Source organism: Pipistrellus kuhlii, unplaced genomic scaffold (genome assembly GCF_014108245.1).
Source record: "Pipistrellus kuhlii isolate mPipKuh1 unplaced genomic scaffold, mPipKuh1.p scaffold_m20_p_21, whole genome shotgun sequence".
Classification (NCBI taxonomy): Eukaryota; Metazoa; Chordata; class Mammalia; order Chiroptera; family Vespertilionidae; genus Pipistrellus; species Pipistrellus kuhlii.
Window position 1 is genome coordinate 4,711,222 of NW_023425520.1, and position 70,873 is coordinate 4,782,094.

Here is a 70,873-nt window from a genome sequence, read left to right on the forward strand (position 1 = left end):
TTCTAGCAACTGCAGTACAAGGAGGAGTTTGAATGGATGCTGAGTGCCAGATCTCTAGACTTACTTTATAGGGTGAGATAAAAATACTGCTTTTAATAATATTTCACATTTATTTAATAAAACAATTTAAAATTGATATCTCTGGAGATTAATAGGCATGTTCATATATGCGGAGAGTCCTCTTAACCATCACAAGGATGATATCTCTGGAGATTAATAGGCATGTTCATATATGCGGAGAGTCCTCTTAACCATCACAAGGATGACTTCTCTCCACCAATATCACCGTGGCAAAGTTCAGAAGGTTTCTCATGCATTGGAAGATTAAATTCTAAGAATAATGATTCACTTTCATTTTTTTAAATTACAAAAATAATACAAGTATTATTTAAGTATGAGAAATATAATAAAATATAATAAATATAATAATCCTACATCACTATCACTATAACCCCTTCACTCTTTTGATATGCATAGTTACATTTTTGAGGATGTAACATTTATAAAATCTTGTTTTACTTTTTTCACCTAACCTGCATCATCACCATTTCCCATGCTGCATAATGTAACCACAATTTTTAATGGACCCATAATATTTCATTACTACCTGTGCCATAATTTACTTAGCCCTTCCTCTCTAGTTGAACCTTTAGGTAATTTCCAATTATTTATGGCTACAAATAATGCTTTGAAGAAGAGCTTTTCAGACTTTGGTGTCTAGTTAAGGGATATCCATTTGTAAATGAATATCCACAGCTTTTGATCAATGTTTCTTAAAAATCACCTTTGGCAAAAGCAGGGAAATTCTTCTCTCTAAACCCTGATCACAGAGTTTGCTTCCATCACTTCCTTAGCACTCACTTTGGGAGCCACTACTAGCAGCTACCAAAAATAAGGCCCTTGGCCTTGAACCCTCTACTGACAATGTTCACGTCACTGTACCTCAGTTCCCCGGGAACTGCCAGGGTTGCTATAACTTGAACCTTGGGGCCAGGGTGAGGGCAAAGTGTGGGCACAGCATCTTCAGGGTCTCCTCCCTTTCCTATCTCAGAGCACAGCTTTCCTGACCAGAAGCTGCCTCTGAATAAGGTGTCTGGTGAGGCAGAAGTTGATCAGCTAGAGTCAAATCTTTAGCCCAGAACACATCCATGTAGACTTGCAAATGTCATGCTTTCATGGAGACTCCCATAAACAGGCCACTCCTCTACTTTCTGATTCCTTTCCCTTCCCACAGATGGAGCGAGACAGCACTATTTAGGTTAAAATAAAGAGTGAACTTAAGAGCTGGAAGACCAGAGTCTTAGGAGACAGGCAGATCGATGCACGGCTGCAAGATGTTGCTCTCAGGCACTTTGCAGCCCTACTGTGGGATCAAGCCTCTAAGGACCTTCTAGGCATATCACCTCCAAGGAAAATGGCTGGAGGTGCCTGCCCAGAGGGATCCACCTTGGTTACTATTTATTGTCTTGGTTAGTCCAGGGCAGGGTGGATTTAGCCTCTGTGTGAGAACAAGGGGAGGAATAAATTTAGCTCTATTATGATGTTTGCAGTAAGAGAAAAAAATCTATTCTAACAAAATGGTAATATGCTAATTAGACTGGGTCGACCAGCCATCTTCTGGACGCCCAACTTCCTTCTGGACAAAGCCATGGCGGTGGGGGCCAAGGCAGAGGCAGTTAGGGGCAATAAGGCCAGCAGTGGGGAGTAGTTGGGGCGATCAGGCAGGGAGGCAGAGGGATTTAGGGGCAGGCAGGCAGGCAGAGTGGTTAGGGGCGATCAGGCAGGCAAGCGGTGAGCAGTTAGGAGCCAGTGGCCCCAGATTGTGAGAGGGATGTCTGACTGCCAGTTTAGGCCCAATTACACAGGGATCAGGCCAAATTGGCAGTTGGGCATCCCCCAAGGGGTCCCCGATTGGAGAGGGTGCAGGCTGGGCTGAGGGAGCCCTCCCATGCTGAATTTCATGCTCTGGGCCTCTAGTTTCAAATAAATGGGTATTCTCCCTACCAAGCAGCCTATCACAGGGCCTTGAGGTTCAACTCTGTCCCATGTGGTACATGCCCTCGTGTTGCACAAAAGTAGGTGCATCACTGCTATGGCACAGCATGTCCTCAATTCTCCAACTCCACTCCCTTCCCCATCCAGCCGCCACAATCGCTCCATAAGTGACACTTGCAGTCACCTCAAGGCCTGAGGAATGCCAAAGCTTGCTGAGCAGTAGTACTGTTTGCAAAACCCTGGGCTCTGGGGGCCAATTTCCCCTGAGCCTCTGTCTCTGCTCCCCCTGCAACCCCATGTCAGCACAGGCTGACCCCTCTCCAGGGACCGCCCACCCCCGCCCCCTTGCCTGCCCCAAGGGAGGCAGCACCCCCCTTTGAGGTGGTACAACTTCCCGGGACGCCCCAACGCCTCTCCTCGCCCCCCTCCGGTTGCTTGGAAATCTGCACTGGACAGTGACGTCACACAGGGAGGCGGGCCCTCACCGGCCCGCACACCAATGGCGCGGCGGCCGCAGGCCCCTTCTTTTCCCGTGATTGGTGCCCGGGGCCGCTCCGCTCCGCCCCAGCCCGCCATGGCGTCAGGCGCCGTGGCCCCGGGGAGGTGGTTCCCACTTTAAGAAGTGAAGTTTTTCACCCCCTCCCCCTCCCTCTCCCTGCCCACCGCCTGCAGCCTCCCGCGGCCGCGCAGCCGGCGGATGGAGCTGCGGCGCGGCGGCATGGGCAGCCAGGCCGTGGGGGGGCGCAGGATGGATGGGGACGGCCGCGATGGCGGCGGCGGCGGCGGCGGCAGCAAGGACGCCGGGGCGGAGGACTACGAGAACCTGCCGACCAGCGCCTCCTTGTCCACCCACATGACAGCCGGAGCGATGGCCGGGATCATGGAGCACATGGTCATGTACCCGGTGGACTCCGTGAAGGTGAGGCGCGCGGGGGCGCGAGGGACGCGCGGGCAGAGGAGGGAGAGCGCGCGCGCGTGCGGGGTCCCCCCGGGGAGGCGTTCGGGGCCGCTCTGCACGGTCCCCGCGCTGCCCGCGCCGTCCGGGGGCGTGAGAGCCCTGGCGCATCGCTGCTCCGGCCGGCGCTCCCGGCGGAGGTCCGGGGAGGAGCGCGCCGCCCGCGCCGGGGCCCCCGGCTGCCCACACGTGCGCTGCCTCCGCGGGAGCCCGCCGCCCGCAGCGCTGGCCACGCGCGCGCCTGGCAACGTGTCTCCCGCCGGGCCGTGTGCCTCCCCGTCCCGACGCGTGGACACCCGCCGACCCCCGGCGTGCGGTGTCTGCTCCCCAGGTGCTTTGGGGATCTTGGGGGTGACAAGGGAGAAGTTCTCTTGGGTCTTCTTGGCGGCTCTCTTGGGGGTGCCCTGTTGATCCCCTTTCCTTAGTGTTTCTGCTTCCCTTCCCCTGGAGTTTGGGCAGCGGAGCAGCGGGGAGGCAGGGAGACCCGCAGTGACGTTTGCCTTCTCTTTTTGTCTCGGGGCGGCCGGCCGGCAAGTGGGGAGGAAGGAGGCTGCGCAGATCCTTGGCGGTGGGTTGTGCAATAGGCACCCAGGTAGTTTCTAAGGCGTTTCTGTAAGGAGGCGGCCGGAGCCAGGCAGACCCAGAGCTGCTGTCAGTGTGTTCAGGGTACTGCATGCCCAGGGGATAGACTGGCGCAGCAGGGAAGTCATGCTCCTACTGACACATTGCATTGGTGCAGGCATAACTCATCCAGTTCGTACAGCAGCCCTGGCGATGAGCAGATGAGGAAACTGAGGCACAGAGCAAGGGGTGAACCGATTCACTTGCCCGCTTTGATCCTCTGATTCCAGCCCCACTGTGTTCTGGGAGATGGGGGGGCCCTCTCTCGCTGACAGTTACCTTGAATGGCAGGCTCACAGAGGTCCCCTTCACCCCCCTTCCCGGTGGCTGTATCTTATTGCTGCTGCTGGCCCCACGTGAGCCGTGTGAGGGCCAGAGTGTCTAACTCAGAGGGTTTCCCTGCCCTGGGCAGCTCTCAGAGCTGGCAATCACTGGCTGCAGAGGCACAAGTCCAGTGAGACATGGCATGGGTATTCGTGGTAAGGTGAGAGTCTGTCTGTGCCACTGGGTCTGAGCCATCACCCGTTCTTTGTCCCTTCAGTGTCCCTGTGGGGAATTAGAGCAACGGTCCTTGCCTGCCAGGGTTACGGAGGGGGTTGGAGGTGGGGTGGGTCTTATCTCTTAGGTTTTCAGAGCTCCTCCAGGAAACACTGTGGACAGATACCAGGTGGCATTTGCAGCGGGAAGGATCCCTCCCATGTAATAAAATTCCCCATATTTGCAGCTGTGGTCTCAAGTGCCTTGGACAGAGTGGAGGGAAAGTGAGGAGCAGGGAGATGCCATCTGAGCCGGCACCAGCCCCGCTCGGTCCGGTCCGGGAGGTGAATGTGGCAGCGAGGAGCCATGCCCCTTCGCAGGCCCTGGCCTCTGTGCTCGGAGTTTGGTTCAGAGCATCACGTTAGCTTACCTGGTAGGATCAGTGGAAATCAGTCCTGCCTTTTGAGCTTCCTTGGACCCTGGAAAGAGGCATTCGTGTTTAGTTTCCTCTCTACCCCTCAGCAGCGGGTATTTTGTGTAACTTTCTGTGGCGGTTCTCGCCGGTGGAGGGGTTAATACAGTGTGTGAAGCAGGCTCTGGTTTGGCTGTCCGTCACCTTACCGGGCCTGACTATAAAATGAAGGCCTGGGTCTGCGAATGAGGAAGGCCTTCTGGGTTCTGGGACTCTAACGCTGACCCTGAATGAATGACCCTTACGGGGCTTCTGTTTCTAAGCACGCAGGTTTGGTGTTAAGTCACCTTTATTTATTTTTGTTATTATTTTTGGTACATTTTTGGCTTATTCTGTCCTGAGAAGAGGCGCAGAGAGAGTTAAGTGTGCGAGCCCCTTTGCAGGACCCCAGCGAGGCTGCGCAGAGCTCCAAGGTCGGCCGAGATCAGCCCTGTTGTCCGTCTCGGTGAGTGATCAGGGCCCCTCCACGCTTCCGTCATGGCAGAGCTTCCCTCGTAGAGACCTTGACCATGCTTTTAAATGTTTTGGGTCATGGAGGCTGTGAGTAATGGAGTCAGGAGCCCTGCCCCGAACTTGCTCCATGCCTCAGGCGCTGTTCTGTCTCTTAGTTCTGTCACTCGTAAGGAAAGTGGGGGCCGTGAACCCGTTCAATATTTCTCCCCGTTTTGAACCTTATCCCCCGTGTCTGTAAGCACAGAACACCCACTGCCCTCTTTGATGTTCCTTGAAATTTCAGATAACTATGTCACCTGAAGCCACATCCATGTAAATTGCATCTTGGAAGAAAAATTTCCTTAGTTTATTTCTAAGGCATTTTCTTTGATTTATTTATTTTTTTTCACTTTGATGATGTGAAGTTCAATGAGTGGTGGGTGGGCCTGCTTTCTTTTTTCAATGTTTCTGACCTGGATAGTGTGGACTAGAGAGCTCAAGCACCCTGCTTGGTCTTCTGGTTGTAGGTGCCGAAAGCTAGCCTCACCGATGCTTAAAATTATAATATTCAGTACTGTTTCCCATCCCTCCCCTGAGTTTTTCTTTTAAACTTTGGGCGGTGACCCTTTAGCAGCATCAACATTTTAAAATGACAGATGGGTGAGAGTACAGGGTAGAAGCATCGCATGGCATGCAGTGAGGAAGTGTTGCTCCATGAAACGCTGGTGTGTGTGTGTGTGTGTGTGTGTGTGTGTGTAAGTGCTCTTTAGGCTGGGGGTTTTGGCCAAAATGGAGAGACCCTGAACCCGATGATCACTAATCCCTGAGCTCCCCCTGGCATCAGCCTGAGGGGACTAAATGGATGTCGGACGACCTTCGGCAACTTTTCTGTCCCTTCCGTGTGGTCTCCTGGTTTCAGGCTCCTGTTTTCTCCTGTCAGCTCTGAGTCCCACGGTGGCACGAGGGAGAGCCAGTGGCCACTCCACTCCCTAGGGCATCGGTTATCAGCAAGTACTTGCTCCTCTCCTCGGGGGGTTTGTAGCAGGTTTTCCAGAACCTTCTTCCTGGCACTCCAAAGGGGCGAGTGCCCATGGGGCGAGTGGCGAGGGCATCTAGCCCGGCACTTGGGGTGGCTGTGGGAATCCCTGGCCGGGAGTGCTCATGCCTGTGGGGAGAATGCCAGGTGGGTGGAGGAGGAAATTCCAACCGGATTAGGCACGCCACTGGTGGACCACGCTGCTGAGTCCCCGTGGTGGAGAAGGCAGGGGTGAGAGGAAACAGGAAAGATTCGAAGCGAGGGAACTTCCGCTGACCCCTTCAGCCCTTCTCTTGCTTGGCTTGTCAGGGAAACGGCTGCCCTGAGCCCTGAGAGGAAGAGCCTTCCTTCCCAGCCAGGGCAGAGGGCTGGGGGGCAGTGTTTTTTCCAGGGGCTGTGGATGCCGAGCCGTTTGGAAGCCTTGGGTTGGTCTGGGTGGGGAGGAGAGGGCTGTGGCCCAGCTCAGCTCTGAGCAGCCCTGAGCCAGGCAGGTGCCAGGGCGGCCCAGCATCCCTCCGCGTCCCAGTCTGGGGTTGGCTGATAGGAAGGGTGCTCAGGGTGGGGAAGGCAGCTGCCAGAGTCCCCTCCCACCCACTGCATTGCTTTCCAAACAAAGTACAGTGGGGTGGGCGCCCTTGAACTTCAAAAGGGTGTGAGATCCCAGACTGCTGTAGTTCTTGCCATAGCATGACGGCGATTTTTCCGTCTTCTCTGCCCCGGCCTTGTCTTCTTCAGGTTCCTCCCCACCTTCTCTGTCTGTCCTTCAGTGGGCGGTGCTTCTCTAAAAGGTGGATGTTGGAGGGGTGTGGAGTCAGAAAAGGAGCATTCTAGAACTTTTGTCTTAGTCTGTGTGTCATGAACTCGAAGGCTGCGGGCTGGTACCCAGTATGGCCCCTAAGCCCTACAGGCCTGCTGCTGAAGTAGTGGGGGTGGGGATCTTACCTGAGGAGGGGGGAATCTTACAGGGCCACTGTCCTGCTTGCTGCTGACTCCCTTTGCCTGGAAATGGGGGAGGGGAGGCCGGGGCAGAGGGCTTGGAGGGAAGCCCCTAGCATTTCAGTGGGCAGTGAACGTGGTCTCAGGTGACTTCAGCTCATCTATCCATGGGGAGAGGCACTTGGGCTTAAAGGGGGGGTTTAAGGGCCTGTGACCACGCCGGAGTGTGCACGTGGATGTTGGGGGTTGCCACGTGGACGGAGAGTGGTGCTCTGTGCGAGTCCTCCCCATCCCTCTCCTGGTTTCCACTTGGGCACCTTTTAGCCCCCGTGGCCCTCTCCTCCACGCACTGCTCTTTGGAGCAGCGACCCGTCTCAGGATCCAGTCCCACTTCCCTGCCTGTGTTGAAGACTGTGAATGTCTTTTGAACTTTGCTGGCCTGTGTTGCATAAAGACTGTGAAGGTCTTTTGAACCCTAGCCTGACCTGGGCCTTTTTCTTTCCCTCTCAGAGACTTCTCTGCCTGTGTGTTCTGCATCTTCCACCACTGGTCTGGTCCCGTGGGTGCTGACCACAGACATGTTTGCCGGAGCACGGCTGGCCGCTGGGGAGCCCTGCTCCTCCCACAGCCCGCCCGCCCGCCCGCCCCTCCTCACCTCCCCGCCCCTCCCCACCTCCTCCTTGAATGCTCACCGAGGACATTCTTCCTGGGGGGGTAGGGTGTGTGTGTGTGGCTAATCACCTTCTCCTTGTGGAACTGCAATCCTTCCCTCTAGCGCCCTCAGAGCGGAGATTTCTCACCCTCGGAGAACTACCTTGGGGCCCACCTTTGACTTCCTGGTCGGGCGGGACACCCGAGCGTTCCTGAGATCTGATTCCCTTCCCTGTAAAGTTTTCTTCCTGCTTTCTCTCCCCGGACCCAAGGTGCCCTTGCTTCCTTCTTCCTTTGTGTTCCACTGTACCTGTGGGAGTTCCTGTGACCAGCTCCCTTCCGCCTCCCTGTCCCGATAGGAATCCCACTAAAGGTGGTTCCCATAAACTCAAACCCAGGCACCTTCGGGTCTCGGACGGGGGTGGGGTTGGGGGTGGGGTCACTACCTTCTCTCTCATGCACCTCTCCTTCCCCCTGGAGGCTCCCGCCACCCACTTTCACCAGCATCAGCCACTCTTCTCTCTCTTGTCATCTACTCCCCCCCACAGACTCCAGCTGGCTTTCTCATGCTGAGGGGCAGGGTAGTAGAATGGTTAGAGCATGCCCCCTGAGTCATAGAACAGACCCCGACCCCGTTCCCATTTAGGTTTCTTCACTTCTCTGTGCCCAGTTTTCCCATCTGGGAAAGGGGGAAAAGAGGGCGCTGCTGTCCCAGGGTCACGTCCTGACAGCCCTTAGCACAGTGCCTGCTCAGTGTGTCATCATCATCTTCATCATCTGTGTTGTCACCTTCGCCATCATCAATGGGTAGTCACGCTTCCTCATTCTCTGCGGACGTTGGTGTTGGCTCACAGGCTGCTTCTCCCCAAATCCCGTCCTCGCCCTGAGAACGTGACCTCTTGTTCACCACCTGACCACCGTGCACATCCCCCTGTTCTTGACACCCCTCAGCCTGATGGTCTTTACCTCCTGGGGCCTGGCCCTCATTCAGAGCCTTCCGCCTCTGGAATCCTAAATTGGGACATCTCACAGGCTGGCCATGACGCTCTCACTGTCATGCTAGGTCTTCCCCCCCTCATCCTGCGCTGTCCTCCTCATTCTCGCCGGGACCCTGGCCCATCACTGCTGCCACTGGGCCTTCAGTCTCTTTGTCTTTGCTTCCTGACCGACCGACTGGCCGGTCCTGGACAGACTGGCCGGCTACTGGGCGGTGAGAAAGCCATGACCACAGTGACTCTCCGTGTGTCCATGCCTCTGGGCCCGCAGCCTGTCCTTCCAAGCGTGTGGTCAGCCTACTTCCGTCCTCCCAGGCTCTGCTGTAAGCGGCCCCTACCCCTCCGCTTTTTCAGCCCCTGCGTGGCATCTTGCTTCCTTGTTCACAGAGGAACCAGGACCGCAATCAAAGTCACCTTCCTGTCTCTGCCTCCCAACTCGCCCTCTGTCCCCTGCCCTCCTCCGAAAGGCGGAGAGGGTCCTCCCTGCCTCTTGGGTGACTCAGAGTGGGCAGGGCAGGGCGCTGTGCGGGAGCCACCCTCACACCTGGAATTGAATCCTGGCCACACACCAGGGGCACCCTGCGTGACCTCTCGGAGCTCAGCTTTCTCGTGTGCGGAGCGGGTCGGGAGCACCGACACCTGCCGTCCGGGGCTGGGAGAGCCGCCTGCGGCGGGTGCACAGCTCTGGCCGCAGGGCTCCGCCCTCGCTCCGCGGAGGGCCCCAGCGGAGTTATTTTGGTCACCTCTCTCTCTCTTGAGTAACCCAGTTCCAGGATCTTCAGCTTCCCCCGCATCGGTTCCTTCGTGAAATCATTTACCCAGGTCCAAGCCTGTCCCGTGATAAATTCACAAACAGACCATAGACATCTTACCTTAGCCCCATGGGCCCCAAGGGCCGTCCTCTTTCTTCCTGGAAACAGACACACTCTTGTCTCTCTCTCTCTGTCTCTCTCTGTCTCTCTCTCTCTCTCTCCTTAAAATAATAGATGTTAAAAAGGATCATTGACACTTGGTCTCTACTCCCTTACTTTGTCACCCCCTCCCAGTGGCCTTTGAGCCCCCCATTCCACTGACACCTCAGGATTGCTGCCAGCTCCTGCTGCAGCCTTCTCTCTGTGGAGGTGCCTGGTGACCCTGGGACCCCTGAGCTCTTGGTATCCCCTTTGGGTCACCGCTGGTCTTCGGCAGAATGCTGCCCTCCCCTCTCTTTTCTCCCCCAGGACACGTCTCAGTTTTCGCCCGGGTCCTGATAACTCGCAGATCCGTGTCTGTGGCCCAGTGTCTCCAGGAGCTGGGTGTCCAGTTGCCTTGCAGACATGTCCACTTGGCTGCCTCATGGGCCCCTTGGCCTTGGTGTGTTCAGTGTGGACACACCTCCTCTCGGCCCAGGTCCCACAGGGTGTTCCTCTTCATTTTCTCTCTGTCCCTGCCCCCTTCCTTCTCCCCACCGCAGGCTGCCCAGACCCGGCCATTCCTGCATCCTGTAACGCCTCTTCAGTTTGTTGTCGCCTCCCTGTCCCTCTGCTATGACCTCAGTTCGGGGGACACTGTGGTCTCCTTTTCATTGACAACTTTCCATTGAGGCCACTGCCCCTCATCCACACTTCCCTAGGGTCTGGCCCTGCTTTTATCTTCTCAACAGCATTTATTACCTTCTGTAATATGGTACCTTTACATATATATATATATATATATATATATATATATATATATATATATACACACACACACACACACACACACACACACACACCATATTTTTCGGACCATAAGACGCTCTGGACCATAAGACGCACCAGTTTTTAGAGAAGGGAAATGAAGAAAAAAAGATTCTGAAACAAATAGTGTCCTAAAATATTTTATGTGCATTAAAACCCAACATCACAGTCATAAACACACGTAATCAACCCTGTAAAGTAAACAGCAGCATTTAGAACTATTTTAGAGCTGGGCAAGCACACAGAGACCACACAGAGCCGGGCAAGTAAAAAAACTTTTTTTTTTAAAGTATATGTGTAAGCTATATTTGGACCATAAGACGCAGGGACTTTTTCCCCCCACTTCTGGGGGGGAAAAAGTGCGTCTTATGGTCCGAAAAATACGGTGTGTGTGTGTGTGTGTGTGTGTGTGTGTGTGTGTGTGTATTGTGTGTATATATATATATATATATATATATATATGTGTGTGTGTGTGTGTGTGTGTGTGTGTGTGTGTATATATATATATTTTTAAAAAATATATTTTATTGATTTTTTACAGAGAGGAAAGGAGAGAGATAGAGAATTAGAAACACCGATGACAGAGAAACATCAATCAGCTGCCTCCTGCACCCTCCCTACTGGGTGTGTGTCCACAACTAAAGTACATGCCCTTGACCGGAATTGAACCTGGCACCCTTGAGTCCACAGGCCGATGCTCTATCTACTGAGCCAAACCGGTTAGGGCACCTTTTACTCATATTTAGTATTGATATTGCTTATGTGTTTGATTGATGTTTATGTTACTTGCATGTTTTATTTATACCTGTCATATTGTTTATATTGTTCATGGCCTGTCTCCCCTCATTCACATGTAAGTTCTCTGTGGGCAGGGGTTTTGTGCTCTCTTGCTCTCATTGCCAGAAGCGGGCGCGGGCACATAGCACGTTGTGCAGTGAGGTGTTTGTATACTGAGTTACTACGGGGCCTCGTGGCCAGCCCTGCTCACGCCCGCCTCACAGCTATCCAGCTTCGGAGGCCTGCAGTTTTCTCTTCTATTTAAGGGTAGAACAGTGGTTTTCAATTGGTGTGCACAGGAATTTTTAAAACGTGCACTACCTGACTGTTTAGCCAGGGGCACTGACCTCTTTTCCCTTAGATTGTCAGATAAAAAAAAATGACAACAGCCAATACAACAATAACTGTCAGGTATGAATGAGTCAAAAGTATACCTATTTTTTTCCTTTTTTTTTTTTTTGTCAGATTGGCAAAAACTATTATTTTTGGATGTGCTGCAGAACTTTAGTAATTAGTTTACATGTGTCAGAGATGAAAAAGCTTGGACATTTCTGGGGTAGATTAACAATGCTTATCCTGCCCATTTTCTGCATCTAGGGAAAAGTGAACAAACCTCTCTTCTGTTTAAAAAGTATAAGGACCTGGCCCCTGTGGCTCAGTGGTTGAGCGTCGACCTGTGAACTAGGAGGTTACAGTTTGATTCCTCATCAGGGCACAGGCCCGGGTTGCAGGCTCCATCCTCAGTAGAGGGCGTGCAAGAGGTGGCCCTTCACTGACTGTTTCTCATCGTTGATGTTTCCATCTCTCTCTCCTTCTCCCTTCCTTGCTGAAATCAATAAAAATATATCCATATATATAAAAAGCCAGTGTCCATGATGACCAGCATGACCAAATGACTGGTCGTCATGAGGTGCGTTGAGCACCTCTTAGTCCCTCCCCTGCGGTCCACAGCCTCCGATTGCAGCAAGGCGGGTGGCGGGCAGGTGGGGCAGCAAGCCGTGCGGGCTCCTGTGTGTGATTTTGTGCGCTGGGCCTTTAGTGTTGAAATAAAAGTATAAGGCTCTGTGTAGGTGCCAGTTCATGGTGTTTATGACCAAACTGGGATCCTACTCACGGAAAATCCAGGCCCTTTCTCAGGGTGTAGCAGAGCCTGGGACGGGGGGCCATGGAGCAACTCCGTGTCTGCAGTTCACAGCGGGTGGGGTCCCCTCTAATATTCCCCTAGCTGTCCCTGCTGCCTTTGTAATAAACCCTGAACTACCTCACGTGGCGCTCACACAGACCCAGACACTCCCAAACACACACATACACCGCTTGTCCACCGGAGTGAGACACAGGGGCCCGTGGGTGGTGGGTGAATGAGTGAAGGTGCCATTGTTTTCAAGGGATGTGAAGGAGAGAGCCGTTAAAACTGCTGTTAGACAGACGCTCCTTATTTCGTTTGGGTTGTTTTTGTTGATTTCATAAGGTGTCTTGGCCACAGAAAGACTTTCTCTGCTCTTTCGTTTGTCCTGCAAGTCACAGTTACATCCTGATGAGACTGTGGGTTCACCTGGCTGCCCACTTCACTCATCCACACCTGCCAGGGCCCCTCCCTGCAGACTCTGGGCTGGACGCCAGGCAACAAAGATAGGTCCCTGTCCCCAGAGCGTGCTGCTCCCTATAATTAGATCCTTTAAAGCAGCGGTTCTCAACCTTCCTAATGCCGCGACCCTTTAATGCAGTTCCTCATGGTGTGGTGACCCCCAACCATAACATCATTTTCTTTTTCTTTTTCTTTTTTAAATATACTTTATTGATTTTCTTTTTTAAATATACAGAGAGGGAAGGAAAGGGATAGAGAGTCAGAAACATCGATGAAAGAGAAACATCGACCAGCTGCCTCCTGCACACCCCCTACTGGGGATGTGCCTGCAACCCAGGTACATGCCCTTGACCGGAATCGAACCTGGGACCCTTCAGTTTGCAGGCCGACGCTCTATCCACTGAGCCAAACCAGTTTTGGCCATCGCATTATTTTGGTTGCTACTTCATCACTGTAATTTTGCTACTGTTATGATTCATAATGTAAATGCCTGTGTTTTCCGATGGTCTTAGGCTCTACAGCAGCGGTTCTCAACCTGTGGGTCACGACCAGGTTGAGAACCGCTAGCAGGGTCGCCTAAGACCATCGAAAAATACAGATATTTGCTTTACGATACATAACAGTAGCAAAGTTACAGTTACGAAGTAGCAATGAAAATAATTTTATGGTTTGGGGTCACCGCCACATGAGGAACTGTATTAAAGGGCCGCGGCATTAAAAAGGTTGAGATCCGCTGCTCTAGAGAGAAGATTGGCCCAAAAAGTGATCTTCACTTTCCAATGGGCACAAGGTCCGGAGTGCCTGGCCTCGGGGTGCTCAGGCCGCCTTCCTGACAGTCCAGGGCCTGTCAGGAGCATCCCTCCGGGTTTCTCTGCCGGCCACGCTGGAGCAGGCTCCTGACCCTGTAATGAACAGTGGCCCTCAGTTGTGCACACTCCCTGCCCCCCCTCCCCCCATCCTCCCTCCTGAGGTGATTAGTCATCCTGGAAGCCACAACTGGCTCATAGAAGACGGCTTTGCAAACATTCCCTAGCCTGCCAGTAAGCCCAGACAAGTGGGAAGGGCCGTTGTCTGGTTCCTGCAAGGTGTTACGGCCTCACACTCATGCTTCCTCTCCGAAGAGAAAACAGAACGTGTTGAAATTGGGAGAAATCCCAGCAGATGGTTGCGTAACAGGTTTAGGGAACGTCTGGCCATCATGGGTCCGGTTGGGGGGCTGCAGCTTCTTGTCACTGAGAGGACTCCTCTGGGGCCGCCAGCCTCTGGATCCGTTGGACACGTCCTGTGGGAGACCCAGAAGCTGTGCTACCCGCGGTCTGGCTGGCTGAAGCCCCTGACCTGATGGCTCGAGGTAGTCACAGCTTTTGTATCCTGGCATGGCCGCCAGGCTAATTGGAGATGCTCCTGTGAGGAAGGGCAGAGGAGGGAGTGTGAGTATCGGGCTAATGCTGGTGTGGAGGCCTGTAGAAAGGGCTCCAAAGTGGAGTGGGGAGAAAGCCCATGAATTTAAGTCCAAATTCCACCATTACCCAGTTTTGAATCCTTGGACCAGGTCGTTCTCTGGGCTGCTGTCTCCTAGAATGGCATCATTTGTTTACCTACTTGTTGAGAAGCTCAGGTTGGATCACATATGTGGGTGGCTGTTGTAAACCTTAACGTGCCCAGCGAATGACTGATAGTATCAGAGGCATTATGCTTATCTATATATATAAAAGTCTAAGTGACCCGTTTGACCAGGAGCTATGATGGGCACTGACCGCCTGGCATAGAAACATGGAACAGACTGATGAGTCTCAGAGGGAAGAGGGAGGGTAGGGTGGGAAGAGATTAACCAAAGATCTTATATGCATACTGGAGGCCCAGTGCCATACAGGGATCCGGCCGAAACCGGCAGTCCAACATCCCCTGAGAGGTCCCGATTACAAGAGGACACAGGCCAGGTGGAGGGACCCCATGGTGCACAAATCCATGCATCGGGCCTCTAATCAATTAAGAAAAGGACAGCTCAGGTTAGTAGCCTCAGGTGCTGGGGCCAGACTGCCTGGAGCGGCACCTGGTCAAATTACTGAAATCTCTCTGTGCCTTATTTTTCTCATCTGTGAAATAGGGATAATAACAGTACCCCCCTGTTGCTATGGGAATTAATTATGGCACGCCTAGGATGTTAAGAATAGTGGCAGATACATGGTAAGCACTCAAATAATATTAGCTTCTATCATTTCTAAAAGTCTTATTACTTGAATGCCCGAGTTTGCTTCTATGTTGCTGTTGCAATTGTATATTGCAATACTTTTGTATTGTTTCAACTTATATTGCCATTCGGTCCTCTTAGTTCTCCTTTGCAGGTGGGAAACGGCATATATTGTGCCTCATTGCATAGATGAGAAAACTGAGCTTCAGCATAACAACATGCTTTGGGATTCAGGCCTCTTTCTGCTATCCCAGTGCTGAAGGGGGAGAATCGAGGAAGGGAATTAGGTGGGAGCTCGCGAGTGAGGTGCTGGGGTGCCAAGTCAGATATTAATGAGGGCAGAGCCCTGGCTCTGGGTTCTGAGGGAGAAGATAATGGGGTCCCCCAGCTGCATTCTTGAGAGGGAGGATCTGGAGTGGAGGGAGTGCCAGCAGGAAATCAGAGGAGGGCATGGAACTTAGGGCTCTTACATATAGGTAGGAGTTTCTTGGTCAGAGACTCCACTATTGAGGGAGTGGAGCATGGCTGGTTTGCTCGATCTTGGCTTGGGTTAGCCTGGTTCACAGACATGTCTCCACTGAGGCAAAGGGATGATGACAAACAGTTATGGCCTCAGGCTGTTTTTGACCTTGTCTGGCTTCTTTGCAATGGCACCTTCTCAATTTGTCAGGGGTCAAGGTTGGACTCAGGATAGTGGTTTGAGTTTGGACTGGCCTGAGGATTCCTTTCCAGATCACAGCAGAGAAATGACCTTTTGGGAAGAACACCCCTAAATCGAGTTCCTGTTAGGGCTGCAATTTCTCTTCTTAAATAGGCAAGAGTGACAGTGCCTGTCTTGCCCACCTCTCAGGGCCACGCACTGAATCCAGGAGGAAATTGCAACCAGGTTTGTGGGAGAACACAGTTTAAAAGTTATAAAGCTCCCTGTAGGGGCCAGCTCACGATATTTATTATCCGAGTGGATCCTGTTAGAGGGGCGAGGTTAGCTCGTTGGAATGGAAAGTACAGGCTCGCATCCCGGGAGACTGTAGGATTCACTGCAGCTGCGCGGCCTCGGGCGCTTCCCCTCTCTCCTTACACAGCGTCTCCCATCTGCTGGGTAAGGACCAGGGTGGCCGTCTGCCGCTGCCTCTTCAACTGGGTGGCGAGCAAGAGCCAATTATACTGCGAGCGTGCTCAGAAATGCATTTAAAATTGATCATGCGGCGATCAGACTCTCAAACCTCAGAGGGAAAGTACGGGAGGGTAGGGGTAAGGGGGGGGGGGGAGAGACATCAACCAAAGGACCTGTGAGTATGCATATAAGCCTAACTAACCAGTGGCCATGGACAACAGGGGTCGGGGGCACATGTGGGGAGGGGTTTGGGATGGGAATGGGAGGATGAGGACAATTATGTGATACCATAATCAATCAATGAATCAATCAATCAATAAAAATAAATAAAATTTGATAATGTTGGCCCGGCGGTGGGAGGAGCTGCACACGGCACTGTGATGAAGGCTGGTGAAGGGGGGACAGCAGTGTGCCCAGAGCAGTGAGGGCCCAGTCATCTCTGCAGGGTTATTATTTTAAATGTGCACTTGGACTTTATAAATGAGTCTGCCCTTTTGAATGCCAGGCGGATGAGGCTGGGGACATTCCCAACACAATTTCTCCTGTCTCGTCTCAGTTTTCCTTGTTTGCTCATGATGCTGACGTAGTGAAGTAAGAGGGGAAGGAGGTCGGACACAGGGGCCTTTGTCTTGGGATCCCCTGGCACTCCTTTTCTCATGATGCCCACATGGAGGTTTTTGTTTTGTTTTGTTTTGTTTTGTTTTGTTTTGTTTTTGCTGGCCCCTAGCCTTGGCCCCGGCCTGGCAGTGGGCAAGGAAGGTGCAGGGAGGGTGTGGCAGCCTGCGGGCCAGCCAGACTCACGGGGGCTGGGCACACATGGGCACTGCCTGTGACTCCTGGTGCTCCCTCCCCTGCAAAAGAGATGTCCCACGGGTGACCCGGGGCTGGCGGGAGCCGGATGGAAGGAGCCGTGGCTGGCTGGTGATCCAGATCCGAGGAGTCGGGCCGGAAGCAAGGGGAAGCCTCTGCAGGAGGGAAGGTGCCCACGTGTGTGCAAGGGTGTGAGCGGGGAGGGCGGGCCCAGGGTGCGTGCCCTGAAGAACCACGACGGTCTCTCCTTAGCCGCTGTCTGCACGGCTGGCTTGGCAGATCTTGGCTTGCGTTAGCCTGGTCCACAGACATGTCTCCACCGAGGCAGAGAGGAAAGGCATTTGCAAAAATTGCAACCTGAGCCCTGGTCTTCATTGAATGACTCAATTAATCAGGGAGTGGGGTTCTGTGGGGATGTGACCACCTGGACTGAGCACGAGGGAGCCAGGAGAGCGACACCTCTGAGGTCTCACCTGTCCTCGGGGAACTGAACGGCATGGGAAGGAGTCCGGGAAGGGCCCACTTCACTGTCCAGATCCAGACTGAAGGAGGCGTCTGACTCTCTCTGTCCTCCTGAATGTCACGGCCTATCCCCACGGTGCCCTGCTGGCGGCAGGGTAACGGCATTGCCCCTGACTGTCTGATTTTTGGGGTTCTGCCCTGATTCTCCTGACCTTGGAATCAGCTGAGAAAGATTTTGTGGTTTGTGGTCACCACCCCGGGGCCTCCAGGTGGGACCTGCCCTCCTCTTCTGAAATTTCTTCTCCTACCCGTTCTGGAATGTTCATTTCCTGTTTGGCCACCAAACAACTATCTGTGGCATCGAGGGAAGCCAACCCCGTCCCCGGGCGGGAACTGCCACTGGTGGCCGAAGGCCAGAGGAGGATGGGGGGGAAAGCTGTGATGTCAGAGGCCTTGCTGCTCATAAATCATTCTTAATTAATGGGTGACATCAGTAGCTCATGCCAGTGGAGCAGCTGCCAGCTGAGTGGCTAAAAAAACTAAATGTAGCCATGTGACCTGTGGGGGGTTAGGTATTGCCTGGTGATCTTTACCAGCCCACATCACAGGTTACAGGTTGAGGAGAGAGACTTGAGAGGAAGTGTAGGTGTCAGAGCTGGCTCTGGAGCACACAGCACTGTTCTGGACACTCAGGTTTGTGTGTCATTCCTTGTCACTTTTTAAAAATATATATATTTTACTGAATTTTTTACATAGAGGAAGGGAGAGGGATAGAGAGTTAGAAACATTGATGAGAGGGAAACATCCATCAGCTGCCTCCTGCACACTCCCTACTCGGTGCCCACAACCAAGGTACATGCCCTTGACTGGAATCGAACCTGGGACCTTTCAGTCCACAGGCTGACGCTCTAGCCACCAAGCCAAACCCAAATAGGGCCCTTGTCACTTTTGAAAGGAATGTGCAGCTGAGCGTTTTCCCCGCCTTCTCTTTCCTTTCCCCCCTCTCTCTGGTGGCACTTCCTATAGGATGCAGAGCTTTGGCTCCCTGACGCTTGTCCATCAGCCTCCACTGATTCTGATCAAGGGCCTGGAACTGGGCCTAAGATTTTTCTCCCGGTGTCTGTGTCCGTCCAGGGTTTGGACAGATGCTTCTGGGCCTGGCAGCTTCTGGAAGCTGAGTCCTGTTTCTCCAAACAGCCAGCCTGGTAACCAGTGCGAGAGCCCGTGACCCCGAGGCCAGCCCCCCTCGGTTGCTGTGCCGGTGGACTCCCCTGGCACAGGCGGTCTTTGTTACCATGTCTGTGCGCTGGGTGTTTTCAGGAGGACATGTGTGGGCTTTTTCAGTGACATTAGACAATGCTGAGCTGTTCCCCAGACAAAACAGAGTACAAACAAAGATTTGGTCGGGTTTAAGTTACTCCCCGGAACACGCCCTGCAGGGGGGAGGGGCTGCCCGTGAAAGGGTGGAAAACCTAACGTGTATGTGAGACAAAAGAGCTCTCTCTTTTTTAAAAAAAAGATATATTTTATTGATTTTTTTTTTACAGAGAAGAAGGAAGAGGGATAGAGAGTTAGAAACATCAATCAGCTGCCTCCTGCATACCTCCTACTGGGAATGTGCCTGTAACCAAGGTACATGTCCTTGGCAGGAATCGAACCTGGGACCCTTCAGTCCGCAGGCTGATGCTCTGTCCACTGAGCCACACCAGTGGGAGAGCTCTCTTGTAGTGTAATTGGGTTTGAATTTTTTACCCCCTGGTGTTTTGGCTTGTCACTCACTGAATTAACGTACATTATTTATTACTCAGGCCAGGAAAGGTGATGGGTGATACGAGCTTACTTAGAAAATGACTGACGATTTCTATTAGCCTTTAGCTCATCAGCCTCAGAAATGACTTTTGATTGTAAAAACAAAATGATAACAACTGGGAATATATCGACAAGTTGAAATGACTCTTTAGTTCCTTCTTTGCTTTAAAAAAAACCCACAAAACCAACTTTCACGTGTTGAAGGAAGGCAGAGAAGACGTTGAAGCCGCAGCTTGTCGTGATGGGGTGCTGGTTGGTTCAGCTTTTGGTGGCTGCCGGGCCCATTTATCCTTGGAGTCCGTGTCCTTCCCGCCACAGGCTTCTGCGAGCGGGCTGGCGGAGCTTTCCCTGAGCCTGGGAAAGAGTGGTTTTAACCAGCTTCCCTAGCGTCCCTTCCGAGGGCATTTGCATGTTCTGGCCATCCGGTTGTAAGAAAGCTTCTGAAATCCCCCTTCAGTTCCCAAAACCTCAAAGTTGCCACAGGTCAGACCCGGGCCTCTGTTGCCACATCTGTGGTCTCTGAGCAGCCGGGGTCTGAGGACAGAGAGAGAGGAGCTTTGTCAGCCCCGAACGGCCACACCGCGTGTTCCCGGTGAGGTGGGCAGGCAGCGGAACCGGCAGGAGCAAGGTCAGCGCGGGTTCTTCCCGCGTGTACCCACACATGACGTTTGTTTTGGCACTGAAGGGCGAGTCATCATTAGGGTAAGGCCCCCAGAGGCCTGCCAGCTGAGTTTGTCTGATCCTCCGTTTCTTCATCTGTAGAATGGCAAGAGCGAAAGGTCTCCTGGCAAGTCCTCAGTTCCAAAATTTCCACTCCTTATTTTCCCAAGGGGCAGGGTAGCTCTGATTCAGGAGATATAATGTAGCCAACTTCCAGACATAATTACACCTTTGAATGTATAGTATATTACAAGCACCTTTTTTTTTTTTTTTTTTTTTTTAAGGAGGAAGAGGAAGCTAGGAAGGCCCCTAGAATTCTACCCAGGGCTGAGGAGCAGGGAGAGGACCCAGCTGCCCATATACCATCTGGGGACCCTACACCCTAAGCACTGGCCTAGAGGTTACAGTGTGTTTAGTGTTTTGAAACCTCCGTTCATCCAGGCAATCCCAGCAATGCCGACTGGTCACAGCCCCACCCCGGGATCGAGGGGAGCCGGGGAGCAGATGCTTCTGGGAGGCCGTTTATAGCTCCCTGGCTCGGTCCTGACGGGACCTTTTATAAGTTCGCTACCAGGAAGCTGAGTCACCGAGCGGGTCGGCGCATGGCCGAGGCGGCAGTGAAGCCAGCAGCACAGATGAGGTTAGCCCACAGGCCTGGGCATTGTAGGGGTGGTGTTGGTGGGAGTGGAGGGGCGAGGGGAGGCTTGCAGCAAGCAGCCTCTTCCCCATGGTGACAGGCACGCTACTGCTCCCCACGGCTTAGATTTCGCCGTGAGAACCCTCTGTTTTATCCACTTAATTTCTTCCTCTCACTTCCTTCTCCGTTCATGAATCCACGGCCGGCAGGCAGGACCAGGCAGATGGCACCCAGCTCGAAGGATTTCAATGACCCTGCTGTGCCATGGTGCTCAGGGCTCAGTGTGGGCACTCACCTCCTGGTACACCAGTCTTCCCGGGGCCTTTGTCTGTCCCACCTGCCACTGCCTGCGCCCCAGGGAGCCCCTTTCCTCCTGTGCTTCACCTGCCCGGCCCCCCCAGCCCGCAGGTCTCCGCTCCAGAGTCACCTCCCGGACCCCTCCCAAAAGCTAACCCGTCTAGGTCCCCCCCCTGCCTTTGCTCTCATCGCACCTTCACCTTCCACGTTGCTTCAGACGCAAGTGTTTATGTATTTGTATGATTTCTGGTGTACTCTTCCCGAACCCTGCTGGTCTAGAGACACTCCGTGAAGGCAAGGACCCCGTGCTTGCTCTGCTCCTCTGACATGTTCGGAGCAGGGAGAATGTTCTGGCAGCACGGCCCTGTTGTACCAACTTGAGGCCGCTGCCACCCGGCCATTCACGCGTGTTCCTGGCACCGGAGACCCTGCCTCAGACGGCTGTGCATTAAACCACAGATCCGAGCTCTGGTTTCCAGGGCGAGGGTTAGGGTTAGGGTTAGGGTTAGGGTTTGAGTCAGCACGAAATCTCACCCAGGATGAAGGGAAGGTTCCTGCCCTTCCCTTTGGCATCCAGTAAAACGTAGAAATGACTCCCCACAAAGCTCATGAGATAATTTGTACCTGCAAATATCTGTGCGGGCAAGTGGATTCCAGAGGCTGAAAGGCAAGTCTCCAAGATGCTTCCTTTCGAGTCTTCCCCCCGCCCTCCCTCACGACCCTGAGAACATCAGGCCTGATGTTTCCGGTATTTTTTAAAAAAAATATATATTTTTTATTGATTTTTTTAGAGAGAGAGAGATAGAGAGCTAGAAACATCAATGAGAGAAACATCGACCAGCTGCCTTCTGCACCCCACCGGGGATGCACCCGCAATCAATATACATGCCCTTGACGGAATCGAACCTGGGACCTTTCAGTCCCCAGACCGACACTCTATCTACTGAGCCAAACCGGTTTTGGCTGTTTCTGGTATTTTCTCATCTTTCCTGTTATTGCCTGATATGCAAGGTGTGTGAGGAAAGCAGGAGAATGTCCCCTCCAGCTGGGACCCGGCGCCTCCTACCTGTGAATTGTCCAGCGTTCTGGAGCGAAGTGAGGAGTGGTGCCTGTGGGAAGGCTGGCTTCGGTAATGTCTGGGAAATCTACCCTGGACACCTCCTTAGACCCCCAGTGCTCCCTGACTCTGGAGCTGGCTCTGAGCGGGGTTTTGTCCTTGGGGGGTACACCCAGAACACGGGGAGGTGCATCCAGCTTTGGAACACAGATCCGCATCGGATCGGTAGCTGTTTGGAGAAGGGACTTGAGGTGCCTGCTTTGTGTTTGCCTGTGGGTGGACTTCAGTGCATGTCTGGGCCCTTGACAATCAGAGGGGCGCCTGTGTTCGCCAAAGCACAGGGCGGGGGACTCTGAGACCACGAATGGGGGAGGGGGGGAGGTAGCTGTCCTTCCTTTGTGTCTGTCTCTCAGACTTCAATGGGAGACAGGCCTGCGGACGCGTCACCTGGCATAATTATAAGTAGAGGAATGAGCAATAGAAGGCTGGCTACAGGGCTGCTTTGAAAACTCTCTCTTCCCTGTGGCTCATAGGCTAATAAGGGGCATGCTTCAGAAGGTGCGGCTCCCGGGAAGGGCGTGGAAGCCAGTCTTGCAGAAGGTAAGCTGCAGGACCACACTTGACTTGAGAAGCAGCGGCGCGTAGGGCTTCTGAGGTGCCCAGTTCCCGGGTCTGTCCGGGGCGGATTCCAGGGCGCTGTCGTCCGTCCCGAGCAGCCAGCTCCTTGGATCGGGCAGCAAAGTGGTACCTTGGAGCTGCAGCGTCAGCTCCAAGTCTCTCCATTTGGCTGGTTTTCGGCAGCCAGCTCCCGGCCTGAGCAGCCGGAGTCCTGGTTCTGGGACAATGCCTTTTGGGGTGGTACAGGCCAGTGTGTTTCCTGGGGCCAGGGGTCAGTGTGTGGGAAAGGGCGAGGGCCCAGAGTGCCTCTTCAGCGTTTCTGCTTTCCGTTAAAGCTTTGCCTTCCGACCGAGAGCCCCTGGGCTGACCTCCCAGGTGCTTCCTTCCGAGGAAGGCTCCGGAGCCAGGAACACTCTGCGTCCGGGGATCACCCTGCACACTCGGGGCGCCTGGCTGCCTTCGCCAAAACAGACACACAGAAGCCGAGGAGATAAAGGAAACCCGAGGGGGTTATTTGATTGGGGCGGGATTTCAGACTATGAAATGCGCATGGAATAAGCTGTTGATTAGATTTAGGATTGAAAAATCATGATGAGCCCTGATCGGTGTTGGCTCAGTGGGTAGAACGTCGGTCTGCGGACTGAAAGGTCCCAGGTTTGATTCCGGTCCAGGGCATGTACCTTGGTTGCAGGCACATCCCCAGTGGGGGGTGTTCAGGAGGCAGCTGATCGATGTTTCTAACTCTCTATCCCTCTCCCTTCCCCCCTGTAAAAAATCAATAAAGTATATTTTTTAAAAATCATGATGAAATACACTGTCTTCGCCTTTTCTAAGTATACATAGAGCATTTGTGTTAAGTACATGTATGTTGTCGTGCATCTGCTCTCCAGAACTTTTTTTTTTATCTTCTCAAACTGAAACTCTGTGCCCCTTAAACAATAATTTCCTATCACCCCCCGGCCCCCAGTCCCTGGCAACCATCATTCTAACTTGCTATGCATTGGACTGTTCTATGTGCCTCATGTAAGTGGAATCATACAATCCTTGGCTTTGGGGATAATGTCTGCCTTTCTGCACAGTGTTCTCAAGGCTTATCCGTCTTGTAGCATGTGTCAGAATTTCCCTCCTTTTTGAGGCTGAATAATAGCCCATTCTACATATATACCACATTTTATCCACTCACTCATGGAGGAACACACTTAGATTGCATTCACCTTTTTTTTTTTTCTTTTTTTTTTTTTTACAGAGAGGAAAGGAGAGGGATAGAGAGCTAGAAACATCGATGAGAGAGAAACATCAATCAGCTGCCTCCTGCATGCCCCCTACTGGGGATGTGCCTGCAACCAAGGTACGTGCCCTTGACCGGAATGGAACCTGGGACCTTTCAGTCCACAGGCTGACACTATCCACTGTGCCAAACCGGTTTCGGCGGTTCCAATTTCTGCAGGAATTCTCATATATATATATATATATATATATATATATATATATTCTCATATATATATACATATATATATATTCTCATATATATATACATATACATATATATATATATATATATATATATATATATATATATATATATATGTTTTAAAATGGATGTGTAGTTACTTAGGCTTACCTCCCCCCAAATAAAGCACACCCACAAACTTTTCCAGAGGATTCTTTTCCGGTTTCAAAGGTTGAGAATGCTAGAGGTCAAAAAGGACCATCTTGGAGACAGTCTGTTAACTCCATTTATTTATTCAGCACATATTTACCGTTGCCGGAGTTGGGTAAACAAAACGGAAGAAGCCCCAGCCCTCTGGGGCTGACCTGCTGGTGGGAATCGGCTTGCTCAGGTTCCATAGGGATTGGAGGCAGAGCTGATGGGAGTTTGGGGGGAGGTAGACTCTGAGAAAAGGGCTCTCCGTCTGTCATGCTCACATACGTGTAGGTGCATGTTTGGGGGATCGTCCTGTTGGGAAAGGGATTCATTCACACTTGGTGGGAACATCTGTGGTTTTCGGTGCCAGGGTAACGGGACGAGGGAAGGGAGCAGGATCCACAGAGGGCTCCCGTGCCTGGTCCTGGGGCTCAGCTTGGCCCCGTCTGGCTGTTTCCTGTGGTTTAGAGGCCAGTGAGTCCTTGAACAGCGGGGAGGGCCTTCTGCACGGCGGTGACCTTGTGGGAATGGGTGCCAGTCGGCAGTGTTGGGGAACCTTGGTATTTAAGATCCAGGCCGCAGCCTCAGAGTTAGCACCAGTTCAAGGCCCTCAGAGCTGCCCTTGGCGTGGAGCAGTCAGACCAGGCGACCAGCTTCTGTGGCCCTGTCATCTTGGACGCTTTGTGCCTGGGTAAACTTGACACTGGTGATTCCCCTGCCTCTCTAGCTCTCTAAGTTACCTGGTTACATAACCAGGATTAGCATGAGCACCGGGTCCTTTCATATGGAAATGGCAAGGGAAGAAAGGTGCCCCTGGGAGTAGGGGAGTGGGACGGAGTCCCTTGGAAAGTCCCTCTCTTTTCTGGGCCTCAGTTTCTCTTCGGTCAAAAGGGGGCAGGCAGACAGTGATGAGGTCGTCAGTCTGCGTGCAATGATTGCTGGTGGGTTTGCTCCCCACCAGGGCTGATCCTCAGGGAAGGAGAGTTTTATGAAGGAATTAGAGGAAGTGTGACATCGTCCTAGGAATTCATTGTTTATTAAAAACAAAACGAAAAACAAAACCTTGAAGAAAAGCAACGGCAGCTGTATGCCAGTCCTCAGGCCAAGGGCCTTTCACTCATTATGGCCTTTAATCCTCACTGAGACTTGAGGAGATGGCGCGGTTATGAGTTAACAGAGAAGAAAACAGGAAGATTGAATGACCTGGTGAGGTGACAGTGGGGAGGAGGAAGCAGCAGAGCTGGGATGGAACTGAAGGCGGGGCCCCAGGGCCGGTTCTCTGTCCCTGTGAAGACTGGAGGCCTCCTGGCCTCTGTGGCCCAGCCCCGTTCTGGTCAGAGGGAACGGGTTTCCGGGTTCGGTCTTATTCCTGTCCCTTGTGATGTTGTAGGAACTGTGGCCTGAGGTCCCAAACAGCAGTGCCCTGTGGCTGTAGCTTCCTTCTGGAGCCCTGGGGTCTGTTGTGTGGGGCGTGGCCCGCCCTCTTCTGTATCCTAGTGACTCAGACCGAACCTGTCAGGAGACCCTTTGTGTCGAATGGCCACGTGTCAGCAGGCAGGGGAAGGCCCCCACACGTTCTAGGCAACATCAGGCTATGTTCGTGCTGGTTCTGAAGACTTCAAAGCCATTCGAATCGCATAGGTGGTGGTTTTGGGGCCATACTCAGTCCTTCTAGAAAGAATCACAATGATGATGAGCATGTATTGAGCACCCACTGTACTGGACTAGGCCAGTGGTCGGCAAACTCATTAGTCAACAGAGCCAAATATCAACAGTGCAACGATTGAAATTTCTTTTGGGAGCCACATTTTTAAACGTAAACGTCTTCTAACCCCACTTCTTCAAAATAGACTCGCCCAGGCCGTGGTATTGATATTTTGTGGAAGAGCCACACTCAAGGGGTCAAACAGCCTCAGGTGGCTTGTGAGCCGCAGTTTGCGGACCACTGTCCTAGGTGATGGATGTGCTTAAGTTTTCTCATTCATCCATCGCAGTTGGCGTGTGAGAGGGGAGTTCTTATAGGTGAGGGAGCGAAAGTTCAGGTTACTTCCCCAAGTGCATCCGGTTAAAAAAATATAACAGGATTTTTATTGGGAGGCGGTGGAGGACAGGGGCCATGTTTGGGTCCTCAGGTCCTAAGCCGGCCTCTGGCATGGACTGGAAACTCAGTGTGTAGTTGCTGAGTGAATGGACAGGCTGCAGAGCCCAGGGACTGTGTCAGCATTGGGGGGATGGGTGGTTGAATGCGGTTTCTTTCAAGATTCCGTGATGGGGATTTTCAGCAAAATATGGTTGATGGTCTGGTGGGCTGAGTCTGGGAGATGGCGTGCTCCAGGATCCTGGCTCTGTGATCAGCACAGTTGGAGTGAAGGGGCTAGGAGGGTAGCAGAACCATGAAATCAAACCAAAGCCCATAGGGAGCCCTACGATGCAAGACAGATGGTGGCAGAGCCGCTGGGCTGAAGCAGGGAGCAGGGGCCGGAGCGGCTATGCAGAGTCTTGGAATATTCCTGGATTCTGTTTTGCCTGCGGTAGGTCTCCTGGTGCGCGGGGCTTCATATGCTTCTAGGGCACTTCTGGGTGGCTTCTTGTGTTAAAAGTTTGCTTTTCTCTGCGGCGTTATGATGCTTTAGCAAGTTTACCTAGATGCCAGGAAAATAAACTGTTTTTGAGAATGAGTTGTTTCTCCAGTTCTGCCTCTGGCATCTCGTGCTTGCTTGTAGGTGAGGTGTTCACAAGCTAATGGTATGGACAAGGTGGCCGAGTCAGGGAGGCCCCGGGAGGCCAGGTGGCTAGCAGTGAGTTAAAGCAGCCAGGCTGTTGAAATCCTCGGTCTTGGCCTTTGAATCCTGATGGAGGGCCAGGCTTTCATCGATGGGCAGAAGGTCTCAGTCTGGGTAGGCCAGTGGTACAAGCACCTTGGAAGGAGAGAGAAGAGAGAATGGGTTTGTGTTAGAACCAGCCAGTTCCGTTTGGGACCAAGCGCCAGGCCCACGACCAGGATTGGGAACCCGGGGAGCGGAGCGTCCTCCGTGGGGCTGTGCTTGTGACTGCCTGTGAGCGCACCTGCTGCAGGGCGGACATAGGCCCCATCGGGAGCTGCATACACTGCACCAGCGAGGAGGGGTGACTGACACAGCCAGGCCTGCTCCCTCTTCTACCAGAGGGTGGGGCATATGTGCTGTGGCATCTTAGAGGACGTTGGAGTTCACCGGTGAGCCCTTCCAGTCCATCCTGCGGTGAGAGGTGGTTGCCTTGTGGTTAAGGGCATGGCCCCTGGAGCTGGCCGCCTGGCTTCCAGTTCTGTCTGCATCTGTGACCTGGGAGGCAAGGAGCTCAGGGCCTCTGTGCTTCAGTTTCCTAGTTTGTCAATGGGGATTGTTGGCTGCTAACACGGCTGTTTTGTGTGTTTTTTAAAAAAAAAAAAATATGTTATTGATGTTTTACAGGCTGGAAGGGAGAGGGATAGAGAGCTAGAAACATCAATGAGAGAGAAACATCGACCAGCTGCCTCCTGCATGCCCCCTACTGGGGATGTGCCCGCAACCGATTTACATGCCCTTGACCGGAATCGAGCCTGGGACCCCAGCCCCTGTCAGTCAGCAGACCAACGCTCTATCCACAGAGCCAAACCGGGTTCAGTATGGCTGTTTTAATTATGACTGTTTTGTGAACAGAGGCATTGGGGCTCCGAGAAGCAAATGGGTTTGCCTGGGACCACGCCGGTTTGAGTTGCCAGGTGTGGGGCTCGAACCTGGGGCCCCAGCCCCTGCTCGTCTTGCTGGAAGCCAGGCAAGGTGGGTAGGCGTGCCGGCCGCTGGTTCCGGCCTCCCCTCCAGCCCAGTCCCTCCGCGTGTCCTCTGGGCTCCCGGGGAGGTCACCCATCCCACCCAGGAAACACGAGCCCGTGGCCGGGGACCTTGGGTGCTTGGCCGCCTGTAGAGCAGAAATAATTTAATCCTTTGGGCGGGCCGCAACCGCAGTGTATCCTGGGAGCACTGGGCCTGAGCCAGGCACAGCGTCTTTCATCCCTCCCTCCTCCTGCTGTAGAATGTTCTAGAGACGCGGAGGAGGAACCAGGTTTGGCTCCTCGGATAAAGGGATGCGGGAAAGGTTTGCCCATAGGCAGGGCGGTGAGCTGCTGGCGTCCCCGGGGTGAGGGATGCAGCCTGCAGTGGCCTGTGCCGTTACCGTGGCCGGGCAGGAGCCGCGGCTGTGGGGAGAGAGAGTGGGCAGCCTGAGCGGAGGCTTCTGCTGCAGAGGCGGCTGCCTGCTCCCCAGGGCAGGGAGCCCTCCGTCTTGCCTCCTGTGCAGCTCTCCGTGGCTCCCAGGGTCCTTTGCAATAGGTAACCGTGGGAAACACGTGGCTATAAAGTAAATTCCAGACGCCCTAGCCAGTTATGCAGGGCCTCCCATGGTCCAGCCCCAACCTGCCTTTCTTCCAGCAAATACGTATCGATCGCCTAATGCTCAGCCACCCGCCTGCGTCCTGGGCTCCCTGTCCATCCGCACCGCACTTCTGCATCCCCTGCACATCCCTCCCTCAACCCTTTCCCGTTTCCCAGGCCCCCCGGCACCTTCACAGCCCCCCTCAGCCCGAGTTATTCTCTCCCCTTGTCTGGGCTGTAAAGGAACACATACACGTAGTCCAAAAATCCAAGAGTATTTGATGGCAGCTCCGTTTCACCTCTGTTGACGGGTCTTCCCTCAGTTGAGGTGCAGCTCAAGTTGCCCCTCTGCTGCCCCCTCCTGGGCTGGCAGGGATGGGGTCTGACTCCTCCCACGGTGGCCTGGTCCCAGGGGGAGTGGTGGTTGGTGCTGGGCTGGGCTTCTTCCCTGGGGGGATTTTAAGGAACTTGGTTTTGGTTGTCTTGATGGAATTTGTGTTTGTTTGTTTTTTCTACTTTTAAAAAAATATATATTTTATTGATTTTTTACAGAGAGGAAGGGAGAGGGATAGAAAGCTAGAAACATCGATGAGAGAGAAACATCGATCAGCTGCCTCTTGCACACCCCCCACTGGGGATGTGCCCGCAACCAAGGTACATGCCCTTGACCGGAATCGAACCTGGGACCTTTCAGTCCACAGGCCGGCACTCTATCCATTGAGCCATACCGGTTTCGGCTATTTTATTGATTTTTTTACAGAGAGGCAGGGAGAGGGATAGAAAGTTAGAAACAACTATCGGCTGCCTCCTGCACACCTCCTATTGGGGATGTGCCCGCAACCAAGGTACATGCCCTTGACTGGAATTCAACCTGGGACCTTTCAGTCCGCAGGCCAATGCTCTATCCACTGAGCCAAACCAGGTAGGGCAAATTTAGGTTTTTTTTTGTTTTTGTTTTTTTTACCAAATTTGTGATGAAGACTCTCCACTTTGTCATTTTGCTCCTCGAGGCAGCACTGCCCTGATGCCTGCCCCTGGTGAGCCCTGACGGTTTCAGGATTGTGCGTGGAGTGTGTTCGTGACGTTGTTCCCCCTGGCAATCCAGGCCCGCACCTCCAGGGCGGCAGGGGACCGAACGTCGGAGTGGCCGGTCTGCTCAGAGGGCGGATGTGACTTCTGATGCTGGGCCCCGTGGGACACACGTGAACAGGCTGCACAGCCTCGCTGGCTTGTTCTCACGTGTTGTGCCACTCCCTCCCGACATCGGAAGCTGAGGGGTTGTCTGGGATTCCCAGAGGAGACAGGAAACTTGGTGCTGATGTGATTTAGCTGCCCCCTGTCATCCTTTCTCTGTTCCATTCTCCTGCCCCATTTCCTCCGGAGCTGGCCCGTCGCTTGCTCTAAAACCATGGTTCTCAACAGGGGCTTTCGGAAGGGCTAGGCCTGGAACTCCCGTGCACACCTGCTACCTGCTTCCAAACTCTAACCACCACACCCCTTCCCTTTCCAATGGCGCGGGGAGGAGAGGCAAGGACTGCTTTCGATGAGTAATTCTTTTCTCTCGCTGATTCTTGAACTTCAAGAGGATCAAGCTTTCCTCTTGATTAAAGGAAAGAGAGAGGCAAAGTATGTTTTCTTTGCGCACGTTTTTGCCGGTTTGGGAGACGTAAAGAGATGTGCTTGGAAATTTGAGCTGGTGAATACACTTTGATGAGTGCCGTGAGGGCCTGGCTCCCTGTGAGGGCTCCTGCAGGAGCGTGTGTGTGTGTGTGTGTGTGTGTGTGTGTATGGTGCGCCGATGCCTCATTTTGGATGACTTCTGCATGTGTTTCCGAAGAGCTGGGCGTGAAATCTCGCTGGCAGATTTGAGCTCGGAGCGAGTGCTGAAAGTTTTACTGTGCCTGGTTCTCCCCGGTGTGGTGGGTGGGCCTCCGAGGATTCTGGGACGTGAGACAAGGCTTCCCAAGCCCTCAGGGAGGCCTGTGGCTTTATTCCGGAAGGCGGTCCTCTTCCCACAAATCACTGTGCCCCAAATGCCTCTTCCTCCCCGCTTAGCTGTGATCCAGGGGCGGCATCTCAGCCAGCGAGGCCTGCGTGGGAATGCGCTCTCGGGCCCAGCACTCTCTGTCCTTGGTGGTGGTGGTGGGTGGGCGCCGGGGTGCCATCAGTAGCCCGCAGCGCAGCGAGCACCCCGTGCTGTGGTGAATGGGCCACCGGGGAGCTGCCAGCCATGGGTTATGGGCGAGGCCTGTGACCGTGGGAAGGAGGCTGGGGTTGGGCCTGCTCTTGGCTTAGACATTTTACTGTGGTTCAGCTTAGTGACAGTGCTCCTTGGGGACAGTGGGCAGATGGGGTAGACGTCAACTTAGCCATTGGATTTCTCCTTCCGAAGCAGACACTGGGTGGCAGATGCTACCGTTAGTTGGCGCTTCTCTAGAACTTTCTAGCTTTCTGCACCTGCATTCCTCTCTCTGGGAGAAAGCCTGGGACAGAAATCCTGGCTGGCCTCCGGAGGGCAGCCCTGGCCCCTGGGTGGGAGCCGGGAGCCCCGACTCCTGCCCGTCTCCCCATTCACCTCCCCAGAGTGAGATCTCAGCAGGTGCTTTGGGATGGATCAGTGGGCAGGTGCTTTATTATCTTCTCCTGGCCCTTTAAGGGCCGCGTGTACTCACGGCATGGGGAGTTTCTTATGTTATTACTTCTTTCTTATTTTGAGAGGTTGAGGAAGGAGGGGTAGGAATCCCCCGCTGTGTCCAGGTGCGGAGTGGACAGTGGCCGGGTGAGGCTGCAGGGGCTGGGGCGGGCGGGGCTATTCTCAGCCGGGATGCTCAGAGAGGTGAGGTCTCCCTGCCAGGCTCAGCTCCTTCCTTCGCTTTTGTTTGCTGGTCCTGGCCCGGGTCCCAGATGATTTGAGATCCGTGCCTCTGTGTCCGTATGCTCTTGGTCGGGGGCTTTCCCGCTCGGGTCCCAGTGTCCCATCGGAACAGGCAGACGCTGAGCTAGATGTGCTCTGTGCCCGGGGCCCTCGCAGCTCCCGTCATCTGATCTGCCAGCTCACCTGGGACAGCAGCGTATTTTCCACTCTCCTTGTTCCCCCACTTGTGGCCCGCCCTCTGTCAGTGAGACGATGGGCCTTGCTGGTCCTGTTTTGTCTTCTTGGGGGGAGTTATTGAGCGAGGGGCCCGACCAGCCCTCACTCCCTTCTGGCCAGGCCAGTGCCAGTCCAGAGTTTGTGTCATTGACATGGCACCTCCTGTAGCATCGCCAGAGGGGCTTGCTCAGGCCACACAGTGAGTGGCGGAACCAGGCCGGAGTCCCGGGTTTCCTGGTTTCCGGGCCAAGGCACGTTTCTCCACCTGCCCCTTTCGGGCAGGCAGCAGGCATGCAGTGTGCGGAGTAGCATGACAGCACGCAGCAGGGGGCAGGCATGCAGTGTGCTGAGTGCCATGATAACCTGCAGCAGAGGGCTCTCCTCTATGTCCACTGCCCTTCCCGGGCCCTGTCTCCCGGCTGCCCCGCTGCCCACGCTGCAGGCGCCTCCGGGGTCCTCTGCCACCTGCAGCTGGTGGCGCACTTCCTGCTTCCAGGCCCGTTGGCCACAGCCGGTGTTGTCCAGTGCGCTCTGCAGGGCAGGACTGGTTCTTCCGAGAGCCAGGGCTTCCATCGCCACAGACAGGCGTGGAAGGAGTGCCTTGTGGAACCAGTTTCAGCGGCGGCTCTCCTGCAGGATGTCTGGGACCTCTAACCCGGCGGTGCGCATCCCGCGTTTGTCAGGAGGGAGAATGAAAGTGCAGAGTGGGAGTCTCTGCAGAGGAAACGGAGAGCCATGGAGCAAGGCCTGAGCAGGAACTGAAACACAGGCCCGGAAAGGCGGATTGTGAAATTCTCCAGCTCAGTTGCTTCTGGTGTGTCATTGTGTTGTTGTTTTTGAAGCTCTGCCCTCCCTCCGTGCATCCTACTTCATTCATTTTATTAATAGTTTTCCCTTTGCTCACCTCCTCCCTGAGTTTTTGAAAAACGGTGGTAAAATGCACATAGTAGCACAGGAGCCGTCGTAACCATTTTGAAGTGTGCAGGTCAGTGGCCCTACGTACATTCACAGGGCTGGGCTGCCATCGCCAACATCCATCGGTAGAGCTCTACAAGCTGCAAAACCAAAAATGTTTCCTTTAAATAAAAGAAAAAAAGTTATTGATTGATTTTGAGAGAGAGAGAGAGAGAGAAAGAGAGAGAGAGAGAGAAAGAGAGAGCGCGAGCGCGCAAGCAAGAAGTATTGATTGGTCGTTTCACTTACTTATACATTATTGGTTGATTCTTGTATGTGCCCCAATCAGGGATCAAAGTCACAACCTTGGTGTATTGGGATGATATGATGCTTTAACAAACTCATTAGTCAACAGAGCCAAATATCAACAGTACAACGATTGAAATTTCTTTTAAGAGCCATTTTTTTTTTAAACTTAAACTTCTTCTAATGCCACTTCTTCAAAGTAGACTCGCCCAGGCCGTGGTATTTTGTGGAAGAGCCACACTCAAGGGGCCAAAGAGCCGCAGGTGGCTCGCGAGCCACAGTTTGCTGACCATGGCTCTAAACAACTGAGACACCAGACCAGGCAGCTGCGCAACCTTTAAACACTAACTAACCTCACCTCCTCCCCTTCACCCCTGGTAACCACCGTCCTCCTCTTTGTCGGATGGATTTGACTATGGGTACCTCCTGAGTGGGATCATATAGCATTTGCGTGTTGTTGCTGGCTTTTTTCATGTAGCATCAGGCCCTCCCAGCTCACCCATGTTTAGCAGGTGTCAGACGGGCCTTCCTTTTCTAGGCTGAGTAATAGTCATTGGTACGCATGGACCACATGTTGCTGATCCATTTGTCCATCCATTGATGAGCACTTGGGTTGTCTCTAAGCCACCGTAACTTTTTCTTCATCGCTGGTGCACAGGTGTGTTCTTTTACTGCTCTCTGGTCTCAGTTGGTATGTTTTACTGGCCGAGTCATTGATGGGAGAAAGAGAAACTGAACGGATGACTTCCTTTCTGTCTCCGGCCTCTTCTGCCTCACTGCTTCCCTGGCCACCCTCAGCCTCTCTCAGCCTCTCTGCTGATAGGCACCACGATTGTCATGGTGCAGCCTGGTCTCTGAGCTCCGTTTGGGCACCTGAGCAGTCTGTGCCATTCCCCGTTTTCACACACGTTCCTTTTCCTCTCCGTGTCCAGGTGCCCGACCCGCGTGGGTGCTCCCTGCCGGCGGGTTGAAGAAATGAAGGTGCTGTAGGCTCTGCCCTCAGACCTGGCCACCATGGCTGTGATGGGCCCAGAGGGGCCTTGCCTGGGTCTCTCTCTGCTCTAGGCATGTGTCATTCCATGTGACCTCCCCCGGAGGATGGAGAAGTCCACGGAGTGTGCAGAGATGCCCAGGTTTTCGCCTCTTTCCCATAGGGGGATGGCGCGTTTCCGTTCAATAATATTTACTCCTCCCACTGCCCCGCCCCTCCTTTTACAAAGGGGCAGTGAGAAATGAATTGGGAATTTCCTCTGTAAGCTGATGTGAGCAGCTTTGTAAGGGAGAGAGAGTTCTTCACATCCCTGAAGGTGGGGGTGTGGGGTGGGGGTGGGGTGGGGTGGGGGTAGGAGAGGTTTGGGCATTGTTGATGCCCATCCACAGCAGGTGTTTCCCAGAGCTGGAATTCAGATAGATGGCGTTGGCTTGGCTGGCTCTGGAGCCTTGGCACAATGAGCTCCACTGCTTTCTGCCTCCTTTCTCTCCACACTGCCCTCCCCACGCACCCCTCGCCACCTCCTCCTCCTCACATAACCAGAGGTGAGTCTCTTATTCACAGGCCAGATGGAGGTCATTGCTAGAAAGTGCTAGGTCAGGGAGCGGTCTTTATTTAGTGGTTCTCTGAAAGAACCACTCTTTTAGTCTCTTTCATTCTCTGAAAGAGACTGGCAGGCCCAGAATCTGCAGGGCAGATTGGCCGGAGACCCAGGGGAGAGTCGATGTTGCAGCTCAAGTCCAAGGACTGTCTGGCGGCAGAATTCTTTCTCCTTGGGGGGAGGGGAGGGGGCCTCAGTATTTTTCTCTTCAGGCCTTCGATGGATTAGATGAGGCCCACCCACGCTCTGAAGTTTTTCTCCAAGTCTACTGACTTTCATGTTAAGCTCATCTAAAGAGTACCTTCACAGCCACACCTCGCCTAGTGTTTGACCATATCTGGTGCCAGTGCGGTGACATGGCCTCACCGGGTTGTCGGATAAGATTAACTATCACATCTACTGGGGTGCCTGGGAAGGCACTAACAGAGATGGGAGAGCCCGATCTCTGCCTCAAGGAGTCCAGACTGCATGTGAAAGACATAGGAACAACTTGGCTTATATTTAGGTGCTATCTGATAAGGATGAAATGTAAAAGGATGAAATGTGAGAGGAAAGTGTGGGGGGGGGGGGTTTCTAGGTGCTTCCACAGTAAGCATTTTTGCCTTAAGTCCATTTCACTGTAAAAGATAAAAACGACACCATCCAGAACTGAAATATCATTGCTGACATGTACACATAAGGAACTATTTGACATTGAAATTGGGACTCAAAAGACCTGTTGGCCCAGAAAGAAACTCACTACAGACTGATTCATTTTCCTCTCAGCATAACCATTATGGCTTGTCTCATTTTCGATTCTTGTAAGTGTATTGCTAGTGACACATGATCTCACTCATCTGGGGGAAATAATGAACATCATAAACTGATGAACAAAAACAGACCCGGAGACAGGGAAGCATCGATCAGATTGTCAAACCTCAGAGGGAAGGTAGGGGAGGGTGGGGGTGAGGGGGAGAGATCAACCAAAGGACTTGCATGCATGCATGCATATAAGCCTAACCAGTGATCCCGGACAACGGAGGGGGGGGGGGGTTGGGATGGGAATGGGGGGATGAGGACAAATATGTGATACCTTAATCAATAAAGAAATAAAAAAGAAATGACTAGTTGGTAGTTTGGCTTACAATTTGGAAGGCATCATGTGTTTAACCTAGATGTGAGTTTGGTTTCATTTCTCCACAGACCAAGTTCTCACAGTTACTCCCCTTTGTGTATTACATGTAATCTCAGCCCTTGTAATGGTCTGTACAGTGACGAGTAGTCGTGGTGGCCTTAAAGTAGTGGATGATGACAAGTATGTAGAAAGCAGATTATAAAACAGCCTGGGAAGCCAGATTTCATCCTGTTATAGAAAAGGATCACGCATCAGTTTACAAATCCTTTGGGAACCACACTCAGCCCTCACACCCATCAACACCAACAGTTATTCAAGCTCTGCAAATACCAGGGAGCTGGCTGCTGATTCACAACAGTCTGCGAGGGCATCACCGGTTCTTTAGCTGGAAACAGACCTCTCTTAATGAAGGAAGAAATTGTGGCGGAAAGAGAAAAAGTGTGATGCTACACGAGGAGACGAATCAACAAGCAAATAAACTTGGAAGACGTGAAAGACGATTATTTTCATTTTGTGCAATAAAGTCCTTTTAATTTTTCATGTTTCATTGTGTCCCTTTTTATGCCCCTCTTTAATCTTTTATTATTTTTTTACAGCAAAATTGCCTTGTGGCCAATTAGCTGTGCTGCAAAAATGATTGTGGCAAAGAGGTTTACAGCAAAATGTGTGTGGCAAAAATGCCAGGCGGGCTCTAGAATCCAGGGAGATTTCGTGGTTGGGATTGGACAGGGGCTTTCAGAACAGGGAGGTCTCAGATAAGTGAGGACACAGAAGACTAGAACCAGAGTGGGAACAACAGGGTGATAATAATCATGCTAGTTAGTTTCTTTAAAAACATGTTTTTATTGATTTTAGATAGAGGGGAAGAAAAAGAAAAACATCGATTAGCTGCCTCCAATATGCCCCTACTGGGGATTGAGCCCACAACCCAAGCATATGCTCTGACCAGGAGTCCAACCAGTGACCTTTCAGTGCCTGGGAGAATGCCCAACTGAACCACACCTGCCAGGGCAATACCCAGTTCTCATGTGCCCCTAGGTCTCTGAGTTTATTGAGGATTTTCACATGCATTGTTTCATGTGATGGTCATGAAAACCCTGTTTTGTTTTTAACTTATCATTGCAGTTGACATTCAATATGATATTAGTTTCAGGTATACAGGGTAGTGATTAGGTAGTGATTATATAATTTATGAATTTGTCCCCCTGATAACTTTAGTACCCACTTCACACCTTACGTAGTTATTACAATATTATTATTATTATTATTATTATTATTAAAGCATATATTTTTATTGATTTCAGAAAGAGGAGAGGAAAGGAAGAGAGGTATAGAAACATCAATGTTGAGAGAGAAAAATTATTGATCAATTGCTTCCTGCACGACCCCTACTGGGAATTGAGCCCACAACTGGGCATGTGCCTGACCAGGAATCAAATCGTTCCTAGATTGACACTCAGCCACTGAGCCACGCTGGCTGGGCTGTTATTACAGTGTTATTGACTCTGTTTCCTATGCTGTACTTTGTATGACTATTTTAAAAATAATATTTAAAAATTTATTTTAGAGAGAGAGGAAGGGAGGGACAGAGAGAGAAACATTGATGAGAGAGAAACATCAGTTGACTCCCTATTGGGGATTGAGCTGGGAGCAACCCTGGCAGGTGCCCTGATGGGGAACTGATCCAGCGACCTCTCCGTGCATGGGATGACAGGATGATGCTCAGCCAACTGAGCCACACCGGCCAGGGCTTTTTTGTTTTGTTTTTAATAAAGTATTCTCAAGGCCCAGAGAGGTTAAGGGACACATCCAAGGTCACACAGCTTGCCAGTGGCAGGCCTTCCTACTCTAAATCCTGTGTCTCATCCTTACCGCCATGGCTGGGTATAATGGAACCCATGTGAATGTGTGTGTGTCTGGGAGGGAGGAGAGACGAGCAGTGAGCAACCCAGAAAGGCGAGAACCGTGCTTTCTTCATCAAGGAATCCTGTGACACGATGAAAATGGGCTGTTTTCTCTCCCTCTCTCTCTCCGGGTCCCTCTTTACCGCCTCACTAATGCCCCCCTCTTCTTGTCTTGTTGCCCTCCCACAGACACGGATGCAGAGTTTGAATCCAGATCCCAAAGCCCAGTACACAAGCATCTACGGAGCCCTCAAGAAAATCGTCCGGACTGAAGGCTTCTGGAGGCCTTTGCGGGGGATCAACGTGATGATCATGGGCGCGGGGCCGGCCCACGCCATGTACTTTGCCTGCTATGAGAAAATGAAAAGGACTTTAAATGCCGTTTTCCACCACCACGGAAACAGCCACATAGCCAATGGTATTTGAAAGCGTTTGTCTGCAGTTAGAAAGTTCTGTCCTCAACAGACCCTTCCCCCAGCAGCCTGACGCCTCGTCTCCGCCACGCTTGCTTATGAATAAAGAACTCCAGCGCCGAGTGTGTGTGCGCACACACCCCCAGACACATGCACATGCACACACACATGCTTTTTTCCGTTCCCCTTCTTCGCTCTCTGAAGGCTGGGGAGATTGGTGACAGAGGTGTTTCCGTTTTCATTGTTGTATGGGTTTTTCACTTTTTCCTTTTGTTTTTGTGTCTTTTTTTTTTTCTCATGTTTTTTTTATTTTTATTTTTTAACACATTCAAAAGCCATTAATGATCAGATCTAGGAAAACCACCCTGAATAGACACAAAACTTTTGAATGCTGGATTCAAAAAAAAAAAAAAAAAAAAAAAGTTGTCTGGACAGCTTCTTTGAGACTATTTAAAAAAAAACTGGTTCAACAGGTCTCTACAACGTCAAGATGTAACTAAGCTTTAAAAGGTCAAGAAGTTTTATGGCTGACAAAAGGATTTGCTCCAGCTGCAGACGGCCTTCCCGCCTTAAGCTCCTGGGGGTTTGGGAATGTCACCCCCACTCTCTTCTGTTTGTTTGCATCTCTCTGCGATCCAGGGCTGCAGTAGTTCTGTTGTTCGGGAGCTGGGTGGGAGGGCAACTCTTTCCTAGATGTGCCTTCCTGAGCCCACTGGGGGGGGGGGGGGGGGTGTTGCTTGTCCTGTGGGGTTTGGCTTTTTTAGTTTCTGTGTGGGTGTGGAAGGGGCGGTGGATGGCAGTGCTCTCATTTTAACAAAATTGATTGTTCAACGATGGAGAGGTAGAGGTGACCAGCGACAATTTCTTTTTTCCCTTCTCTTTTCTGTGCAGAACCCAAAAGTGTCCTTCCCATCAGCCAAATTGGTAGTAATAGCTCCGTCTGGCTGGTGTGTAGACATCTGTTTTGCTTTTTATTTTTTAAAAATATATTTTATTGATTTTTTTACAGAGAGGAAGAGAGATAGTTAGAAACATCGATGAGAGAGAATCATCAACCGTCAGCTGCCTCCTGCACACCCCCTACTGGGGAGGTGCCCAACCAAGGTACATGCCCTTGACCGGAATCGAACCTGGGACCTTTCAATCTGCAGGCCGACACTCTATCCACTGAGCCAAACCAGTTTTGGCTGTTTTGCTTTTTAAAAACCTGGCATGAATTGCATTTATTGAGATGGTCACTGAGAGCCTCCTCTGAGGCCATCCCTGAGTTCAAGGCTCTCCTTTTGCTGAAACTGCCTTACGTAATGACTGGTTTAGCTCCTTGGTCACTGGACCCCTTGACTGCAGTTTGATGGTACCCGGTTGATGCCAAGTTATGCCAAACAGTGCCCAGTTTAGGCCAGGATCTGCCCAGCTGTGCCCGCTTCCCTGTGGTGTGTGCTCTGGTTGACTGCCCTTTGACCTCTCTGGGGAGCCATCAGTGTGTGTGGAGGGAGGGGGGGTGGATATATATACTGCTGGAACCTTATCCTGGGGTCCCTGGTTCCTTTCACCTTCCAGCATTCATCTTAATTACGGGGCATGCGAGCCACCGAGGAAGAGACCCAAATCCCAAAGGGAAACCCCGGGCCTGAGCCAGGATGCTGAAACTCCTGGTGTTTGAAGCCAGGTGGTTGGCCCTAGACAAGTCATGTCTTGGCAAATTAGCCCTGAACAGCTACCAGATGCAGGTCTTCCTGGCCTCTTCCCATGCCCTAGTGCCTAGGTCAGTGGTTGGCAAACCGCAGCTCGCGAGCCACATGCGGCTCTCTGGCCCCTTGAGTGTGGCTCTTCCACAAACTACCACGACCTGGGCGAGTCTGTGTTGAAGAAGTGGTGTTAGAAGAAGTTTAAGTTTAAAAAATGTGGCTCTCAAAAGAAATGTCAACTGTTGTACTGTTGATATTTGGCTCTGTGGACTAATGAGTTTGCCCACCACTGGCCTAGGTCTTACTAAGACATTTTCTTAAAGATTTCTTTCCCGGTGTTTTCTCCCTCTCAGCCGTGTGCATGGTGTCGCTCCCTCTGATTGCCCCCCGTGTAAGTGCAGAGCGAGTTCATGGGGTAGACCCAGGCGAGGGACACACTAGCATTAAGACCTAGACTGTGGGAAAAGCCACAAGGTGTGTTTTCTGGGCACCATCCAGCGTTAGCAGGTCTAACCTTTGCCCAGGATTGACCGCCAGAGAGAAAATGAGGTTCCCCCAAGACGAAAACGTGGGTACCTGGGCCTCTTCCCGGCCCCATTGTCCTCTAGTATGTCCATGATTACTTCAGGGTTTAAGAGTCGGCGCACACCTGGGTGGAGTTGGCAGTGGATTTGCTGCTTAGGAAGCTGTGCCCAGGTTCCGTCTCACTGTAGGTCCCAGAACTTTCTCCGAGCGCCCGGTCCCAGAGGGTAATTTTCTGGAGTTTGTTTTGCAGGCATAGCTGGGAGTATGGCCACCCTGCTCCACGATGCAGTAATGAACCCGGCAGAAGGTAATGTTTCCGGCCCCAGGGGGCGGCAGGGGGAGGTCAGAGGGGCAGGAACGGCGGTTGGGGGGGGGGGGTTGGGGGGGGGGGGGATGGAAGGTCGGGCAAGAGGACTCCTGGTCCCTAGGCAGAATAAGCAACAGACCTTTTTTTTTTTTTAAACCACATTTTATTAAAGGGCTCAAGAAGGGGCACTAGTATTTGAGCTTCTGGTATTCCTGTTCTCTTAAGCAGAATTACTCAGGGTGTGATCTGGGGACTAGTAGCCACCAGCATCTCCTGGGAGCATATTAGAAAGGCACATTTAAAAAAAAATTTTTTAAAATATATTTTATTGATTTTTTTTTCAGAGAGGAAGGGAGAGAGAGAGCTAGAAACGTCGATGAGAGAGAAACGCCTACCGGGGATGTGCCCGCAACCAATATACATGCCCTTGACTGGAATCGAACCTGGGACCCTTCAGTCCGCAGACCGACGCTCTACCACTGAGCCAAACCGGTTTCGGCAGAAAGGCACATTTTTAGATCCCACCCGGGTCTACTCAATCAGAACCTGGGGGTGTGGGGGGTGGGCAGGGATGGGACAGGGAATTGCCCTCCTGGTGAGTCTTTTGCACTAGTCTGAAATCATGGTACACACACACACCTCTGGCCCTTGTCAACCTTTCTCGGCCTTAGACACATTTGGGGGGGGACACACATGTCCAAGGCAGTTCATGGAGGCTTATGTTCAATTTGCTTTTTTTTTTTTAAATGTGTGTTTCGTGCTTTTTTTTTTTTTAATTTCAGAAAGGAAGGAAAAGGAAGAGAGAGAGAAACATCAGTGATGAGAAGGAATCATTGATTGGCTGCCCTTCTGGGACTGAGCCCCCAACCCAGGCATGTGCCCTTGATGGGAATCGAACCCAGGACCCTTGAGTCCACAGGCCGATGCGCTATACATGGAGCCAAACCAGCTAGGGCTCAATTTGCTTTTTGTAAAAGGAAGTTGAAATCATCATGGAACATTTCAAACATGAGTAGAGATGAGAATATTCTGAATCCCCCTGTAGGCGTTGCTCTATTCCTAAGCGAACATCTGGCTGGTTTGTTTAGCTGTCTCCTCCCACGTTACCTTGTGGGCTTTGGGAGCACTGAGAACAGCTCCCAGCGGTGCAGACTCCCCACCGGGGCTTTTCCTGTGTCCCAGTGGCTCACCCACTGGTCTGAGCCCGAGGAGCTTTGGGAGCTGGTGCTGGGCCTGCTCCCGCCGGGTTAGGCTCCGTGAGAGGAGGGCCTCCCTCCTCCTCTCTCCCCAGAAAACGACCCCTTTCCAGAGGGGGCCTTAGAGGCATAAATGCCAACATTTTAAATCTTGCTGACAAGTTTGTTTCCTAAGGTTAAAATGTCTTATTTGTAATCAGCTGCCTTCCAGGTCCCAGCACCCGGGGGACTTGCTCTGTCCTTCAGGGACGTAACGGGCCCGACAGGGAGGCGGGCTTCTCTGTGTGCGAGTTTAAGGCGATTCATCAGGGGGCCTGGCCAGTGACCAGTTAGCGCATGCCCACCAGGTGAGAACTGTGTTTGCTTCTCAAAGGAGCAGAAATCCAGTGTCCACCCCCACCTCTTCTTGACATCGTGTTGACTGACAGACTTCATTCCTTTAAAAACAAAAAAAAAACATACTGTGTGTTCACTTGGGCAATGGGTGGGGATGGCTCCAACTCCCACGAGGGACCACTGTGGCCCTCATCTGCCTCGTGGCCCTTGACCCACCGTTACTTTTGTATGAACAAAGCAGGGGTCTTCCCTGGAGTTTGTCAGTGAAGTGGGCTGGCATAATTTTAGCGTCTCCCCAGAGCACTGTGACACAGAAGCTAATGACACAGACAGATAGGCAGACAGACCAGGAAAGGAAAGAGGGGACACGTGTCCAGGAGGGTAGGGGCAGGATTCAGATTTGGGGTGGGAGCGGGGCCCGCCTGGAGCTGGCCCTCTGTGGTCTCCAGCTGGGGCTGCGTGTGCGTGCTCTGCGTGTTGCCAGCGTGTCTAAACTTGCTTGTTTTTCTTTATGGCCTGGCTTCCCATTGCACTCTGACCCGGGGTGGGGCCAAACCAACCCACTGCCCCCTGCCTGTGGTTCCACCGTGCCCACCTGCAGTTGTGAAACAGCGCATGCAGATGTACAATTCGCCACACCCGTCGGCCCTCGGCTGCATCCGTTCGGTCTGGAGGACCGAGGGCCCACGGGCCTTCTACCGGAGCTACACCACGCAGCTGACCATGAACGTTCCCTTCCAGTCCATCCACTTCATCACCTACGAGTTCCTGCAGGAGCAGCTCAACCCCCACCGGGGCTACAACCCACAGTCCCACATCGTCTCCGGCGGGCTGGCCGGGGCCCTGGCCGCGGCCGCCACCACCCCCCTGGACGTCTGCAAGACCCTCCTCAACACTCAGGAGAACATGGCCCTCAGCCTGGCCAATGTCAGCGGCCGGCTCACGGGCATGGCCAACGCCTTCCGGACGGTGTACCGGCTCAACGGCCTGCCCGGCTACTTCAAGGGCATCCAGGCCCGCATCATCTACCAGATGCCCTCCACTGCCATCTCCTGGTCGGTCTACGAGTTCTTCAAGTACTTCCTCACCAAGCACAAGCTGGAGAGTCGGGCTCCCTACTAAAGCAACGGGCTGTGGGCCGTGACTCCAGAATCTTGTATTTCTAAAAGGGTTTTCCCTGCCTGCTCCCCTTCCTGCGCCCTCCCAGCGGGATTGTTTTTGCAGGGAGTTCTCAGGGGGTGGCCTTCCGTTCCCCCGACTGACGCCTTGGAGAGCGGAGAGGATGGGACAGCCGCCTAGCAGAGGCTGTCCACCTACCGGAGGCCTATCGAGGTGGTAGGAGGTGGGGAAAGGCTTTGGAAGGAGAGCAAGAAGTGGCTTTCTCTGTCCTCCCCTAAGAGGGGTGTAGCTCTCCTGCCTCCCCGTGGCAGGCCCCGCCCGCCCCTGGGGTCATAGGTCACGCAGAGGGGGAGAAAGTGTGCATGGCTGAGAACCATGAGAGCGAAAAGAGCACATTATGTATATAAAAGTTCTAGGACACAGTATAAAATGGATGGATAATGTTTTATTCTTTATTTTTCTACGTAGAGGTTTTTGGATTTGTGTGTGTGTGTGTGTGTGTGTGTGTGTGTGTGCCTGTGTGTGTATGGATAAGTGTGACAGCTAGGGATGCAAAGCTGATTTTAAAAAAGAGGGCTGAAGTCTTCCATTGGGTTAGGGCTATGGTCGGCAAACTGTGGCTCGAGAGCCACCTGCGGCTCTTTGGCCCCTTGAGTTTTTAGCAAAGGCCAGCTTAGGAGGACCCTAATTAAGTTAATAACAATGTACCTACCTATGTAGTTTAAGTTTAAAAAAATTGGTCTCTCAAAAGTAATTTCAGTCATTGCACTGTTGATATTTGGCTCTGTTGACTGAGTTTGTCGACCACTGGGTCAGGGGAAAAGGCACCAAAGTAATAAATTGCTAAATGTGGCCTAAAGTCGCGTTGAGCCCCCAAATGGGAGTTTCACTTGAATGTAAAATAATAAATATGTTTATATTTTTGAATTTCTCTTTTTATGGCGTTTGGGGGAAAGGTACATTGGGGGGGGAAAAACACACACACACACACCAACAAACACTATGGATCTTTCAGCTTACTTTTATTTTTCTTCTTTCATTCATTCAGTTATGTTCATGTGCCTTTAGCCTTTGTCTTTCCTTAAAATTCTGGGACCAGAGACCTGGGCCTGCGACATTCTCTTTTGCTGTGGGCACACACATCCATGCCGGGTCACCCGGAAGAACAGTGGCCCCAGCAGGATTGGAATGATGAGGCTCATGCCTGCGAGACCATCTCCTTCCCGGGGACAGAACATGCTCGGGAAAATGGAAGCCCGTGAAATGCCAGCGTCTGGCTACTGGCTGGCATCTGTCCTGCCATTTCCTAGGACTTCTTTCCACATCCACCTTCTCACCCGGCGCCTCTGGAGCTCCTGTTTGTGTGTGCTTTGGCTCAATCTCCTGACCTGTTTCCCTGGGCAGGGTTAGGGATTTGAAAACACATAGCAAGTACATGGTGTTTGCCTCTCTCCGCAGTGACAGGCCCAGACCCTCATGCACAAGTCAGGATGCCTCTGGAGCCTCGCTCAGCCCCCATAGGTCCTCATCAGTGGAGAACACGGGGCCTAACGCCCTGGTTCTCTGTGATGGTGAGTCCGAGCCAAGCTATCACGGAGAGAGGGCGGGCCTGTTCCTCTGGCTACGGCTTTCCATTGGCTGCCAGACTTTCAAGGGATGACCTAATGGCCTCCTTTCAGAGCCTGGCTTTTTTTTCTTTTTCTTTTTTTTTTTTCTTAAAGGAGCTGAGCACAGTGTGCTTCATTCCTGCAGGCCTGGTCCAGCCTTGGCCCTTAGCCCCAGGCAGTCAGTGCTGAGCTGTGCACTGCGGCTCAGACCTGGCTCCTATAACTTACTGGGAAGAAGCCAAGTGGCACTGGGACAGTTTTCATCTTGGGACCCTGCCTGTGTGGGGAGTCTCAGATGAGGGACAGGGAGGGCGCTGTGAGCTGGGCCATCCCCCTGGGTGGGGGTCAGCTGCTGGCCTGTCCCAGCTCAGGGGTTCACCCCCCGGGGACACCACTTCCCGCCAGCATCTGCCCCCACTGGCGTGCAAAAGCCCTTGGAGACCATGTTGCTATGGCAAGTGTTTACGACTCTAAACACGTCCTGTGTTTCGGTTGAATTCTGTGAATGGAAAAAACATCGAATTCTGAAATAGTTACCCAACCACCCCTTTGGTCCACTTAGACTCGCCACCTTGTTGCACCATGTTGCTTACTTCTTGCAGGCTTTGGTGTTTGCTGTTATTCAGAGAAGAAGCTGCTGACTTCTCTGGGGAAACCCCTTAGGGCAGGCGAGGCCAGAAGCAGGAGGGAGTGGCGTGCAGAGCTCTGGGCTCAGGTGGGGGTCTGAGCCCCACGGTGCAGTGGATGGCATAGAAGTGGGGGTGAAGCCACCTGCCCTGCCTTCCCCAGCAGGTCTCCCTGGGGCTGCATGAGCACTAAACAAATGCCAGTGATCGCTTATTTTTGTGGGAATTGATTGCCCCCCTTCCCTGCTAGTCCTGAGCTCCAAAGTTTGTGCTGTTGCCTTGTGCCGACTGTGGTCCCTTTGTTGGTTGTGACTTCGTGGTTGTGAAGCAGTGACTAGGAGAGAGTCCTCCCGCCCCAGGGACAGCCACTCGGCACAGCTGGCGTGTCCTGGGTGGGTAGCGTCGTCGGAGTGACCTCTGCAGGCAGCCAGAGCCTCCTGAGTGCAATGCACACCTCTGAGCGCGTGTGCGCATGTGTGTGTCAGACGTGATCGGAGAGTCACCCACTTGCTCAACATCATCAGTTGTTTTTTTAATAAAACCGATTTTTTTTTTCCAATCCAGTCCATGGCTATATTTTTTAAATTCTGGATTAAACCTAGCTCTTTCCTGGCCCACATCCTTTTGTATGGTTTCTCTTTCTTTTTTCTTATTTTTTAAATGCTGATGTCTTATTCCCAGCCCTGTGCCCTGAAGGCTGCATCTCCAGTAACTTTATTTAAGGATGATTGTGCTTGTTAAAGGTGAAGGCACTGCTGCTTCCTGCCGGCCAGACACAGTGAACGTTATAAGGGTGGTGTTTCTGCCTCAATCGTCGCCCGCAGTTTGAAGGGGAGACGTGTGTGTTCATGGGAGGAAGCGGGGGTTCTGATGGGCTGCTAACGCTGGAATGCTGGAGCCAGAGACGAATAAAACCTTGGTGTTTGAGGTGCTGTGGGCTCGGTGTGGGAATCCTGAGTGTGAGGAACGCGGGTGGAGAGCAGAGACGCACCTGTGGGGCGTGCCCATGGCAGTCTCGTGCACCAAGGACCGGGGTCTGTGGTGCTGACGGAAAGGTCCATTTCCATTCTTTTGTCCAGATGGAAGCAGAGTGTCCTGGCGGCCAGCCCAAGGTCACCCTGCAGGGAGGGCAGCAGCTGTTCTCGTGTGGGAGCATGAGCGTGACAGGCCCCGGTGCACAGAGTGCTCATGCCCGTTCCTCTCACATGCACACCCATGACCCCTCGGGAGGGTCCGAGTCCCTCTGTGTGGAAGGCCCAGAACCGATCCTTTTCTGGGGAGAGTGGGGCAGGGGCTGGGGGCGTCTCAGACCCCTCGGGGAAGCCAGGATGGCTCTCATTCTTCACGTGGTCCTGGAGGCCGGAGCACCCACTTCCCGGAGGGCCTCGGCACCCATGGCCAGGTGCCTGGAGGTGGGACGGGGGCCGATCAGAGGGTGAGGAAGGCTGGAGCTACACTTCCTGCTTGGCAGTTACCGAAGACCAAGCTTTGCTTCTCAAAGCTGACTCGGGACTTGTAGCTGCTTCTGCGAGGGAGGGAAGGGGCAGGTGTAGGAGGGCCCGCCTGCTCCCAGCGAATGTGGATGCATTCAGCATGTGGTCCCCGTCTGCCCCACGGAGTCAGTCTGCCGCCAAACTCTGTGCCTCCCGTGACCGGGCACGGGGCTGGCGTTGTGGGGAAAGAGGCAAGTGCAAGGTTGGGTTCTCCCCCTCCCAGGCCTGTGACTGGACCCAAGGCCATCTGGGAAGACCAGACTTCCTTGAGGCAATCAAACCTCGCCCACCAAGATGCCATGGATACCATGGAAGTGCCAGCTGAAACTTAGTGTTCACAAGGTGTTTCCTCACCAAGGGGAAAAAGCAAGGGTTGCAACCCAGTGCGTGCAGACCTGGTAAGCCTCAGGCACACCCTGGTGTATGGGCCACAATGGAGGGGTGTTTAGCCACGGGGAAGGGAAGTTCAGGGAAGGGAAGTTAGAACCAGAGAGACTCCACATGGGCATAGAGCTCCTGGAGAGTTCTCGAAGGCCCAGCCCTTCCCATAGACCCTCTGGGCGGATTGTGTTTTCTTAAGTTCCAGTTAGTCTTTATCAGAAGTAGAACAGTGACGTGATCCCGTTGACACGCTTGCCCATCCGTTCGTGGCTCTGTCCCACCAGTGGCGGGCTGGAGCCACGCCTGCCCAGCCCCTGGAGCAGCTGGTCGGCATCCCTCCCCAGCTTCGCATCCAGTCACATGCTGCTGGCAGGAAACCAGCAAATGTGGGCTTTTCAGAAATAGACAAGTGCCAGCATCAGGGCTCTTTGGAAGCCAGTATTGCACAAGAGAGAGACGACCACTGGGAGGCAGTAGAGCTGGGCTAGTCCTGCGCCCAGGGAAAGGAGACTTGTCTCAGTGATGGTGACGAGCTGAGGTGAGAGCTGGGCTGCCCTCACAGGAGTTTGACCTTCAATAGGCAACGGGGAGTCCCTGGGGTCTCCCTGCAGAGGACATCGTGGCCGGGGCTCAGCTTCAGGAAGGCCGTCTGGCAGAGCAGACAGGGCGGAGTGGAGAGGGACACAGAGGAGGCCAGGTGTTCTGTGTCACAGCGGGATCGTCCAGAAGAAGGATGACTAAGGGAAAGGCAAGGGACACTGGAACAGATTAAGTGCGACTGATGAGTGCAGAGGTGGGGTCAGCATAGATTGGCGGGGGCCTGAGGGTAGGGTGGGATGACAGCAGGCTGGCTGGGAGGCGTGGCAGGTGGTGCCTTGTCTGCAGACTCTGATCCTCCCCCTCCTCTCCCCTCCCCTCCCCGTAGTACTCATTCTCCCTGGACAGGTGCAACCCGCTCTTGCTCCCTTTCTTGGCTTCCATTTCTCTGCCCTCCAGGCCGCCCGTGGGGACTCCCTTTGGCTCCTCCCACCAGCTGCACTTCCTTCCTGGTCACCGCAGGGTGGCTGCTTGGGAAGGTCCCGCCCTTGCACCTGCTGTCATCCCACCTCTTGGTGCTGATCTGTCCTCTCAGCCTCCACTGGAAAGATGATTCCTAGATGTGGATGTAGTACTCCATCTTCTCTCCTGGGCTCCCATCTAAATGTCCAGGCGCCTGCTCGAGATCACCCAGATCTCCACTCCTGTCCCCCCTGCGTGTCCCCCACCCCCACACACACCCAACCCCGGACTCCTGCCTGTAAGCTTCCAGGGACTTACCATGTTGCTCACTGGCTCAAAATATTTAAGGGCTCCTCATTGTCCATCGAATTTGGGAATAGGCTTCCCTACCTAGGCCAGTGCCCAATTTAGCTCCACGAGTGACAGAATAAAAGTATGAAGTGAAGGGAGGAAAAGACCATATGAAAATGCAAAAGAAAAGGCTGGTATCAGAAAAAAATAGACTTTAAAACAGACTGTGATAAAAGATAAAGAAAGGCAGTACATGATGGTAAAGGTTTCAAACATAAATACATATGCACCTAACATAGGAACACCAAAATACAGGAAGCAAATATTAACGAATCTGAAGGGGGGAAATTAACAGCAATACAACAGTGCTGGAACAATTGGACATCCACATGTCAAATAATCTAGACACTAACCTTACCCCCTTCACCAAAATAAAGTCTAAATGGATCACAGCCTAAATGTAAAATGCAAAACTATGAAACTAGAAGATAAAAATGGATGAAATCTGGATGGCCAATCTTGGTTTTGGCGATGAATGACTTTGTAGATACGACATCAAAGGCATGATCTATGGAAGAAATAATTGATTAGCTGAACTTCATTAAAACAAATAATTTCTGCTCTACAAAGGACACTGTCATGGGAAGGAAAAGATAAGCCACAGACCGGGCTTATCATATATATATATATATGTATATATATATTTTTTTTCACAAAGCCCTAGCATATACAGGACTATTATTCAAAATATACAAAGAACCATTAAAATTCAGCAAGAAGAAAATAATCTGATTTTGAGATAGGCCAAAGGCCTTCCCAGATGCCTCTCCAAGAAGATGCACAGAGGGCAGATAAGCCCATGGAAAGATGCTCCACATCATATGTCACCAGGATAATGCAAACTGAAAGAATGAGATGTCACTCCACACTTATTAGAATCGCCCCAACCCGGAACATCACACCACAAGTGCCGGCGAGGACGTGGGGCGGCGGGAGCTGGCTCTCATGGCCGGTGGAATAGAAATGGTGCAGCCGCTCCGGAAGACAATTTGACGTTTTCTTACAACACCAACATGTTCTCATCCTATGATCCAGTGACCACATGCCTTTCAACCCAGAGGAGTTGAAAACTATGTTTATAGAAGCTTTACTCATAGTCGCCAAAATTGGAAGCAACCAAGATGTCCTTCATAGGCAAGTGGGTACATAAACTGTGGGACATCCAGACAGTGGGATATACACTGAGTGGCCAGATTATTATGATGTCTGAACGCATAACAATCTGGCCATTCAGTGTGTGTGTGTGTGTGCATACACACACACACACACACACACACACACACACACACTGAGTGGCCAGATTATTATGACCACCTCATGCTTCGCTAGGCCATGAATTTGTGCATGGGTGAGTCCAGCCAGCCTGGCCAGGGGGAGGGGACAGGGGTGGTTGGCCAGCCTGACTGCTGGTTGAACTCCTGGTCGAGGGGAGTTATTTGCATGTTAGCCTTTTATTATATAGAATATACACTGAGTGGCCAGATTATTATGTGTTCAGAGATCATAATAATCTGGCCACTAAGTGTATCTCAGCACTAAGAGGAGATGAGCTCGCAAGCCATGAAAAGCAGAGAGGAACTTTAAATGCATATTACTACATGAAAGAAGCCAATCTAATAGGCTCCATACTGTATGATTCTGACTATGTGGCATTCTGGAAAAGTCAGAACGATGGAGAGAGCAAATCAAACCATGGTTGCCAGGAGTTAGAGGGAGGGATGAATAGATATAGACACATAGGTGCAATAAATACAATCAGGGAAAGGGAGCACGGAGGGTTTGGGGGCCAATGAAACTGCCCTGCATGGTTCTAGGATGCTGGACACAGGTCACTCACTCACATAATAAAACGTATTACACAGTGAACCCTGATGTAAACTATAGACGCTAGGTGATAATGTTGTGTTCATCAGTTATAACAAGTGTACCACTCTGGTGGGGGATGTGATAATGGGGGAACCTATGCTTGGGTGGGGGAGGTGGAAACTCTCTGTACCTCCTCTCAATGTTAATGTGAACCAAAAACTGTTCTTAAAAATAAGGCATATATATAGCTTAGGCATATAGACTCTCCTATTAAAAGTGACACAGAAAAGCCAGAGGTGATCACCGTGAAAGTAAGGGCCTTGCTGCCATCACACACAGCTTCAGGCACTCAGTCTGGCCGGTTTTCTTTCAGGCACTGTGCTGGGCCCAGTTCAACCCAGGTCAATAGGTCTCACTTCGAATTTAGGCAGAGAGATGTAGCAACTACAAACCTATTAAAAGGGTGAGAAATCCACTCATATCCATAATTTTCCTCAACCAACCTCCTGGAGTTTTATATTTTACTAGAGGCTCGGTGCACGAATTTGAACACGGGTGGGTCCCTCGCCTGGCCAGGGATCAGGGCCCATCAGGGGGAGGGACTGTAGGAGGTTGGCTGGCCAGCCCTGATCAAGGCTGATGGGGGCTGGCCAGCCTGGGGGAGGGACCAGGGAAGGTTAGCCAGCATGGGAGGTTGGCTGTGGGGGCGTACTGACCATCAGGGGCAGCTCTTGTGGCATCTGCCCCCCCTGGTGGTCAGTGCATGTCATAGCAAATGGTCAACCTGTCATAATGGTTGCTTAGGCTTTTATATACAGTAATTCCTCAGGTTACATCGGAGATTCGTTCCTACGGTGTGACGTAATTAACAGGATTTTCACTGTGAGTCAGAATTTACCTACATAAGCACCTATGTCACTCACAGGAAGCACATACACAGCAGTAATGAAGTGAAACAGTAAAAAACAAACAAACAAACAAACAAAAAAACCCAAACAAACAAACAAAAAACAAATTAAAAGAAAGATAAACAATTCCTGACCTTCACTTGTGGCAAATAAATAATAAAAAACATAAAGCTCATATGTACATACATCAAAATGATGAAGCTTTTTAAAAATAAATAAATGGGAATGACGATGTCATCCTGAAATGATGTATGGTGAGTCCCATGTAACCGGAGAACTGCCTGTATAGATTTGTATAGTAGATTAGGAAGTGAGTGAAGCACAGTGAGTGATTCTTTGTGGCGGGCAGGCTGAAAGGCTGTGAAGATCCTCTCCCTAACCTCAGGTACAAAGCATGTGCGCTACCTTAGTGACTGACTGAGAGACTGGATCTGAGTTATCCTGGGGCTTCCAGGGATTAGCACAGGTCCTCTGGGTGTTGGAAGCTGCCCATTGTCCTCACTAGCAGAGAGGTGTGGACAAGGAACCTGAAGGCTGGTCAACCTTGAAGCTCTGAAAGGTCAGAGCCAACCGCCCACTGTTTAGTTGAGACAATGGTAGCTAAAGCAACTTCCACCTTTTAGTTTTATGTAAATCCTTGCTGATGGGCTATCCTTGGAATTGCCTGCCTAAAGGCTATGGGTGTATCCCACAGTCTTAATAAAAAGAATAACAAGGCCAGAGTGGGCTGGAGTCCTTCCGCCTGGCCCCTATATTTCCAAATTAATATTTTCTAGTCCCTTTCATTTTTTCAAATTAATATTTTCTAGTCTCTTTCATTTGTGTGTGGCCTCCTCCAGAGCCCGAACCCTGAACCACATGGGACATGGGGGGTGGGGGGGGGACACACTGGCAACTGGCAGCCCAATGTGGGGCACTCACAGATGAGGAAACCGTAGACCAGAGAGATGAAGAGAGATGCCCAAGACCATTCAGGATTGCCCAACCAGCTTGTGGCCTGCAGGGCTAATGCCCCAGCCCCTGGGCACGCTGACTTATCCACTGTGTGCTCAGTGGGTTATATGGACCAGAGAAAAACTACCACTAAACCAACTACAAAAAGCTGGCCCTTGTGTTGGTATTCACTGAGGTATGCTTTGCAGAGTTTCAGAAACTTGCTGATCTTAAAAGAATTGTTCTAGAGACCAAGGTGAAAATTCAAGATAGCATCAATACACAGAGGTTGTTGTTTATCTAAGTCAATGTCAAAATAATCTCTTGGACATAGACAGTTGGATCAGACCAATCATAACAGTAAAAAAGCAAGACATGCTTTTGGTTGCCTTACACTGGAACACTACAAGCCTTACAACCTCGAGTTCCATTTTGTGTGAAGGAAATTTTTCTTTCACGATGAATAATGGGCTTAAGATTTGGTCCAGTCTTTCCATTCAAAACATTATTAAAAAAAAAAAAAAAAATATATATATATATATATATATATATATATATATATATATATATATATATATAGATTGATTTCAGAAAGAGGGAGAGAGGGGGAGAGAGAGATAGAAACATCAATGCCTCCTGCCCCCCCCACCCCCCACTGGGGATCGAGCCCACAACCTGGGCATGTGGCCTGACTGGGAATTGAATCATGACCTCCTGCTTCATAGGAGTGTTGTGGGGTTGAACCCTGGGTTCAAAATAAGACCACCAGAGGCTGATCATTTATTTTAAAAAGCAGGCAAAGATTTATTGAAATATCTGGCCAGGACAGCCGCAAGAGCACCACATACAGGCGGACTCCAGACGACTGCACCGCTTCAGGGGCAGGTAGTTCTTTTTAAAGGTTCTGAGAAGGAAACCCCCTATTTTGCAACAAACTGTTGTTTGGAATTTTCTGCTGTTCTTCCTAGGTAAAATGTTGCTTTAGCTCGTTTGAAGAATGATGAAGATAAACTTAGCTGTCCTGACCTTGTAGGCCAGAGGCCAAATATGCCCACAATCTCAATACCATGCCAGGTGCACTTTTTCAATTGGATAGAACTGTATTGTTTTCAAGGCCGGCATCGAGATAACCACTAAGTGCAAATAGGGCTGGCTCTTTAATTAAAAAAAAAAAAAAAAGGAAGTTCTGCCTGTTACCTTGCTTAGAACTTGAACTCATCCTCCCTAAGCCCATCGTGCGATGAACAAAGCAAGTCTCTCCAAACTCTCCCCCTGCACCATCCGACCGCTCAGGAACTCTGCAACAGTTCAAACCACAGGAATTTTTCTTTGTTCTAAATTCTAAATCCTAAAGACTATATCCTAAAAACTGGGGTCAGCCCGCAGGGTCATTGGAATGTGGCCCTGTCTTGCAGAAGCAGAACTCAGTGGTTAATCTCCAAAGGTTATGGTCCCAGGCACAGGAAAATTGCCTTAGCAGGTTTAAAATTCAAACAGCAGTTTTTACCCAAGTATGATTGCTACCGTATTTCAAGGAGGATGCTCAACCACTGAGCCCCGCCGGCCAGGCTGCTCCTCCCAGTAGAATTGCCTACTCAGTACCATTAAAAGGACCCTCTTTCTCAGGTTTTACTCATGTCATGAGCTTGAGGGGACACCTGAGAGGGAGTCATACAGGGCAATTGTCCCTCAGACCCTGTGCCCTGCCTAAAGATTGTGAACTGACCACAGAGCGTCATTATTATGCTCACAAATTAAACTATGTTTACGATGACTCGATGTGCTAGACTCTAGAGAATAAGGAAGAACCGCAGGAAGCTGCCACCCTTTAGGTCTGAAGCTCCCAGGGGGCTGCTGGTGCTTTCAGTCTTGGGCCCCAGGCTGTTGAAATTTGGACCTTGCCGGGTCCTCAGGGATTTCTGTTGTCCAGGACTTTCATTATAGCCAATGCTCATCACAAAGCTGCGCCCATTAAAACCTTGGGAAGGCTCGTGCTCCGTGAACATTTTCACATCATTTCATTCCGCATTTTACACAGACGCAATCAGGAAGAGGGAGAGGATTCGCTGCAACGTTGACTCACCGGGTTGCACTGAGCTGAAAGTATGAATCTTGGGATGTGTATTTGTCACCTGCCCACCCAAACAGATAATATCTGCAGTAAGGTATGGTTATGTTTATATTGACCTTTTCTCTTGAGTAAGTCTTAGTCTGAGGGAAATTCTGAGCTTTCCAGTACTCTCAAAAATCAAGAATGATTACTTTTATAAAATGCAGACAGCTTTAAAACATTGTAAAATAAAAATGTTTAATTTGTAGACCACCACAAAATGTAAATATTACAAATTATAAAATATTTTAAAATTACTTCATATAGACACCTTTTATCATTCTATCGTCTCTGAAAATTTTTGTGCTTATGTAAAGAAATTGTGTTTCACCTAATATCTTTGAAAATATCTGTGATGCCGTCTCCATGGCTGGTGTGTCTCAGTAGTGAGAGCATCAGCCCATACACCGAAGGGTCATGGATTCAATTCCCAGTCCAGGGTATGTGCCTGGGTTGTGGTATGATCCCCGGCCCTGGTCAGGGAGCAACCAAGCAATGTGCCTTTCGTATTGATATTTTTCTCTCTTTCTCCTTCTCCCTTTCTCCCTTCTATCCACTCTAAAAACCAATGGAAAAAAATATCCTCAGGTGAGGATTAACAAAAAAGTTATTTTTTTCCAGAGAGTTTTTCAGAGGTTAATAATCAGCCCTGGATTTAGGGTGAGGTGATAGCCTAGCCTATGGATTAGAGAAGGCAGGCTTTAGGCGGTTTGTGCCATGTGTGTGAATCACGGATTATGTCTGTAAGGACATCATAGGTTATAGAAAAGAAGTGTTTTGAGAGTAAATGGAAATACACTGTCCCCAATGGGATGGAGCATGGTTTTTGTAGAAGGTAATTCTGTGATTGAGTCCCAGAGCAATAAATTCTTTTGCCTAGCTAAATTCCTGCATTTCTTACTTCTGGCCACAAGGTGGCATCTGATTTCATGAATACACAAGCCACACACTTCCTCTCTCACCCTTCAAACTGGAAACCCACGTCTGCCTCAGCTTCTGGACCCTTATTGCACCAGATTGTTCTTCTCAAATGGAGACGTTTCCAGAATAACGTGCATTAACTTGTGTTGGTCTAAGAGCCTTCTTAAACTAAACCTCTTGTGCCTGTCAGTCATCAAGGTGCATGTGGTCGTGCACTTTTAATGTTTAAGTTGATCGTTTTGTTGAACAATCTTCATAGTTTTAGAACTTTCCTCACGTTTTTTTTTTTTTTTTTTTTGGTCCTTCAGCCAAGAGTGGAGGCATACACTATTTTGACATAAGCTTCTTACATGCCACGTGCCATTTTGCTTGTGAGTGGGCAGGTGCAAAGAGCCTCACTCGAAGATTTATCCTTCGAGCTGCGTCTGGCCAAGGCATGTGGGTGAAATAAAGGAAACACTCACGTGGCAAACTGTCTACGTTCCAGACCATTATTGCCAGGAAGAGCCTAGTTCTCTGAGGGAGGGGATCAGCTCTGATAGGTTCACCATTGTGGTCCCTGCACCGTGCACAGTGCTGGCCGGCGCTCGCAGACTCTCAGGACCTGCACTGCTTATGGGATGCCTGTGGGAAGGGGCCTGTGAAGGGTGTCATAGGAGCATGGAGTGAAGCTGACCCTAAACGGAGAAAGTCTAACTGGCAGCGTGTTACAAGGTGGGGGGGGGCAGCACTCAGAGGGTGCCGGGAGCAGTGTGAGCAGGCCAGGGGGCTGAGAGGGAGGGCAGCAGGTCAGCGCTGGTACAGCCAGGTCTCAGCCATGCCGGGCCCTGAGTGTCGAGCCCAGGAGCCCGTGGTTTCTCCAGGGAGACGTTGAGAACAACCTTGGTGAACTGTAGCAATGCAACATGCAAGGCGCTGCGGTCAGTGGGGGACCACAGAAAAGACACGTGGTGTCTGTGTAAATAGCAATACAGGGCAATACGAGCATGTGCCCTTAGGAGGTGTAAAACCTAAGCTGGACGTTAGAGAAGGGAGCGATCTGTCTGTCTGGGCACACCAGGCGAGGCAGCCGTAGCCAGGCCTGCTGTAATCATGGCTGGTGTCTGAACAGCTTTTTCCTGTTTACCAAGCATCCTTTCAAACTCTGGCATGTTGATGCTCAGATGGCCCTGTGATGCCAGCACAGTTACTGTCTCTGCTTTCTAGGCTGGGGAGGGGGGGGCTCAGAGAGGTGAGCCCTCCGGTCTGGCCCTGCTTGCTGAAGGACCTACTGGACAAGAGTAAGATTTCCCCGCCCAGACTTCTATTGTTGCAGCCAGGGATGTGACAGGCAAAGGGACACAGTGTTTTTTTTGTGGGTTATTTCCTCATCTGATGTGTTTGCCATGTAAATGGTCTGAGGGTTTTCGTTTGCAAGGAGAGCGTTGGGGGAAGGGATGGATACAATGCCATCAAGTTAAAACAACACAGAGCAGAGGAGCTCAAGGTTTTAGGCAAACTCATGCTAAGCTACAATGAAAACCATTGGCGCTGTTTTGTTCCCCTTCTTTTGTGATCTTTGCCCTGAAGGAGCTTAGAGTCTCTTTGCACAGAGAAAGCACACAGGTGCTCACAGCCCAGTCTTGTGATTCCTGCGTGTGCGTGTGTGCGTGCGTGTGTGTGTGTGTGTGTGTGTGTGTGCGCACGCGTGTGCGTTTCATCAAAGCAACAGCCCCTTCGTCGGGGCTTTCTCTGAAGCTGAAGGAGGCCACTGGGCTGTGTCAGGTGTGACCTGAAAGTACCCGCACCCCCCGGGGCAACCCTAACCCATGGGGCAGGCCTGTGTGGCCAGATGCCCAGCCTCCTGTTTGGCAGGGCACTGCCCAGGAGTGTGCCTGGTGGGTTTGAGGCCCTCTCCCTGGCTCTTGCTCAGACGGGGAGGTGACACTGAGGGGTGATGCTGGAGAAGGACCTCCATGTGGGAGGTTCCTGAGCCTTTGGAGAGGGTTATCCTCTGATGGCCCACCCTGGCCTCGTGGGGGCAGCTCCAGAGCGTGTTCTGCCCGCATGGGAGGGGGGGCAGCCCGCAGTTCTGAGCAGGAGGCCTAATGGGTGTGGGTAAATTGAACACTTGTTATTTGATGCAGGAGGAAGGTGTAGGGACTCGGACCTGTGCAGTCCTTCGGCAGTTCTGCTTCTGGGGCTGGTGCCTTTGTGGAGTCCTCGAGGCTGAGCCGCTGGGCTGCCGGGGGAGGCAGGTCTGGGCTAGTTATCATCAGTCCGCTGACCTGCGGTTCCTCCTGCAGGCAGGCCAGGCAGTGCAGCGAGAGCTCCGAGGACAAGGAGGGAGGGCTGAGCCGGTGCTGTGGCTCTTCCTTATTGGAGACACTCTTAGGCTTGTCAGCTAATCATTTCAATCTGACTGACTCTTGCCTTTGCACCTTTAGCCGTGTTAATAGGTCCCTCCCAGCGGAAGTGAGAACTCCAGAGTAAAGGTGCATTTGGGCAATGTGAGAGGACATTCATATTGCAATCTACACTGAGTGGCCAGATTATGATGATCTCTGAACGCATAATACTCTGGCCACTCGGTGTATATCCTATATAATAAAAAGCTGATATGCAAATTGTCCCCTTGACCAGGAGTTTGACCAACAGGCAGGCTGGCCAACCACCCATGTCCCCTCCCCCTGGCCAGGCTGGCCGGACTTACCCATGCACGAATTCATGCACCAGGCTATATATATATATATATATATATATATATATATATACACATACACACACACACACACAATATATATATACAATATATATATACAATATATATATAATATATATATACAATATATATATACAATATATATACAATATATATATACAATATATATATACAATATATGTATAATATATATATACAATATATATACTCTCTCTCTCTCTCTCTCTCTCTCTCTCTCTATATATATATATATATATATATATATATATATATATAGTGGCCAGATTATTATGCATTCAGAGATCATAATAATCTGACCACTCAGTATATTTCTCCTTATTCACTAAAAGCACGCTTTTCCAAATCTACCCCCTTGTGTTGAATTATGGCACCGCCCTCTTCTGTGCTGGCCGCTGGGCGGAGCTGGAAGTGAGAGCAGAGGCAGCTGAGCCCAGAGAGAAGAAAGAAGAGGACACTCCCTGCCAGGAGATCAGAGCTCCCAGCAGTGGCTTTGCTCTCCAGCACCCAGTTCCAGTCATGCCTCCTGGGATCCCTGCCTCCCAGCCCAGGCGATTGCAGGAACCAGGAGCGTGACTCCTGCCCTGCTCCCCAGACAAAAGCCCGCCGTGTACAGGGGGGCGTTAGTAGCTGGAGAAACTGGCAAATGCATGCGTGTGTGTGAGTGTGTGTGTGTGCGTGTGCGCGCGTGCGTGCGATGGGACGGGAGGATTAGCGCCTTTATAAACACAGACTTCAGTGTGTGGAAGGGGTTTGCTTCATAGGGAACTCCCTAAGCATTTATTAGGTTCCGTGACTGGTAACCATGAGATTGGCACCCCTGTGTTTTCAGGAAGCTACTGAGCAAAAGAGAAACACGTCGCTAGGAGGGGTGAAAGCAGAGCTGTCTGATTTTCTTTGAAAGACTACTGACCCTGAAACAGCTTGGGAAAGTGAGGCCTGGGGAAAGGTGACCAGGATGTGCAAACGGGCGGGCAGAGCACCTGAGCTAACTGTGCCGCCAGAACAAGACACACAGCGCCCGCCCGGCTTGGTGAACAGGTGTCATCTCTGACATACATCACTGAGCACGAGGCTGAGACAAAGGCAGCTTCCTCCTTCTCGAGGTGCTGCTGTTTGCCTTGACATCGTCGAGTTCTGGGGCCCAAGCCTGTGGCCTCGGGCCCAACAGGGTGTGGGCCCCAGTGACCTTTCGCTGCGCGCACAGCCGAACCAAGGGCATGCCCTTGTGCACTCAGTTGCCCTGGCCCCGCCTCCCCGTGTCCTCTTCTCTCTGAATCAGAGAACTTTCTCCATTGGCAGGTTCTGGGCGCTCAAACTGCCCAGGAATCTCTGACTCTTTGTCTTCCAGTCATGGCACTGGAAAGGCTGGGGAATAACTTCTCCTACCTACTCTGGGTCAGAGCTGTCAAACAAACAAACAAAAAGCCAAAAAAAGAATATCCTGAAAAATCATCAGGGTGGCATATTTACTTTATCTCAGACAGTTGAAATTCAAAACTCCAGGTTACATGGACAATAGCAAGTGTCAGCTGCACTCACCAAGTTTACTTTGCAAAAGAACTTACAGTTGGATTCCTTATAACAGCAAGCTCCCTTGGTAAATTTTTAAATTTAAGAGAGTCCAACTTGCATTCAGCTTTTAGAAATATGTACAGAGACTTAGGGGAGGGACATGTTAAATTGAGAAAATGAACAGATGGCTAAATTTTTAAAAAATCTTATTTATAAGTCTACATAGAGAATAATGAGGGTTTATTTTTTTATTTTTATTTTTTTATTTTTTGGTGTTTAGTTCTGAATTTGGAGAAATGCTTAGTCATGTAATCACCACCTTGAATCTATATCCTTCCCCAAAATTTCCTTGTGTTGCCTTTTTGTAGTCAACTTCTCTTTCCAACCCTAGTCCTTGACAAATTGTTCTCTGTCTTTATAGTTTTGCCCTTTTCAGAACGTCATATAAATTGTAGATGATTGTCTTTTTGTATGGATGCACCACAGTTTGTTTGTCCATCCATCAGTTGAAGGGCATTTAGGTTGCTTCTACCTTTAGATGATTATGAATAAAGCTTCTCTAAACATCTGCATACAAGTTTTGTATAAACTTAAGTTTTCATTTATCTAAGGATGTATGTTTAGAAATGGGATTGCTGGGTTATAGGGTAAGTATATGTTTAACTTTATAAGAACCTGCCGAATAGTTTTCTAAAATGGCTATGTCATTTTGCATTCCCACCAGCAATGTACGATAATCCCAGTTGCACTAAACGAAATAAAACACTTTCTGCTCTCCGTGACCAGACATAACTTAAAGAACTTGAGACAAGAAAAATTATCTATTATTTTAATCTAGATCTTTACTTTTCTATTGCTCATCGCCTTTCTTTATTCTAAAGTCCTATCGATAGGTTTCCCTTTGCTGTCATTTTCTTTCAGCTTAAAGAACTTCCTTTAATATTTTCTTTAGAGCAGAAAAATTATTAGTGTTTCTTAATCTGAAAATGTCTCTATTTTGCCTTGACTATATTCAAAGGATATAAAGCTTGGGGTGAAAATTATCTTTCAGCATCTTAGAGGTTCTGTCCATTGTCTTCTAGCTTCCATGGTTCCTGATGAGAAGTCTGCTGTCATTTACTAGTGTCTCATATATGTCATGTGTCATTTTTTTCTAGATGTTTTCAAGATTTTTGTCATTTTGATTATGATTTATTGAGTTTTTCTTGTTTGGGGCTCACCAATATTTTTTAATTTGTAAATCTATGTCTTGCACAAAATTTGGGAGTTCTTCACCTTTATTTCTTCAATTATTGTTTCTGTACCAATCTCATCTCAATCAGAGACTTCAATGACATGAATGGTAGAACTTTTGATATCATTCCAGAAGTCCCTAAAACTTAATTTATTTGTTCCAAATTTTTTCTCTCTCTGTTTTTCAGATTGGAAAATTACTATTGATCTACCTTCAGGTTTGCTCACTTTTTTCTTTTTGACATTGTCATTCTTCTTTTGAACACATCCAGTGAATTCTTTATTTCAGATATTATATTTTTTTAGTTCTATATTTTTAGCTTTTATAAAATCCTTTTTCTCTTAAGAGAACATCTATCTTTACATTCTTGTCAAAAATGTATACATATTTCACATGGAGTTTGGTTATAATATTGTTTTAAAGTCTTTGTCTAATCATTTCAACATCTAGCTTATCACAGAGTTGGCATCTTTTAAATATATATTTTTGAATATTTGGCTACCTTTGCCAGGTTGGTGTTGCTCAGTGGTTAAGCACCAACCCATGAACCAGGAGTTACGGTTCCATTCCTCGTCAGAGCATATACCAGGGTTGTGGAATTGGTCCCCAGTAGGGGGCATGCAGGAGACAGCTGATTGATGGTTCTCTCTCCTCATTGATGTTTCTATCTCTCCCTCATTTTTTCTCTCTGAAATCAATAAAAACATAAAAAATAATTGGTCCCATTTTCCTAGTTGTTGAGTAATTTTAGTTTGTAACCTGAACACATTGAATATTATGTTGTGAGAATCCAGATCTTATTAAAACCCACTGGACAATGTGTATTTATTTTTTTGTTATAGGTGGCAAGCAACCTGATTATGTTCAGATTGCAAGTTCTATTTCACCTACTGTGGGTGGGCTGGACCAATGGCGGTTTGCTGTCCAAAGCCTTTGCGATGCTGTGTAAATTGGCCCCATACAGGGTGTAGTCTGGGACATGGTAAGTAGTTTATATCACAGTTCTGTTCTCATAGATGTTACTGGACTTCTTTGGGTCCATTCCACACTCATGGGGTTTAATGGTGACCGTGGGATTTGTGTTAGTTCATACCAAAATTATTATGCCACTTCTCCTGATGTCTGCTCTTCAGAATTACCCACGCCTCACTCTCTGATTCCATGGGCATCTGTTCTTTATCGGAAAACACAGATATTTACATTATGACTCATTAACAGTAGCAAAATTATAGTTATGAAGTAGCAACAAAAATAATTTTGTGGCCGAAACCGGTTTGGCTCAGTGGATAGAGCATCAGTCTGCGGACTGAAAGGTCCCAGGTTCGATTCCGGTCAGGGGCATGTACATTGGTTGCAGGCACACTTCTGGTGGGGGGTGTACAGGAGGCAGCAGGTCGATGTTTCTCTCTCATCGACGTTTCTAGCTCTCTATCCCTCTCCCTTCCTCTCTGTGGAAAATCAATAAAATATATTAAAAAATAATAATAATTTTGTGACGGGGGTCACCACAACATGAGGAACTGTATTAAAGGGTCGCAGCATTAGAAAAGTTGAGAACCACTGATCTAGACCATCTTTCTTTTTCCCTCCTAACTGCTTATCTCTGCATTTAGGGCTGAACTGAGACATATGGGAACTAAACTGACAGTCCTTTAAACCATTTAAAAAAAAATGTTTACCATTTATTTAGGGGAGTGGCTGATGGCTCCATAGGATAAGATCAGAGAAGAGGAATGGTGGTAGCCCCCAACCACTTTAACATCTTTGACAAGTCAGCTCTCACCCCAAACCCTCGTTCTGCAGTCCTGCCTCCTCAGAAGGAAGTTAACTGGCCATGTGTTATCATTTGAGCAGGCACCTTTTAGGCTTTCTCCTCACAGTTCATCAGAGTTTTACTTCCACTCATGTCTCATACTATCCTGAAGAGAAGTATGGACACACACAACCAGACAATTACCCATTTGGTTACATTTCTGGTGATATTTTGGTGCCTCTTAAAACTGGCAATTTAGATAGCTGCTCAGATTTCATTTTTCTTAATCTGGTCTCTATTTGTTGTGTTCTCTCTCTTATATATTGGATTTTGTCACCCTGCTTGCTTTATGTCAATACCTTAATTACTTGGCACTTTCTTAGAAAAGCCTTTCCTCGGAACCCAAGCCCACAGCATCCTGTGCTCCTCTGCATGCACACCCCTTCTCAGGTGTGATAATTATGACATTCACTTGCCATCCAGCCATCTGTGTGTCAGTTCAACAAACAGCTAATTGGACCATGATTGCTGGTGGGTATTGAAGACACTCAAATGAAGGAGACGGTGGGTCTACCTTCAAAAATCTTATAAATTACGAGAGGCCCAGTGCATGATATTTGTGCGTGGGTAGGGTCCCTAGGCCTGGATGGCAATCAGTGGGGTGATTGGGAAGCCCCCACTGACACCTGCCTTGGCTGGCCTGGCGCTGCTTCCTCGCTGGCCCTGCCCCCCACCACTGCCACCAGTCACGTCCCTCTGCTGGGCCCCTGCTGGCACCCATCTTGGCTGGCCTGGGACCTTCAGGCTGGGGCCAGCTCCTGCATTGAGCATCTGCCCCCTGGTAGTCAGTGCGCATAATAGTGACCTGTCATTCTGCAGTCTGGTCGATTTGCATATTAGACTTTTATTATATAGGATAACCTGTCTTACGCTGCTATTATTTATTTCTGTGAATATACTTTGTTGTTTTAGTTAAATTGTGTCTTGAAATCATGAATCTTGACTAGTGTTGTAAATTGGGTTCCCTGGAAGCAGATGCTGAAGTTAGTGTGTAAGGAGATTTACTAGGTGGTATTTTGGGGAGAAGAAAGCACACCTGCGCATATATATATATATATATATATATATATATATATATATATATATATATATGAAATCTCTTAGTATTATCCCTAATATCACTGTAATAACATTTAAAATGTCTTTACTCTCACCCTAGTTGGTTTGGCTCATTAGATAGAGTGTCAACCTATGGACTGAAGGGTCCTGGGTTTGATTGTTTTCAAAGCACATGCCCGGGTTGTGGGCTCGATCCCTAGTGGGAGGCATACAGGAAGCAGCAGATCAGTGATTCTCTCTCATCATTGATGCTTTTCTCTCTCTCTCTCTCTCTCTCTCTCTCTCTCTCTCTCTCTCTCTCCCTTCCTCTCTGAAATCAATAAAAATATATTTAAAAATAAAATAAAATGTCTCTACCTCTGCCTTTTAAATCATACTTATCTTTTGAGGCACAAGCTAAGTTCACTTTAAACAAATATTACTGAATATTTACTATGTATTAAGTACTGGCTGGGCCCTGGGGAAAGGTAATTTTGAGGGAGGTGCCATTCCCAACCTCGTACCTCAGGACAGGGAGGGAGGGACATAAATAGGTACAGAAGTAGTAGAAAGAAGAATTATATACATGGAATGACCATATCATTTATTGTCCTAATTTGGACTTTTTTTTTTTGAGGAAAAAGGAGAGAATCATTAAAAATAAGCAGGAATATCCATCATAAACTGGGACTGTCCCAAGCAAGTTGGAATGTGGGGGTCATTGTATTAATTATTAAAGTGCCCCATGAACTTGAAAAACAGCATGAATTCAGTTTGAGAAGATGGAGAAAAGGCTAACCAGACAATGTTACTTTTGAGCTGGAATTTAAATAAATAAGCTCATGGTAGCAAGATTGAGCCTTCCCAAGAGCAGGCACACTGTTGGGCACACATGGAAAACATGACTGTTCCATGTATGAATGTTCCAGAATGAATGTTCCACTGAGACCTGGATGCAAGGTATAAGGTTGCATACAGTGACAGGTGAGTTGGGGAAATTGGGTTGGGTCCTGATGGGGTAGTGTCTTAAATGTCTTACTAAAGTTTGGATTTAAAACTGCCAATAGCAATGAGAATGAGCAAACAAGGTTGGGTAAAAAATAAATTTGAGATGTTAAAGGCTGGAGTTAGAGAAGCCAGTCAGAATGCAGTTCAATAGTCTAATTAGGGTAAGGCCAGCGAGAATGGAAGGAGCATGGATTCTGACCTAGACTAGGAGTCTTGGCTCAGTCACATCATCTGAGGGACTGACGGAGAGGTCTCTGGCCTGGCCAAAAAGCTTAGCGCTGCCGTGAGTTGAAGCAGGGAGGAGGAAGTTGTTGAGGCTGGAAGAGAGTGAGCTAGTGAATTGTGTTAGGTGTTAGGTGCTGGTGGGACAGAAGGTGACAAACAGCCAAGCTGTCACTGTGCGGTTTGCCTGGAGGCCCTGCTGGGAGCTACCCTCTGGTGTCATGCTAAGAGAGAGCAATGCAGCCCAGTCCCAGGGCCTGGACGTGGCTCCAACGAGCAGAGGCACGAGGATGAGGAGCTCAGGACCATCAGGAGAAAGGCCTTGTTGCAGGGAGTTGCTGCCAGCCCTTGGGCACTGCAGCTGAGGACAGCTACACACAGGATGATGGGAAAACCACGGTGACGGGGCCACAGCTGACAGGCTTCTAGAGGGAGCAGCCACAGGGACTGCTGAGGAAGCTCACTCTTGATCCACCCATCCTGGGCTCCCTCTGTCACCATGGCAGAGTCACCAAGGACATCTCATCTAAGGCAGAAGTGGGTGGATTGCCCTCATGGTACACACTGAGGAGCAAGAAGTCTGGTGGATTGGAGGCCTAGAAGCTGTGGAGTCTGAGCCAGGCCTAATGGCTTAGGGCTGTCCTTCCTTATCCACAACTAGTCTCCAAAATGATCAACAGTAAGACCTCGGCTGTTATAGCTGGGTTCCCAAGGACAGAGCCAAGGCCTGCCACTGAGTTAGCCTGAGTTCTCGGGCTGGCCACGCTAACGTAACCAGTATCTCTAAAGCAAGGGCTTAGCCCAGCGGTGACGTAATGGATGCTGTGTCCTCTGAGATGCAGAAGTGGCCAGTCCTTGTCCTCCTGAGTGAGGGAGGACATCGCCAGTCCGTTTGCCCCACACGCTGATGTCTGACGTCTCCTTCATGTCTGCGTAAGAGGAAATCATGGCCTACTGGAAAACCTTCAATTAAGCACCAAAACCTGCTTTGAAGACTTGTGTCTTAGACAGCTCAGGCCGCCACAGCAAATACCACAGGCTGGGTGGCTTAAAAGGCAAACATTGATTTCTCACAGTTCTGAAGGCCAGCAAGTCTAAGATCAAGGAGCTTGGCAGATTGTTTTTTTGGTGATGGCCACCATCTCTCTGTGTCCTCACATGATGATGATGAAGAGAAGGAGAGAGAGATCATCTCTCTCCTTCTAAGGGGCTGATCCCTTCATGACCTCATCTAACCCTAATCACTTCCCAAAGACACCGCCTCCAAATACCATCACACTGGAGGTTAGGGCTCCAATATATGAATTTGGGGGGCAAAGGGTGGACACAAGCATTCAGTTCACAGCACCTTGGCACCCCTTTTTGCCTTATTTTGTCACTTGCTGGAAGCAGCGAGGCAGCAGGGGTGAGGGTGCCGGAGAGTAAGGTTTCCACTGTGTACTCTCTCTTTAAAAAAGAACCCTAAACAGAATAATCAAGATTAATCCCCTTCTTAAGTGTGTCTCTTAATTGCACCAGAACACACTTTAAAATGGGCACGTCTTATCCCTGGAATGTACGTTTAGGATTACAATCAATTTTAGACATGTCATTCCTTTAGCTAAAGTGAAGGGAAAACAAATTTTATTTGATCTTCCATAAGATCTTTCCTCAGTGTCTTTTACTTCTTCTCCTGCCATCAAATTCTTACCTTGACTGCGGACTGAGGGGTCCCAGGTTCGATTCTGGTCAGGGGCATGTACGTTGGTTGTGGGCACATCCCCGGTGGGGGGTGTGCAGGAGGCAGCTGGTCAATGTTTCTCTCTCATCGATGTTTCTAGCTCTCTATCCCTCTCTCTTCTTCTCTGAAAAAAAAAAATCAATAAAATATATTTTTTAAAAAATTATCCTTGTGTTCCACCAGGTCTGTGGGTGTCACTGGTGCCAGGAACATTTCCTCACTGCTTGTCATTCAACCAGCAGGTCACTGAAAGAGAGAGTTTTGTTCTTTGGACATTTTCTCACATTTGGGGCATAGTATCTTGGAGCATTTTTGAGGCAAAGATTTTGTAGGCTTTATTATCTATCCTTTGTAAATGCTCCATTAGCACTTGGTTACACATAGTTTCACCCAGCTTTGCAATGACTTCAGCTACGTGGCTTTTGTCTCCTCTCACCAAGATTTCTTCCTGGACAGGGACTGGGTGCTCTACGTAGGTTCTGTACTCAAATAGCTCTTCCAAAGTCCAGGCCAATAGTCTTGTCAGGGTGGTGGGAACATGGGTCATTTTGTTTGTTTGTTAGTTTTCTCTAATTTCCAAGGTGAAAAACTTGTTTTATTATCACAGTTATGCAAAGACAAATTTAATATATTCAATATTCTTGGTTTTTATCACTTTGGCACAGAGCCGCACATCAGCCATAGAAGAGGTATGCAGCAGACTTGTTGACTTGTCCCAGAATTTTTCAGAAGAATTAATCACAAACTGATACTTCTTTTTTTTCCATCCTAAAATACTTTGTCATAGAAAAGCATCCCATGAAAATATTCCTTTGGAAGTGCTTGAATTCTTTATTTCCTAATTCATATTTCTTACTGTATTTTTAAGCACCCTATTGCCTATAAGAAACTATAAAAAAATCATTACAAAGTTATGTTCCACCAAGACACTAAAAAGATGTAGTCGATGAGGACATAGGAGAAAAGAGAAAATAAAAAAAATAAATAATTAAACCCAACCTATAAACTATTCATGTCAATCTGATCAATCCTGAGCATAGGGAGCAAGAGCGTCTGGGAAGAGCACAGGGATGAAGACTATGGGAGCTTGGAATTCACTTTCCATGGGGTTGAAGAGAAACCGTCAGACATTTACAGAAATCTGGACATTTCTAGGATTTCAGGGAGGAGGAGTCATAACTTTTGGGCAGACCAAGCATGTAATGAAGCTTTGAAAGAGACACAGGGACCTTGAGTCAATAACTCAAGTGCTTTATGAACTGCACGGGTCACTAGCATCATTTATCAACCAACATTAACTGAGCACCAGCTATGTGCCAGATTCTGGCTAGGCACTGGGGTCCTTTATCTGGTTACATTCACATGCAGCGGGTATCCTTAATCTCAAGGTACAGAGGAAGATGGTTGCAGGGGAGGCACAGAGAAATATATGACCTGACCTTCCCCTCACAGAATGATAGTTGAGTACACAACGTTTATACATATGAAACAGCTGCTAAATAAAATATACTACAGTAAACATTAGCTTTTCAGAACTGTCAAAGGGGGAGTCATTCTGGAGAACTCGTCCAGTTGTCTGCATATCTGAGAGGTTGTCCCTTAAAACATAGTGGAATTAATGAACGTTAGTGGTTGTACTTAGCTCCAATATAGGAGTTCTCTCAGGACCTATTAAAGCTTGTATAGAGGACAGTTTATTTCCTACGCTAGAATTATTTCTAGTTTACTGTACCTAGGTTTTATGGTTTTTCTACCTCCTCGCTTGTAATCGGTTTGTCAGTGTACCTTTTAATTTGCTGATGATTATCTAGCATGGATTTAAGAACAACTAATTAATCTTATTGGATTGGATATAAAATACCTTCAAAATTAACCCTAAGCGAGCCTGAAGGTTTCTTCTTTTAAGGAAATTTTCCAGGCTTTGAACAGACTGCTCAGAGACCCTCTTTTCCTCCTTGTTTCAAAATGTCTTCTTATCTAATTCTTGGTTTTAGTCTGAAGAATTGAGAAATCAAGAGAACTAAGTGCTGGATGGACAGGTATTATTGTATATTATATCTCTTCAGCTGAATATAATCAGGCATTAAAGTATTACAGATATGCTTTTCGAATTATAAGGAGATCAATTCTTGGCCTTTTGGCTAAGATCAAGTTATGAGTAGAAAGCAAGTGAACAATTTTAAGCAATGAGAGAAGAGTAATATTTGAAAAGGAATTTTTTTCTCTAGAAAGTAAGGCATCTGATTTTATTAGACCCATTGTATGAATTATTATTATTTTTTAAAATATATTTTATTGATTTTGAACAGAGAGGAAGGGAGAGAGATAGAGAGTTAGAAACATCGATGAGAGAGAGTCATCGATCAGCTGCCTCTTGCACACCCCCTACTGGGGATATACCAGGGTACATGCCCTTAACCCGCAACCAAGGTACATGCCCTTAACCAGAATCGAACCCGGAACCCTTCAGTTCCCAAGCCGACGCTCTATCCATTGAGCCAAACCGGCCTCGGCCCATTGTAGGAATTATTGTCCTCATTTTTTGAAGGATGATATTGAAACCAAGAGAAGTTAAACTACTTGTTCACTTCTTCAGGCTTGCACAGATGCAGTTCTAAAATCTGTTCCTTGACTCCTAAATCGAGTTTTTGATAAATTTATTGTCACTGAGATATGAATACCTGTTTCTGAATTGAACCAAAGTATATCAGGAAGCCCAAACTTAAAGATTAACTTACAAGACAAAAGAAGGAAATGAAGGAAAGAACATCCTCCTACTCAACAGAGAGCCTGAAGTCTATGCTTCAACTTCTCTTAGATACTCTCCTTTAAGAAAGTCATTTTTGAGCATCTTTTCATATGTCTATTGGCCACCTGAATGTCCTGTTTGGAGAAATGTCTATTCAGGTCTTTTGTTCATTTTTAAATTGGATTGTTTGCTTTTTTTTTTTTTGGTGTTAAGTTCTATCAGTTATTTATAAGTTTTAGATATTAAGCCCTTATCAGATGTATCATTGGTAAATATGTCTTCCCATTTAGTGGATTGTCTTTCCATTTTGTTGGTGGTTTCTTCCACTATCAAAAAGTGTGATATTTCCATTATACCCCAATGTTTCCTCATTTCCCATTGCAGTCTATCCCCTCTCTCCACTCCAGGCCCAGACAATCATTGATCTGTTGTTGTTGTTTTGCCACTAGTTTTGCCTTTTCTAGAATTTCATATAATTGGAATAATAGAATATGGAGTTTATGTCTGTCTTCATTCAGTAATGTGACAATATAGTGAATTATATGGATTGATTTTCAAATGTTAAACCAACATCACATTCCTGGAATAAGCCACACTTGATGATCATTTATTATTAGCCTTAAATTGATTTATTAATATGTTGTCAAGGATATTATATCTGGGTTTATGAGGAATATTGGGTCTGCTGTGTCCTTGTAAAGTCATGTCATGGCCTTTCTGGCTTTGATAGTGGGGTAATGCTGGCCTCATCACATTTTGAATTAAGTAATATTTCCTCTCTTCTATTTTCTAGAAGCGTTTGTGTAGCCTTTGTTTTACTTCTTCCTTAAATGTTTGTAGAATTCAGTGGAATCTACTGGGCTTGGAGTTTTCTTTGTGAAAAGAGCTTTGATAATAAATTAAAGTTAATTGCTCTAAAACTATTCGTGTTATTATGAATATTATTGTGATAAGAGCTAGATTTTGTTGTATTACACTCAAGAGTGCTAGACCTTAACTGAGGTAAGTTCAAGTTAAATTACTTATAGATCAGCCTAGTTCCACCCCCCCCTTTTTTTTGTTAATTCTCACACCAGAATATTTTCCCATTGATTTTTTTAGAGAGAGTGGAAGAGAGAAGGAAATTCAGAGAGAAACATCAATGTGAGAGAAGCACATTGATTGGTTTTCTCCTACATGTGCCCTTACCAGGAGCCTGCAGCTCGGGTACATGTCTTTGACTAGAATTGAACCCGGGACGCTTCGGTCTGCTGCTAAAACTCTGTCCACTGAACCAAACCAGCTAGGACACAACCTGATCCTTTTGAGGGTAGATTTTGTTGTACCACAAAACTACTGAACTACTAAGTCATGGTTCATTAAAAGACTCTACCCAATACTTTAGTAATGTGCTGATAAATATGTTACAGCTTGTCTCAACAACAAACAAATAAAACACCTGAGTTTTAGAGTTTGTTTACTTGCTGTTATGGCTAGAATCTGCCAATGTGACAGCAAACACCTCTCAAAATCCCTGAATATTTAACCATCAGCCATCTCAGGCTTGCACGAGCCAACTCCAGCACATCACCATTGATGCCCTGTATATTAGGGGGACTCTCCACCCTGACTGGTCAAAGCAAGAACCGTTCCTAGCTTCATGTAAACTCCAGAAATTGTTTTGCCTACTGTGTTCTGGTGGTTCTTTTCCCAGCCTCATGAATTTCACTCCACACATGTGCAGCCAGGTACTCAGCCAAAGGCTCCAGTAGACATCTCTGCATGTACCTGGGCTCCTTTTCTCTTTCTCTCTTTGTACAGCACCCTTCTCTCCCTCATGAACTGTGGTCACCTCACCTTCCCCAAACTCCTAAACTTAATGAGAGCACCAGCTCTGTTTGGGTTCCCTCTTCTTTTG

The 70,873-nt window shown here is 49.7% G+C and overlaps 1 protein-coding gene across 4 annotated transcripts; it reads left to right on the top strand.

The window, feature by feature from the left end:
• The first annotated feature begins 2,548 nt into the window (after window positions 1–2,548).
• SLC25A37 (solute carrier family 25 member 37) lies at window positions 2,549–43,422 on the top strand. 4 transcript variants are annotated; one of them, XM_036450306.2, is made up of 4 exons: window positions 2,549–2,914; window positions 37,429–37,657; window positions 40,116–40,172; window positions 42,306–43,422. In XM_036450306.2, the coding sequence occupies exons 1-4, from the start codon at window positions 2,693–2,695 to the stop codon at window positions 42,824–42,826; spliced, it is 1,029 nt and encodes a 342-aa protein (XP_036306199.1). In that variant the 5' UTR covers window positions 2,549–2,692; the 3' UTR covers window positions 42,827–43,422. The 4 variants fall into 4 exon arrangements, with proteins under 4 accessions (XP_036306199.1, XP_036306202.1, XP_036306200.1 ...); XM_036450309.2 differs by lacking the exon at window positions 37,429–37,657 and having other exon boundaries at window positions 2,809–2,914; XM_036450307.2 differs by lacking the exons at window positions 2,549–2,914; window positions 37,429–37,657 and adding an exon at window positions 37,939–38,162.
• The last annotated feature ends 27,451 nt before the right edge of the window (window positions 43,423–70,873 follow it).

Bases quoted from the DNA above. Each gene is read 5' to 3' on its own strand.
- SLC25A37 (XM_036450306.2), top strand. From the start codon at position 2,693: ATGGAGCTGCGGCGCGGCGGCATGGGCAGCCAGGCCGTGGGGGGGCGC. The intron at 2,915-37,428 runs GTGAGGCGCGCG...GCCCTCCCACAG, and splicing joins ACCCGGTGGACTCCGTGAAG to ACACGGATGCAGAGTTTGAA. The intron at 37,658-40,115 runs GTATTTGAAAGC...TTTGTTTTGCAG, and splicing joins AAACAGCCACATAGCCAATG to GCATAGCTGGGAGTATGGCC.